This window comes from Amia ocellicauda, chromosome 13 (assembly GCF_036373705.1).
Source record: "Amia ocellicauda isolate fAmiCal2 chromosome 13, fAmiCal2.hap1, whole genome shotgun sequence".
Classification (NCBI taxonomy): Eukaryota; Metazoa; Chordata; class Actinopteri; order Amiiformes; family Amiidae; genus Amia; species Amia ocellicauda.
In genome coordinates, this window is record NC_089862.1 from 32,631,122 (window position 1) to 32,696,647 (window position 65,526).

A 65,526-nucleotide genomic window follows, 5' to 3' on the forward strand; every position below is an offset into this window, starting at 1 on the left:
ATCATTATTATCTGGCAGCAAAAAGGGATTCATACAAAGTTGAAGGACATATATTATCTGTACAAAATTACTGTGCACATTCTATATCACCCAAACGACATATAGCCCGAATAATTGATTAATTGTATTTACTTAAAATGCTATTTCATAGGTTTATTTTTGTGCATTTAGGCACAGTGTGCGCTTTCTAATGCAAGCACTACATCCCAGCTCAGTGGAGCCAGCCCCACGCATACCGTCTGCAGCGATTCAACTGCACTGCACACATCTAAAAATATCAGGGGGAAGAAACAACAACCCATGCATGCAATCACACACACACACACACACGATGACGTCACCGCGGCCGGGATATGCTACCTGTGCGAATAGCGCCACAACACACAGCACAACTGCGAGCAAACAGACAGTGTGTGCGGACTGCAGTAAATACTGCAGTGCAGCGGCGGCACTGCAGTAAATACTGCACTCGGGGGGCGGGGCCGGACGCGTCACGGCGCCGGGGTTTCAGGTGCCCGGAGCGGCGGAGTCTGCCCCAGCACACCGACACTCGCAGCCACAGAGCCGGGCAGTGCGAGCGAGAGAGACCGAAGCGGCCGGGAATACATAACACAGCGACCGCCGTCAGACCCCCGGGTCCGGTTACAGCCAGCGGATCTGTGCTCGGCGAGTCCGGCTGGAGCCACAACAAGTCGTTCGCGTCGGACGGGGGTTAAACGCGGCACCGGCAGAGGACCCCCTGACGGAGAGGGGCTGCAGTCCGGCGGGGAAGCTCGCTGCGCCGCTCCCCGGCCCAGGTGAGTCCGCCCGGTTCCCCGTGGAAGTTTCACCGCAAAACTTTTCCTCGCCATGTTGTCGTCGTGACGGAAGTGTTTTACCTGAGCGCAGGTGAGGGAGACGGGCACAGCAGCCACCCCCACAGAGCAGCGCCGATCTGTTCACAGGCATGGCCCCGTGAAGCGTCTCGTCGCACATTTCATCTGTTGTAAACAAACACAGCTACGCATCGGCCAGGACATGTGAACTGCTATCAATGTGAGACCCCGTAGCTGCTGGGAAACATGGGGACATGCTGCTCTGGGGATGATATGTACACATACACACACACGCGGGTTGTTCCTGGATTTGCACCACTTTTATTTGGATTATTTGACGGTAACTCCATTGACCGACCACTCTCCTGCTCCTGGGCTCTTTAGCTGATTTGCATCGGTGTCGTATTTGCACTGACTGTGTGTTGACTGCAGTTTGAAAGTGTTTCTTGTCGTCCGAGGTTAGGCTGTCTTACTGAGTAATCACCATAATTATTATAATAACTTGTGGCTGCTTTTTTTTTAATGAACCTGGCACTGGAGAGATGACAGTGTTTCTCCATACAGTGGGCACAGCGGGCATCGGAGAGGCGTTTATTGCGGATCAATGGTCGAGACCTAGAACTCACTGACACCTAGAACCCGGGTTCTAGATACTGGGAAAGGCCCGCATGACCTTAACCTTAAGCGTGTGATCTTTTAAATCGCTTATCTGTGTGCCGGTGTTAGTTTGACAACAACAACAATAATAAGCAGATAGTCTGTGTTGTAAGAGTCCCTGTTGCAATTCTTGAAAGTGAGAAACAAAGGAAGAGTTTAACCTAAATGATATATGCCATGTCGGTAGATCTGTTTCTATGCATTTACAAAATAATGCATGTTTTAATGATCTGTCTGAAAAGGGGACACATCACGAAGTTGCATGCACCAGCCTGCCTGCGCACAAACACAGCCGGCACTGCGATCCAGTCCGTTTGCATTTTATTTTAAGCAACCGTGCTGCTTTATGCAATGTCATCCAGAGCGCAAAACACATATACACACACACATATATACATACACACACACCAGGTGAAAAAGGACAGTGGTGCTGCTGGCATGCAGTCAGGTTTCAGCTGAAACAATGGCAGTGGCACCGGTGAGAAATGGGCCAGTATCGCCTGGCCGGTCTGTCGGGAGAGACACTTTTGTAAAGCGCAGGTTTCGGTGCTGTTGTGTAATGCACAGTATCTGCACTGTCTCCTTCCCACAGAGCTGGAAGGGAAGAAAGCAATATATCAGGAAAGGTACATTGAAACCCAGCTAAAACATAGTGATTATAATAATAATATACCAATGCATATGGTTATTTTCCCCAGCATTCAAAGAGAGAAGGCTGTCATTACCATAAAGAATGCATAGTATAATTTTTAACCGCATATTTGCCTTTAAAATGGGGCAAAATGAGGTAGGACAAAGGTATCTGTGTTTACTTCCTTATAAGTGCCAGTGAAATATTTCCTGCATTGCGGTGGTGTTTGGTGCAGGCAGGGTGTGCGAGGCTTCATTTTGACAATGGTTGTGTATTTTGGCTGTGCTGGTGTCTGAACTTTACTTTGGACCGGCTGTGGAAAAGTTCAGCAGCAAGCTTACTGCCTCAAGTGCAACCTCTCATATCAACAGGGCTGTACCGTGCCCGGGAAAGGAGTTCAAGCAGGCACACTGTTCTCAAGGACGAAGGTGTTTGTATCGAGATGACAATTATTTAAGGGTGATGTAATATTAGAGCCATGTAGATTTCGTGGGACAGAGGAATGTGTCCCTGTGAGAGGAGACGCATGGGCCCCGACCTGTTCATCGTAACCAAATCATCCCAGAGACACCTCCAGACTAGTTTTTGGAATGACTATGACTAAATCCATAGTGTGACTTGGCACTTTGTGTAGCGCTGTGTGACATAACTCCTGTCTGGACTCATACATCACCCCATCTCTCTCGCTCTTCCTTATTGCTTTTTGTTGATCTTCAAGGTGCACAGATTTCTCGAGAGCAACTTAGTGTTTCCCATAAACTGGTGGAAGTAAATTATTGACCGGTTGAGATTTAATTAATCCGGTATCAGTGTACAGTCTGGAGCTTTTTGTGAGATACACGAGATATAAAACTATAAATAGGCGTCAATTCATCCTTGTGGGCAGTTGTTTTCCATGAATCCGTCTCCTTTTCCAACGTTGGTAAAAGATTGACTAATTAGTGAGTCAGGCAGCGTACATGCGTTTATTAGCATCGCAGTAACGTACCATAACATTGCGGCTTATCTACTCACACCACGGTGCCAGAAAGCCTCCCTAAATTGCATCAATTTGAAAATGTTGTAAAACGAGTTTAAACTGCTGTTGTTGCTCATCAGTATATAAGGCTCTGCTTAACCTTGGCACATGTTGATAACCTTCCACCTCCTAATTAAAAAGCTGATTAAGAGCAGGGCAGGTCCTTGGGTTTCTTAAGTATCAAGGTGCTAAGCCACGTAGGGAAAAATAACTGCTCCAGTCGGCACAGAGAGGGCTGCCAGAATAAAATGCCAAGAAAGATTATTACTTTTCATAAGATCTTTAGTGGCAACATTTAGAACAGGCTGTTCCGTCGAGATGAAACATTAATACCCCGGAAAATGTTCTACAAATGTATCCTTTGTGAATCAAAGCTTGTTTTCGGTCTCTTGGAACCAAATCCAGAGATAAATGGTAAACTTTATTATTATTTTTTAATTATTCTTGTTTTAAAGACCATGTTTATAGGCAAACTGAATTCTGCTACTTCAGTTTGAATGTATTCACGTGGCATGCATACTTATTTTATTCAGTGTATTGTCCAAATGAAAGTAGACTGCTTTATTTATTTATCATCCCGTTGATCCCAACCGTTTGAATGAGGGGAAAAAATAAAGGTGTTGGCAGCTCAGCATTGAATTCAGCGCCAGTTGACAGATTTCTGGGAAGCATTAAAGCCTTTGGGAGGCCATCTAAGAAAGCGGACGAAAAAAGGGATGTTTTATTGCACGGCAGCCCTCGGATTTGTGTTCCTGGAAGTGTTGTGTGGAACACCCCGAGACAATGCCGGCCGTGGGTGTCATTGTTGGGCGGCGTGTGACTCGGGGGTCCGCGGCCGCCTGCCCGTTCTGTCCTTTGCGTTCATGGCAGGACCTGTGGTCTCTCTGGAGCGGCGGCCCGGCCTCGCAGCTAAACAGGAAACTCTGACTTCATTGTTTTTGGAAAGGTCTGGTTTGGTCTGGTGGGAAAACTGTTTTTTTCATGTTTGAGATACGATGCCAGCAACGCTAGTCTCTCCCAAACAGAGTACACCTTATTTACTTTTGAATGAAACCTGGCGTTACTTCCTGTTTGCTTTCACAAAAAGTTGCACGACTTGCAGGTTTTGAGTTGAAAAGCTTTCATCGGTGTGTATTAAATAACTTTTTCTTCCGCTGCAACAAAATCTGCTCATTTTGTTTGCTTCTCTACTTTGTATGTTCAAGTTGGCCTGAAGGTGCGTTTCCTGCTTTGCTTTTCTTTTCGTTTTGTCTTTGGGTTTCTGGATCTCAGAAACATAAGTCCCCCCCCAGGCCTTGTTCTCATTGACATTTCTCCATGTGGCGTTTTAAATTTGTCCTGCAGTGTGTTTGGCCTGAGTAATCCTTTTTCCACAAGTAATGTTTGTTTAAATAAAACAACCTGCAGTTTCAGAGAGGGAACAGCAACTAAAATCTATTACACAAGCTTGAGGCGGTTTGGTTTGGTTTGGTTTTCTGCTCCTGGAAGCCCAGTGCCGGATCTCTGCAGAGACGGCGAGCCTGTGTGTGCGTTTTATAAGCGTAGCCCATGAGCTGCCGAGGCATAAAGCAGACAGTTTAAGATCTGGGCATGTTTGTTTTTCCCCCTCTTCTAAGAACCTTGTAGAAGTTGTAAATTAAACAGTGCAGCTTGTTCCCGGCTAAGCCGAAGGCGGACGATCCCGGCACAGTTAGGGAATAAGAACACGGCTTGTGTTTATTCTTGACTTTGTATGCATTAAAGCCGGGGATCTGAATTCTCTCCCTCCCTTGCGAACTGGAGACAGAATTAATATAGATCGACATCCGTCTGGAAGGCTGTTGAACGTTGTATTACAAATTACATTCTTTTTGTTGAACGTCGACCTCTTGACCTTGACTGACGGAGACGGAGGAAGCGCTCTTGTGTGATTTTGTGTTTTATTGTGAGAGAGGGTGGAGATCCACATTGTCACTTCAGGGTTAGACCCATAAAGAAGCAACCTTTGCCTCGTGTCATCCTCCTATTGAGCTGCGAATATGAACCTTTTTGTGTCTTTTTCTTTGGAGGGGAAATCTGTCTTCCGCTGCTTCTCCGTCCCTTTTCTTCATATTATGAATCAGCTTTTTCTGCCCCATGTTTAATTTGGTATAGTGCCCTTCACAATGAGAACACAGCGCTGTTGCAGACTGGAGACAGATCGGGACAGTTTATAATACAGTCCCTGTAAAAGTCAAAGTATAAACATCGTGGAACGGAGAGGGAAAAAATAAGGGGTTGCGTCCCATCACACTCCTCCAGTCGCACTTTAGTTATGGAGTCCTGCATCAGATCTGCTGACGTAAATAAAATGTAAAAAGTAATTCTCCCATATTAGCTTTTATTCTCCAGGCATTTCAAGGGGGTGGCTCAGTGCGGCATTCGGTGCAGGGACTTCAGAGACCTGAGGCATTCAGTTCATGTTTGTTACAATAAATAACTTGTGAATATATTGTCATAGGCATCCAGATTTGTTGTTAACGTGCCTGGCTCTTTCACTGCACACAGGAGAATATGCACAGTCAGGATGAGAGAGAGAGAGAGAGAGAGAGAGAGAGAGAGAGAGAGAGAGAGAGAGAGAGAGAGAGAACACAAGAACAAGTTGTCCCCCGGGGCAGAGTGTGCTTCCCAACTGAATCCCCTGGGGGCCCCGAACAGAAGGGGCGAGGAGCCGACGCATTGTTTGCTTTGGCATGCCGGCGTTCGGGCCGTTGTGCGATACACCCGCGCAAACGTGTCTTGCAGCTTTTCCTTTGTGGAGGTGAATTGTGAGCATCTGAGCTGCCCCTGCCTGGAGGTGTTTTCTGCAGTCTGGCACTTTTAGGTGCTTCCTTGTGTTCGTGCTGTCGTTAGGTCGAGGTGTTGGCTTGTCAGCAGGTCTGTGTGTTGTTAACAAGGTTTCAGAGCATGCAAATACTGCGTTTCTTGCGATTGTCTGCACTGGTCACCTGTGAAATTGAGTCACACTTTTTTTTTTTTTTAATAATGTGACTGGATGCAGCGTCCTGGTGAATGGGCTGATTGTGAAAAACAAGAAACCCATTTAATAGTCAGGATGTGTTTTATTCATTTATGTATCAGAAAATAACTTTTAAAAGGGATTGTTTTTTATAATCGTTGGAGTTTGTGGTGAATGTATTGCTTTTTTTCTGAAACCAAATGTCCAAGATTTTGTGTTTACTAAATAACTGTTTATAATGCAGACTGCACATAACCAGCATTAGGACCCAACTGCGAACCACGTCTATATCGGCAGTCAAGAGCAGTGTGTTGGACTTGTTGTCTATTATTATTTCTCTCTTCCCCTGGGGAGGGAATCTCAGAGCACCAGGTGTGAAGTGTGGTGGAGAGACGCACAAAGGCTTCCGCAGAAGAATGCATTCCCGGCCAAATAAAAGAAGCGAAGACTCCCCTTTAAAAGTGCCCTTTCAGTGGGTCGATCAGGGCTGCGGTGACAATCGGATGTGGGAGTTGCGTGGCAGTCTATTTTGAGCACTTGTGTTGTTGTTGTTTTCCCGTTTACTGGGCACAAAGTTCAGTTTTAAAGACCAGCGCTTGATTGCGGCTCGGCGAAAGGCATCTGCCAGGCAATTGAGAGCTTTTGGTTTCTTCTGTAATGAACCCGTTTCGCTCTTTCGTGTTCGTTTGTGCGTCTCTATTTCATTTCCCTCTCTGATGTGTTATTACATCCTGCGAGCGATTCATCTCCACAATCATGTCATAGTGCACAGGAGGCCCAGGCAATAGCAGCGCTGGTTTCCTATCTGATAGAGGAAGGGTGGCTTGTTTATGAATGAGAGGTGAAAGCGAGTGGAACACCTGACAGCTCTTAGACCTGTGATGAATGGGATCTGTACGGCCTAAACTCGGGCTATTTTTATCCAGGTCGCGTCCTGGTCCCTGTGGAAGAGAGAACTCGTAGTAAAAGATCACGTTCCCTCTGTGCTTGAATGTTTCACATGAAAAGTGAGGACGTGGTTTTGGGCGTCCTGACAGCATTACACATTGTGTTTTACTGTTAGGGATTTATTTTCAGAGAGTTTATAGGAAATGCTGCACAGAGGCCAGAGTTTAACAACATCTAAAAAGGAAAAAGCAAGGAAGAGTAAAGTAAATTAGAGTGATGGTGTGTAAGCTCTCACTGCGGCCGCTCTGTGGCCAGACCGGCTCTGGTTGTGCGGAGATGAGAGGGAGGCTGTGGAGGAAGGGTGGGCCTCCACTGAGGTCATCTGAGGACGGGGCAGCGCAGCCCCAGACGCACACACCACACCACACCATAACACAACACATACACTATACAGCACACACGACACAATATCATATAATACACACAGACAAGCACACGCCACACTATACAATACAATACACACAACACAGTATACAGTACAATAAACACACACCCTATACACGCACACTTCACACTACACAGTACAATACACGCACTCCCCACAGTATACTATACGATACATGCACACAAGTCACAATATACAATACACGTACACACTACACACTGTACAGTACACCCTGCACACACACACGCACTTATTTATTTATTAGACTGGATGGTTAGTTAGTTGGCAAGTTGTTTTCTTTAACGAGAAACAAATGTTTATAAACTTCCAATAGGGATCGACCTGTCTAATTTTTTTTTTTTTTTTTTTTTTTTTTTTTTTTTTTTTAATTGCCACAATACTCTGCACAGATTTCCATATGAAATCTCGAGGTCTGGGTTTTGAAGTTAATACGGCTGGTGGGAGAATCCAGGCCCCGGTCTTTCGAAGGGGGGGGCGGCTTACCGAAGGGGTCGGGTTCATTTCTCGGTCATCCGAACAGAGCCATGGCAACTGGCCTTTTCTTTTTGTCACTTTGTATTAAGTTTGCTGGTAACGAACACGGCTTATGTTTTTTTTCATGTTGTTTTAGCAGTACTTGTAAGGGAGAATGTTTTATTTAATGCGTTGCTTCACATCAAAGAGAAATGTGGTCTCTGGAAAATGTGTGCATCTCCTAGCCTACTCTTACATGTAATTCCTCAGTCAGTCTGTCATAGATACACACCTGCGTTCACACAATTCTCTGCTTTTAGTTCCTCCCACGCCCACCCAGACCGACAGTATCGAAAGCAAAATAAATTAAGTGTCTCTGAAGTGTCTGTAATTAGGTTTGTTCATTTTTTAAGTGGAAAAAAAGCCCTGACCTACACAAACGTCCCCAGTTGGCGGGCGGAGGTTGTTCGGCCGGTCTCTTGGGATGTATTGTTGGAATCTGTGGCTCGTCCTCGAACCAGACAGACCGGCCCTGAGGAATGCGTACATCTCTGACAACACAAGGCGGATACCGAGCTCTCTCTCTGACCTCCGCCGTTGTCGGAGACGTACGCATTCCTCAGGGTTGCTAATTCCGTTTCGGGGCCCACTCAGAGTCCAAAACTACCACTGGGGCAGACGTGGGACAGGGGGTACTGTGAGTAATAATTATTTTTCCGACCGCAGGCTGCAGCCCGTGGGCGTTCAGCTGCTGCTTCCACATGCGGTTCCAACACCCTTCAGGTGGGGTGGCCGGAAATGTAGTTTCCCGAGGGTCCGGGTTTTAGGTGTGGGTATCTGTTGGTACGGCAGCATCTCGGTGTGCGTTGGCCAAACTCGGCGCTGTGGTGAAGCATGTGCCGCCCAGCGAGGGACCGTGTAGCTGTGCTGCGCAGCGGGACCTGGGTCCCGATTGCACGTACCGCACGGTCGCCACAACAAGGGGCTTAGAGCGATTGCTTAGGAATGCTGTTGCTAAGGAGAGCTGTGGCACCGGTACAGAGTTTTTTTTTTTGGCTGTTTCTTTTGTCAAGGGCTGCCGAGGGATCTCGAGGAGAACGCTGCCAGCTTGATTGAAGATTGTTAGTGGTCTGTGTTTGTTTTGTTTGCTTGGAAAACAAATAAACAACAATAATGACAAAGGGATCTGCAAAGCTGGCTCTTTTATAACCACGTGGCGATTTTCCCAGCATTCTTTGTAAAGTGTTTAGAGTGGCAAGTGACGTATCCGTGTCACTCTCTTGCCAGAGGAAGATGCCTAGCGGAAAGAGCCCTGAGTGGCACATTGTACAGGATGCAGCTGAAGGTTTTGGAAATACTGCATGTACACTACTTGTAAGGGAAAGTTTCAAAACTTTGTTACCACCTGTTGTGGTGCACCGGTGGTCCTCGGAGACGGTCTGGGGTGTGTGCCTGCTAATAAATCAAAATATACACAGGGTAATGTGCCCTGGCTTCGCTATCTGACAGGAATCACTAAGTCCTGCATAATTTGAAGAATCGCTACCCCAACGCAGCTGTAAATTGTGTAGTGGCCCATATTTCCACTCGGGCTGTCCTCAGTGACAAGATGTAGCGCATTATTAACATTATCATGCAGGATATGCCCCACAGCACTTGTTGTTGTGTTTTTGGTTCTGGGTCAGCTTGTTCATGTAAATATTCCAGATGTGAGATTGTGGAGAGAGCATAAATAAAAGGAAAACCTTCAAATCTGCACAAAAGTAAGATTTGCAATTGCAGAGGCAGAAGCACTTGTCCTTGGAGGCTGTGAAACAGGACATAAACAACCACAGGAGCTCGATATCACAAGGAATGCGATGTACGATATAGGCGGCGTGCAGTGTCACTTGTGCATGATTTATTTTGATTTCCTTGGTGCTTTAAAGCATTGCAGTAAGCGGGTGATTCAGAAGTTAGGTTCTCCTATAACGATTCTCCACCTTCTGTGGGCTTGGATCCGTCCTTTCTAGACATTTTTTTGGAAGCACAGAAAACCTCAACCTCTCCGTCTTTTTGGAGGCAACGCTGTGTTTTACTTGCTCATCGACACATCCATTCGTAAGGTCTAATTTAATCTGAGAGTTCGGGCCTGCCCCAGTCTAAACCCTGGATGTTTGTTAAAGGCTTTTGGCTTTTAGCCAACCAGTCGAAACCTGCCATTGACCCACCTGTCGTCCAATACTGGGCCAGGAGTTTCCAGTGGTGCTTGAAGGAAGGGGGACTGCCACAGTTAAAAAAGCACTGTGGGAAAAAAACATCTTCGTTAGCGTCATTAAAGTCGACTGATCCCCTGCTAAGGATGTGCTTTAGGCCTACTTTATTAGACCTGTTTACTCCCTGTTCATGTATTTATTTTAGGCTGTTACACTTGTTCACTTTGGCAATGTAAAGTGCTTTCAGTATGCAACCACACAATGTTTACATTTTAAAAGTGTATTCCCAGATAAAAAACATTCACCCATCAATGTTTCAATATTGTGAACAATGTAGAAACCTCTGCTCTGTCCTGAAGTTGTCTTTTCCTCATCAAGCGCCTCTGGTTAGGTTTATATGCAAGACCTCACTGGCTCAGATTCAGTGATTAATTTCCCCTCTGCGCGGGGGACTTCGCTCTGGGACCTTGTGTTCTTGTTGTGACTTTGTCTTTGGCAGCCTCTGTTTTCCCCGACACCGTCGCGATCGGATCCATGAGTCATTCATTAGATTGGGTTGTGGTTGTTGCTGCTGCTGTCGTTAGCTTTCATTCAGCCTGTAGAGATGGAGGCCTTGAAAGATTAGCAGATTAACCCGGTTACTTGCTGTATTTATTTATTTACCTTAAGATGATAATGAATTTTGTCTGACTCTGTAGGAGAGCTAAAACTTGGTGCCTCGTCGAGAGGAGAGATGGAGATGCACATCTGATAGGGATTGATGTTCGTCCACGGGTGGAAAAATAATCTATTGGGTGAGAGTGAAAGAGTGCGTGATTTGAAATGGAAATAAACAGTCATTAGGTGATTTATAGCTATGATTGAAAGTTAAATAACTCATTGTACTTCTTGTTTTTTATGATAAACTCTTATATGAGGAACTGGAGTTTACATGAAGGAAAATATATCTATCTATCTATAGTCAGTTCTTGTAAATACTACTGAACTTGCACAGTTTGGGACCGAGTTCGAAGCCTTTTTGAATAATTTTTAGTGAAATCCGAAGGGGAAAAATGTATCAATCCTTGCATGAATCACTAAACAACTTCAGTAAAATGAAGGCTTGAAACATGTCCATTACAGGATCATGACTAATGTGCCTAATTCCATATTTGGAGAAACTTTCAAGAGGGAGGGTTGAACTTGCAATTTTCTGTGAACGGACGTGATTTGCCAGCATGTGTGTCCCTGTCCAGACAGCTTCTTGTGCTGTGAGAGTAATTAATGAAGTACAAACTGGGATTATCTCCTGTCCTGTAAGCCACTTACTTTAACGGATTTAACGCGGTCTCATAGAAACCTCGAATTAACTCTCTTCTCGACTGGGATCGTTCTAATGAGGTATGTTCTCCAGTCCCCTTCCTGTAGTACCTCAGACCCAGACCATGGCAGACTGTACCTATATATATGTATTTAAATCTCGGCTCCACTGTGGCCAGACAGACACTGGAAACCACAAGGATGACGAATGAAATGTGCATCCTGAAATTCCCCTCGCTTTAGCACATTAGAAACATAACCACAGTGCAGCTGACAGTCAATATAATCCTCCAAGAAAGGCTCGAATCAATATTGTCTAGCTAACCACTAGTATGATAACCACAATTACATCCAAACCAAAATAGACAAATGGTTACACAGTTTTACTGGAAGCAATGACACAAAAACGGGGGCTGCAGCTAAAGTGATTGTCACTGTATCAAGCTCATACACTGTTATAAGGGTACAGTATATTCATTGATTAAAAAACTGAGTGTTTGTGAATCTGCAAAGAATTACATCAAGTAGAGAGACAAGTGGAAGTTCTGGTTGTGAGCTGGTGGGGACAGTGGGGATGGTGGGGACGGACAGTCGGGTGTTGACTCTTCACCCGTGCTAGGGAGTGAATTAAGTAAAGCCGGATGTGCTCAGCCAGTGTCTGGAGGAGGCTGCTAAGCGCTGACGGTAAACTGGTTAGCAAATTAACTTGATGCCAAGAGCTGGACATGGAAGCCTGATCCCCAGGACTGTAATTGGACACGCAGGCTGCGCTTGGGAATGTAAAGTGCATAGAACGCACGTTCCTCTGTGTTTTGTCCTCCCGACAGGCAAACGTACACATTGACACAGTGCACTGGCCAATCAGGCTGCCTCATTTGGGGATGTACAAATCTGATTTATTGCGTCCCACACAGAAACATGTCCAAATAGTAGGGCAGCCGTTTCTCATGCTTGTTTAGGCCAGACACTTCATATTTGAAATGACTGGACGTCTACATACATCGCATGGCCTAAACTCGGGCATTCTTGTGTGTGTTTTTTTTTATGACTTTCTCTCAACTTTTTAAAATACAAATAATCTGGAGGACTGTATGTATTTAGAGAGCGTGGGAGTTTGTGAAGTTTAGACCGTGGTACAACGAGCGCATTCCAGTTATTGCGCACACGCACACACGCACGCAGTTGCTGCAGTGGTCGGTCTTTGTCAAACTGGTGTCCGAGTGCGTTGGTGACTTGCGAAGGCAGTGGCGTACTAGTCTGGCCTGGTGCGACGTTTGTGTTATGGTTTTCTGGATTCTGTATCTGAGCAACGGCTGCCTTGTTTCAATGCTGATCGAAATGCAATCTAACCAGACGAAGCCGGTCGGGTGTTTGGCAGCCTGAGACCGGCCTGCCTACGTTTTAAATAAACATTTGCAGTTCAGTTTTTTTTCTCTCTCTCTCTAATTACATAAGCTCAGTTTGCACACGATGCGTGATTCGGCTAAATGCTCAAAATATTCCTCATCTTTGCTGAGAAGGTACAGGTGTCATTCCAGCCAAACTCGGGCAAATACCACCCTGGCCAAATTCCCTGACTCATTCAGCTTGTTTTCTGGTTTATTTTTACTTTGTGGCTATAATCATGACACATAATCTAAGCATGATGACTGAAGAGGATCATGTCAAATCTATATATATTTTTAAAGAGAATGAACAAAAATAACGGTTGGTTAAATGACGTGAATATCCGGGTACAAGACCGCTTTTCCACTGGGGATTGGGGAGAGTATAGTTTCCTGTCTGTGATGTGAGTGGGGCACGGGCCCGGGTGAGGTAGTGAAGTGTTTGTGTCTGCTCTGTGTTGTGCTTGGTGTTGTGCTCTCAAAGCGTTTGAATGCTGCTTTTGAGAGGGCAAAGAGTAATTTCTTCCTCCTTGTTCTTTGACTTGTGGGCCTGTTTATTCCGGTCTCTAGTCTCGTCTGTCCCTGTGCTTTGCTGTGTACCGACTCTGTCCTCTTGTCTCCTTCTCCCTCAGATCCAGCGTAGTCACATCCGATGTTCGCAGCTGCTGGGCTGGAGCTCCCCTACGGGTGACCCCCGGGACTCGCTCCCACCGATGACCAGCAACGGCCGCGATGCCGGTCAGCCACTCGCCGCACATCCCGGGCGTCTCCTGCCGTTTCTCGCCGAAGGCCGGGCCGTCGCTCGGGGCCTCTCCCTGTGTTGCTTGAAGGAGAATGATCATCGCCGAGCTGCGCACCACGGAAATACCACGGTGGCAGCGTAGTGCCCTCGGATCACCGCGGCTCCCCTCTCGGAGGTTTTGGTTTTGGTTTTGGCGTGGAGGCCGTCTCGCCGGGGATTCTTTCAGTCTTGTGGCGTCTCGGCCGGGCCACTCCCTCAGCGGGGGTGTAGCCGGCGCTTGGCCAGGATCGGACTCGGATGTTCAGGGCAGCTCAGGCGAGGAGACTGACCTCTACCAGAGAAATACAGTAAAAAAACTGACGACGTAAACCAAAAAAGGAAATAAAAACTACATCCTAACCCCGTGTGTTGGGGACAAACTTTGCTTCACACACTCTTTACCGACGGACTCTTCTCACAAAGGGTAACTTGAATCCAATGGCATGGGTCAAGTTCTTCAGGAAGCCGGGGGGCAATCTTGGGAAATCCTACCAGCCGGGGAGCATGCTGTCTCTTGCCCCCACCAAGGGCCTGCTGAATGAACCCGGGCAGAACAGCTGCTTCCTCAACAGTGCTGTGCAGGTGAGTCTCGCAGCCGGTCTGGGGCCAATATTCACCGGCAAATCCCCTCCGTCCCTCTCGGCCAATCAGTGGGGGCTGCTTAATCCGTCCCAGATGTCTGTGACGACCACAGGCTGTGATCTGAGGGCAGTTCATTAAAATCTGAGTTATAAATGCACTGTAGAAGAGAGAGAGAGAGAGGAGCAAGCGAGTGGAGGGCTATTCCTGCACTTAAAATGCACCTCTAGTATTAATTAGTCTTCTACACTAATTAGACCTACATTCCAGAACAGCGGACAAGCTGGTGCTGGGCTGAGACGTGTCGGTTAACAAGCATATTGTGTGGCTGCCTCGTGGGGGGGTGATGTTCTGGGATTTCATCCACGCTTCTCCTGTGGGGGGGGTCCCCCGCATGCGGTCTGTTCGGCGGATGTAATCGTGTCGAACAACATCCGTATTTCTTGGCTAATACCATCTAAGGATGGGTCGGTAATCTGCTTGTAATCTGCCGGAGAAGCGGGCGGCGTGGCCAAACGCAGATGAGCACGATCTTGGTTCATAACCTGGGGAGCGATACTGAGGGTGTCTCGAATGCCGGGGGTTGATTGTGCTCGCTGTCCTGTGTGAGGGCTTCGGCTACAAGTTATGTTTTTTCTTTGGTCTTACAAAATGTATGGGAAAGGAGTTTGGCTGTCTTTGAGTCTGGCCATCTTCATCAAGAACAGTGCATTGTGGGAACTCCCAGACACAACTGACTATAATATACAGCTGCCCGGATTAAAAACCGTCAATGAGAGGACTGTTGACCTCGCCCTGCTGACTGAGGGGAGGCTGATTTTGTGTAACGTTGTTCCCACCATCCTCAAACACCATGTCTAGATCCCAGAGACAGATAGGCTGTGGTGCTAGGGGCACAATAAGCCACTTTGATTGTGGTTAGATATAAATGTATAGTTTGCACGCATTATATCATCTAGTGAGCTCTGAGTCCAATATTGTGACAAAGGAAAGTTTGTGTGTGTTCGCATGACACCCTGGTTGTCAAAACAGCCCGTTTGTGTTTGCCCGCCGTGTGCCAAGTCATCAGATGCTCTCTACAGTGTTTCTCATAATGCAAATATGTATCATTAATTTTGCGCACAGTGTTTTCATTGTTATTGTCCAATCTGCCAAATCTGTAGGTCATGGATAGTTACAGTGAGTCTGTTTCGGCTCGGCACAGGACGTCCCTGCATTTTCATCCCTCGTTTTTCAGCAGGACGGTGTGTGTTTTTGCCTCTGCTCGCAGGGTTCACTGATTTAGGTGGAAAGGCCTGTGCTCAGGGCCAACGACTTCCCCCAACAAGTCAAGTCCTCTGTGTTGTGTGCCGAGAGCTCGGGGCCGTGATCGTTATCTGTGTATAAACCAGCTCTGTCAGACGCCACAGGAGTTTCGGCTCAATGGCCATCTTTTAAGAAGGAAAAACAAGTTGGTCCGAGCTTTTCAAAAGTGTTCCAGCCTCCGCTCACAAGAATGCTGGCAGCAGAACAATGCGCTCCTATAAAACCTGGCTGCTGTGAACAATAAATCCCGTTGTTGATAGAAGGGGGGTGCACGTGTTTGTTTGCATGTTTGAAAGATAATTTGTTGTTACATAGTCTAACGTGCAAACACACAGAGAGGCGTCACAATTTGAACAAACTCCCCAGCGATGTGGCTGAAGAGACAATTTGGGAACATTTAAAAATAGACTGGATAAGAAATTTTCATTTGTTTCCAAGCTATTGTGATGTTAAATGGATACATTAAAATATTTCATCATTCAATCATGAATGATGAAACCCAAACATTGCATAATTTGTATACAAAACAAAAGGAAAATGTTGCCTCAGAAATCAGCATAGCTCGGACGACCATTAAGCCGTGTGTGACATGTCCACTTTGCCCTCAGGTCCTCTGGCAGCTGGACATCTTCCGACGCAGCTTGAGACAGCTTCCTGGACACGTGTGTCTTGGGGATGCCTGCATATTCTGTGCTTTAAAGGTAATTTGTTTCCCCCGGGAGTTGTCTTGTGGTTTGTTTTCTTGTGGTGAAACGTTGTGTGCTTCAGCCCCCCGTGTCCCCCTGTCCTCCGTCCCCAGAGTATCTTCACCCAGTTCCAGCACAGCCGCGAGCGAGCGCTGCCCTCGGACAACCTGCGCCATGCCCTGGCCGAGACATTCAAGGACGAGCAGCGGTTCCAGTTGGGCTTCATGGACGATGCGGCCGAGTGCTTCGTAAGTGCCCCCCGGTCACAGGCAGGCACGCTTATAACGTGTTCAGGACAGCGAAGTCGATCTAGGTGATGTGACGTCCCCAGGAGTGATAGATTCTGTATCCCCCGGTGAAATCGGAACTGCTCGGCCCGTCCAGCGGTGCGCTCTTATTCAGCGCCCCTAGACTCGGACTCCTGCCAAACTAAATCAGCGGTCATTTCTGATGAATGCATACTTGTTATATTTTGCTGCAGTCTGTAAACTTGATAGTATCGAAGTCGTGGGGTGATCAGAAATGTTAGTCAATTCTGAAAACATAAAATGGGGGGCTTTGAAGACAATTAATGAGGCCCACTTCTTTCAGTGCACTTTGTACATTGTGTGTTTTGGGAGACTGTGGTTCCAGATGGTGCGTCCCTGAAATTTGGACAACTGCGCAGCTTAATCAATTCCTGGAAAAACCGTCCTGCCTGTTGAAAACAAAGATGCCCTTCTACCTAAAGTATTGCGCTTCCATATGGATGCCTGGAAGCTCTGAAAAATTGTAGACCACATTTTATTTTTATTCTGTTGCAGCCTGAGGGGTAAAAATATTATAAATATGCCGTGCACTTTTGAGGAGCATCTTGAGTTTGCATGCTTAACTTTACAGCATTGACCCCCTCCCAAGCATGATCACTGCGGGAGGCAAACACGGAAACAAACACAGATTGGCAGGAGGGAGGTTTAAATAAACTAATTACAAATAAAAATGTATTCAGGATGTATATTGTGTAGGTTGGGTTTCTCTATTTAAAAAGTTTTTTTTCCTTGTGTTTTTGTGTTTTCTCACTAGCTGTTCTATTCTAATAGTTTCTTCTAATTCACAAACGCCAGGAAATGTACAAAGGAAGTTTATTCTTCCTGCTCCGTGTTCAGATAGTCCTTTGAAGACGTATTGTGTGTGGCGCTGATACACGTCCCCCCCCCTCACACACACTTCCTGCCATTGAGCGTTGAGGGTCCTTTTTAACAATCGGAGCAGAAATCATAATAAAGATTCTCATTACGGGCTCTGTGTGTAGTTAGACTAACTAGGGTTTGGAAAGACGTGTTTGACGTTGGACATCGGTGTCTTGATGCATCTGCTCCACGCTTCACTCCGGGAGCCGTAGTGATCGATCGCAAAAGAGCCAGGGGACAGGCAGAGGTGATGGACAGGAGTCTCTCTTTGTGTCTCTGCAGGAAAACATTCTCGAAAGGATCCATTTGCACATCGTGCCTGATATCGAGACGGACGGCTGCACCTCCAAGTCTTGCATAACCCACCAGAAGTTCGCAATGACTCTCTACGAGCAGGTAACTGTTGCCTTCCTTTTTTTCCACCCCCGATCCCTTTGAGAGAGGCTGCTCTCATTTTTAAACCATGAAAGCAAGCTGCAAATCCTATAAAATACCTTAATTCGCCTTTAAGGATGAAGACGCTTCTTCATTTATCTTAATTTAGTCAGAAGTGTGTAGGATTGTTAGGCGAAACTGTCGGACAGAATGAGAGCAGGATCTGGAGGAGGAGCTGCGCCGGCACCAGGAATGCCGATACTCCGGTTCGTGAGCAATGCGATCTTTTGTTTAGTTTTACATGGTCCACGCTCTCGCCCGGGCCTCGTTGTGGATTGAGGGTGCGTTTGTATGAGGCTGTGGAAACGATCCATACGAAGTCTCTTAAAGTGTGTCCGGGCCAACGGAAATGCATTACTTAGTTAAAATCCCAGTTCCAGTTAGGTAGTCCCTAGGCAAAGACACCCAAAGTCAATAATAACCAAAAATAACCAATAATAAGTCCTATTTTCCCGTTTTCCCCCCAGTGTGTGTGTCGCAGCTGCGGTGCCTCCTCCGACCCCCTGCCTTTCACAGAGCTGGTGCACTATGTCTCCACCACCGCCCTCTGGTAGGTCCCGCGCTCCGGAGGATCTCACGGGTTAGGGGTCGGTATATCGGATACCCTAAAGCTGTCCTTTAAAAAAACCTAAATGAAAACTGTGTCCTCTGCCTCCCAGCCAGCAGGTGGAGCGCACCCTGGAGAAGAATGAGCGGCTGCGCTCGGACATGTTCGGCGAGCTGCTGCAGGCGGCCAGCACGGTCGGGGACCTGAGGAACTGCCCGGTGAGTGGGCCGTCGGCCGGTCATGTCTTCTGATGTGAAGTAGCTCTGCCAGGCGAGATCTGTGCTGCAGAAAAGGGATTTGTTTAGGGGGGCACTGGACTGTAACTGGTCAGGATTTCAGGTTGGGTGATCAAAGGTACCTGAGATGTATCTAATTATCACGGTTGACCGAATGGCTGGAGGGGGGCTGTAGATTAACATTTTGTAAATTGAGTTCCTGCTGAGTTTAAGTGTTGCTTGTAGGAGTAATATTTTATTTATCCAGGAAGTCAGTGGAGAACTAATGAAGTCATCAGGCAATTTCTGGACCTGAAATGCATCTGCAGAAGATGCGTATAAATGTTCTAGGTCATGAGGCAGAGCAGTGATGCTGCACAGGGGCCTGAGAGGCTGTGAGGTCATGTCAGCTGAGTGGTAAAGTGTAGTAAATGCCACTGCATTTACTGCACAACACGTTGCATCCACTTTCCTGCGCAAAGACGGGCCGATTATTAGTTTGTCTTGTTCTGATTCAGTTCACACGGTCATCACAAGAGAGTGAACGGAAACTGTATAGATTCTATAGAAATGCACAAAATAACATGGACACGGGAGCAAAGGGGTAAAGAACCATTATATGTTGTTTTTATTATAGTAAATCTTCTTGTTTAGTGCATCCCAAAGCTCTTAACATACAGAATAAAAATAAGGGTTTACAACAACAACAAAAAATAACCTAGAAGAGACAATAATTGGTAAATAATAAAGACCAGACTGGAGGTTTGCTGAGGATCGACTTTGGAATAGACTGTCACTCAGCTCTCAGAGTGACAGGACAGTTAGGGATTCCCCCCCCCCAATAAAACTCCCAGCAGCTTATTTTTCCCCCCAGCAAAGTCATTCGGTCGGATCAGTGCAAACGGAGTTAGTTTGGCTGTTGGGAGAGAATGATCTTGGGGACAGAGCCATAGAGCCATCAGTAGAAAGTGGACTGTACCACTCTGAGCGGGGACCGTACCACTCGGAAAGGGATGCAGGAGGTAGAATAAAGGTTGCACACGTGACAGACTGGCCCACAGGTTTGGTCTTGAGTTAGTCTGCCTTGCGAGGGAGTGTGGAAGGGTCCAAAGGAGGTGAAGGAGCTCAGCACAGCTCTGTACCAGGTGTCTGAAGGAGTCGGTATGCAGAACAACAAAACCATTACAGGCCTCGAGGACATCGAAGGGTTTCCGGTCAACGTGGATGCGTGGATCGGATTGGAGGCCATTCTCGCTCGCTGTCTGGATTTAATTGCTCGAGCATCTGGCATAAAATGTTAACAAACGGGGCTTTACTGGAGAAAACACTTGACTGCACTCATTTTAAATTGCAAATCCATATCTTTTGTCTCTTCAATATACAAATTAAAACATTTGTAGAGTTTTTTTAAAGGCAGTATTTAAATATAAAGGTCAGCATGTAGAACGGTATGGGGTTATTCCAGTTTGTTTGTATTTTTCTGTGGCAGACGTGTTTATAACAGATCTAAACTGTGGAAGAGCTTTTTAGACTGGAAAATCACGCTTTCATACACACGCACACAGACAGGGAAAAGGTGAATCATTAATAGTGCAGCGCTGGAGAATCAAGGTTTCTCTCGCTCTGCTCTCCTCTGACACGTCTGTGCAGCAAGCAGGGAAAGGGTGTTATTCTGTGGATATAAATAGCACACGAGACGGATCCACAATCACCCTGTCATTGCCATTGGCAACTGTGGCATGCAACTCCATTAAACCGCCGCCTTACGGAAACGTTGTCCTCCGCCAGAGAGGGGTTTGCAAAGTCACCAGTTCCAGTGTGGTTCCTGATTTATACCCAAACAGATGGGAATGCAGTGTTTTTTTAACAATATTATAAAGAAGCCGCAAGCTGTGGAGATGCTTTTTTCTTTTTCTTTTTTAATTTATTTTCCAGAAATAATCTACATTAGTACAGTCTCCCAGAGTCATCAGTCTCTGTGCGTCTCTGTGCGTCTCTGTGCGTCTCTGTGCATCTTCTGTGCGTCTCTCTCTCCGTCTCTCATAGCTAAAGGGTAAAGGCCCCTGTGCCATCATGGGTGGGAGCACAGAGCCCCTCTCTCATTCGACTGACGCCACTCAGATGGTGGCCCCCGAGAGCAGGGCCCCCACACGCACACTGACAGGCATTGAGAAAGTGTTCGGGCATTTTCAAAAGTTTAAATGATGACCAGGATGTTAAAATATCACAAGAGAACAAGGCGTGCTTGTTTTCTCTTTCGGCCCACAAAAAATAAACCCCCTCAGTCCTTCACTGTCCTTCACTGAGAGAGAGAAACATTCGTGCATTCCTGGTCTGAGTTCACCCTGAGTGGAGGGAACAAAATAAATTAAACATGGTCTTCATATATTGTTTTTTCGTTCCAATTTATCAACATCCTGCCTGGTTTGCAGAGCAACTGTGGCCAGAGGCTGAAGATCCGGCGCGTGCTCATGAACTGCCCCGAGATCGTCACCATCGGATTCGTCTGGGATGCTGAGCAGTCTGACCTGACCGAGGACGTGATCCGCTCGCTGGGGCCGCACCTCAACCTGTCCGGGGTAAGAGGGGCCTGAGCCGAGCTGGCTGGGGGGGCATTAACGCAAGCTTTCCAAGGTCGAGAATTGAATGTGCTTAAGGAATCCGTCTTTGATATGTACTTAAAGAATCTGTACTTGACTATTTGTTTGGCACCAAGACATTTAACATGTTTGTGAGAAGCTGACAGTTTAAGATTATGGTTAAGATTGTTAGAACATAACAGTGTCCAATCGAGAGGAGGTCATTTGCCCCATCGTGCTCGTTTGGTGTCCATTAATAACTAAGTGATCCAAGGATCCTATCCAGTCTGTTTTTCCGCTCAGTCTCTCAGTAGGATATTCCCTTCAGACCTGGAATAAGTCTGGTTGCTCTCCTCTGATATCTTTCTTGAAGTGTGGAGCCCAGAACTGTCCACAGTATCCAGATGAGCTCTAACTAGTGCATTGTACAGTCTGAACATCACTGCCCTTGTAATAATGTCTTACCCAAGGTGACTCACGTGGTTAAATTAAACACTTGTGATCTACTTGTACAAGGTTAAACACACAGTAATACGATCTGGAGTATGGTGGTCAAAACCTGGCCTTTTCTGTTTCTGTTTGATTGTTTTCAATGCCAAGTCCGGTGGGCCAGAGGTACCATATCGAAGTCTCCGGCCCTGAGATCCTGTTGCAGTTTCTCCGGCCGGCCAGGGAACTCAGTCCAAACTCCAGCGAGAAACGAAAACAGACTTATTTCAAAGCCAGGAATAATCTCTGGTTGCCAGGCGGAGCTGGCAGATTAGTCAACTAGTCCGATTAAAGTTGCAAAGGCACTGATTGCAGAGAGCCGCGGTTTTGGCATTGCGAGCGTGGGAGCTGTGGCCGTGAGAAGCCTTGTGCGATTGTTTTTGTGTGTTTGCTTTGCTAACGATGCACACTGATTTATGAAAAAGAGACGCTTTTTATTCTCCTGTTGCGGGGCATTTGTTTAGTTTTTGTTCTCTTCGCAGTTCTCTCAAACACACACAAACCTGAACGCCTGGCACGTCCCCTTTAAGTCTGGCCTTACATAATCGCCTCGGATGTGCAGAGCGCTCAACCTTGAGTGAAGCCTCTGTGGGTTGATTTAATTCTGCCATGGGCGCTTGGTGTGATCTCCGATGGGAAAGGTCAGCGGCTTGCCCTAGGTGGCCCGAGGGGAAGGGCGATGCGTGAGGGAAGCCAGGCTGATATCTAGGTGTTGTTTCCTTTCACTTCAGACCCTGTGTGTTGCTCGTTCCAGTCTTTATTTCCCGCTGACAAATAAAATCAAAACATCGTTCAGCTCCTTCAGCACTGAGTGAATGAATAGATGTTGTGTGAGATATAAGAACATAAGAAAGTGTCCAATCGAGAGGAGGCCATTCGCCCCATTGTGCTCGTTTGGTGTCCATTAATAACTAAGTGATCAAGGATCCTATCCAGTCTGTTTTTGAATGTTCCCAAATTGTCTCTTCAGCCACATCGCTGGGGAGTTTGTTCAGATTGTGACGCCTCTCTGTGTGAAGAAGTGTCTCCTGTTTTCTGTCTTGAATGCCTTGAAGCCCAATTTCCATTTGTGTCCCAGGTGCGTGTGTCCCTGCAGAACAAAGCTCCTCTGGTTTGATGTGGTCGATTCCTTTCATAATTTTGAAGACTTGAATCAAGTCCCCATGTAGTCTCCTCTGTTCACATATGTGTAGAGGCACCCTCTCGTTCGGCCATGGCTGTCCGATGTCGGTTTGTTTAACCGTGCCATCTCTCCCCAGCTCTTCTACCGGGTGACCGACGAGAACGCCAAGAAGAGCGACCTCATCCTGGTGGGGATGATCTGCTACACCAGCCGCCACTACTGTGCCTTCGCCTACCACACCAAATCCTCCAAATGGGTCTTCTTCGACGACGCCAACGTGAAAGAAGTACGTGCCCAAGCGCTGGGACTGATGTGTGTGTGCGATGGGTGTATACTTGCGTGTGATTGTGTGTGTGTGTATTTAAAAATGTCTCTTAGTTTTCATATCGTACCCTAGTAGTACGTTATTCCTTATCAGAGGCCTTTAAAGCATATCAAACGAATCATTATCTTCTTCAGAACCAAGAATTCCAGAGCTCTAATTGTGTTTGAAGTGGCCAGTAAAATCCTGGAGATGCTGTGAAGAAAAGGCAGAGTTCTGTGCCAGTCCAGTGCGTTATCTCTAATGCCCCTGTCCTCAACGCCGCCCCTGGACCCGCACTGCCGGTGTTCAGTTTGTGTGCGAGAGGCTCAATGGGATGGCCATCTTTTCATCTCGCAAATTAAGACAGTGCCAACATCTGTCCGCCTTGCGTCACCCTCTGTGGGATTTCACCGCACGCATGCCCGGCCGCTGGAGCTAAATATGCCCGGATTTATAGACAGATAGTTTTTATAATTAAAAATTCAGGGAGGAAGTTTTATAACGCTCTGATGTGACCTGATTTGGGATTCATAGGACTGCTATGGTCTGTGTGTTCAGGAAGGGGGAAAGTCTGCTTAAGTGTGAGATTGTGCCGACTGCTGTCCAGTGGCTCTTGGGTCGGATGTGACCGTCTCCCCCTGTTGTTGGTCTCCTCTGACGGCAGATCGGGTCCAAATGGAAAGACGTGGTCTCCAAGTGCATTCGAGGCCACTTCCAGCCGCTCCTGCTCTTCTACGCGAACCCCGATGGGACGGCGGTCTCCAGCGAGGACTCGCCACGGCAGACCATCCCCTGTGCCCATTACAAGCCCCCGGTCAACGGAGAAGGCCCAGGTGAGAGACCGATCTGCTTCCGCTCAAGTCATGTCCTCTAGGCCGCTTTTGTCCTCGTAGATTTTGCCAAACTGACCTCTTCTGTAATCGTTGGCGGTGGTGCGGGTTCCCTTTCTTAATTTTTATTCAATGGAATTAACCTTTTTGGTGTTGGTGAGGCAGAATAACTCAACAGATCTGTTTCACTTCCTTGCTTCACCGGCGAGAGCAGGGGGTGAAACCCTCCTTGCACATGAATTTCCATCAAGGCCGGTTTATGATTCATAGTTTCTGTCCCAAGCTGAAGATCTCTTATATAAGATCCTGTCACACTTGCTTAACAGAACTTTTCAGAGCCCTCTGGCTGCTAAAGAACAGTACCAACCATTTGGAAGTGATGTCGGTTTTATGTGCCAACATTTCATTCAAGTTTAGAGTTGCTCGCTGTCCTCAGATGGCCCCCCGGGGAAGAATCCCGCCGCAGATTGCTGTGGTTGACTGTGAAGTCTGGCTTTCCTGGGGATTATTTTGTTTTCTTCCTCAGTAAACAGGCTTAGGAAAATGGAAAACAAATGTTACTGTTTGAGTTTCGGTGGCAAAGGTTTGTTTGTGCGATGTAAGTTGTTAGGGTCGATCTGCTTGAAAATCGTATTGTTGTTCCATTCAATTTTAATATGATTATTTGGTCTGTATTGCAACAAATCTATATGATTAGTTTTTTCCAATGCAATGTGAATCGAGGGCTTCGACGATGATTTGTGTTGAGGTGTACGCCAGCAGCAGTGTGGGACGGGTTCGAACCCCCGACAGACCCCAGAATTTGCCCCCCCAATGTGCAAACCAAGGAGACGTCGATGGCGACAGATAAACGGGTCTGTCTCGGATTAAAGTGCTGGATTTGTTTGCTGGATTTATTTTCGCTTTTATCTCGGGATGATCTTCCCTAAACTCGGCTCACTGGCGACTTTCCAGTTCACCACAGCAAGGCTGGTGCTGTTTGTTCATCAGTCAGAACTTTAAGGTTAATTAATTCATACACATTTAAGCAGCAATCGATACGGGGCATTGGCTACACATGGCACTTGGCACTATTTATAATCCTTTAACTCGTCCCTTTGATTTTAAATTAAGTTAGTGTTTCTTCTCCAGGAAAATAAATCGGAACAGATCTCACACTGTTTTACTTAAAGGTAGGGTGTGCAATCTTTTCCAGAAACATGTTTTGTTATACTGTTTGAAAGTCTCTTCACATCCTGATGGCAATCAATACTTCAAGTGGTCTAAATGTAAAAAAAAAAAAATATATATATATATATATATATATATATATATATATATATATATATATATATACATATATATCTTCTGTGGAAGGGACAGGACTAAAAAAGGATCGACCAATCATTACATAATGATAGGATGTCCTTCCTGTCTGTCAATCTATATTTGCATACCGCTGCGCAACTTGTTTGCGCAGACAATCACGTCATTAGCGCGGGAACCTTGACGCTGTGCAGAGCGAGCGTGAGAATGGAAGGTGAGCCGCAGCTACCTTATGCTCCTTCTTCATTCATTTTTTTAAAGCATAATATTCGTAAATAAGTTGTTTAACCTATGAATAAGACATGCAGTAATCTGAAACCGTTGCGATCAATTCCACCAACACGCCTCTCCTGGCGCCGAGACTCTGCTCTGTGTGTGTGCGTGCATGTGTGTGAGAGGGGGTGTAGCTTTGTAGACGCCTCTGAAGCGAGGGCGGGCTCTATGCTTTCAAAACAAACTTGCAAATGGCTGGCCTCTCAGGATTGCATACCCTAGCTTTAATTTAAAAAGAAAAACATGAATTACATTTCTTCACTGATGAATTTTTATGCTGGATTTGTTGTCCCTGCAGCAAGACAAATTAAAGCTTCCAGAGCTGATAAGTTGTTAGTTTTATTGATGTGTTTGTTGTTAATTGATGTGTTTGTCTTCTGATTCCAGTGCATGACATCCCAGTGCCCGGGACGAAGAAGCTGGAACTGACTAAAGAGAACGTCAACACGCTCCTGTCCAATCAGGGCAGCTTCAAGCAGAAACTGCAGCCAGCGCCCAGCTCGGCGTTCAGCCGAGGCAGCGCTCAGAGCAGCGCCGGCAGGGGGCCAGGTGAGAGCGAGAGCAAGAGTGTAAGAGTGAGGGAGTGATTTACAGAGACCGTGAGAGAGAGAGAGACCAGGAGAGTGAGGGAGGGAGAGACCGGGAGGGAGGGAGAGACGGAGAGAGTTTGTTGAATCCCTGTTGCCTGTGCGGAGGCTCTGGGGGGGGGTGCTGGGCCTCGGGACACAGGAAGTGACTCTCTCTCCGTCTCTGCCTCGGCTCTGCAGTGAAGGTGCCGGTCCAGGGCGACCCCAAGAGCCGCTTCAGAGAGATCTCGCGCGAGTGCGCCCAGAGGGCCGGGGACGTGCGCTCACACCTGCACAAGAAGGAGCCGGACCGAGGGCCCAGACGGCCCGACCCTGGGGGGGCACACAGAGGTACTGGACCTTCACCTGATCAGAATTGGCCCGGAAATCATCATAATAATATCATTATTAACAAAACCACTGTCTCAGTTGTCATACGTATCACCCTTATTATTGTGTGTATGTATTTGTTTGTGTGTGTACTGTGTGCAAGTTTATATATTATGTGTGTTATATTTATGATTATATATGTATTGTCTCTGTCTCTGTCAAGCCTCACGCTTCCTCTTTTCATTTCATACGCACTGTGACGCCAAAACAAAGCACAGCAATCCAGTAAGTCCTTAATTAACCCATAATTTGGAGCAATAGGATTATGGTTGACATCTGTAAATACAGCTGTCTTCTGTGTGTGCAGCTTTTTTGGTTTGTTTTTTGGTAAAGCTCTACACAATGACCCCCTTACACACACACACGCACATGCACACACACCCTAAATGGCAGCATCTGGCTCTGAGAGTCACATGTCGGGGCGCGTCGAGGCACGAATGCAATGCAGTCAGACAGGATCCCTTTCTTCACCTGATCTTTAAAAACGGGACAGGTGTGCTGAGTGCAGTGCAGGTAGTGTTTAATGTTGACTTGCGATACAGATTTCCTGGTGGGCCATGCGGTAAAAGCCACACCTTCCTGTAATCGCGAGAAAACAGTCTGTACCCAAAGCCACAGCTCACCTCGCTGCCTTCTCCCCGCAGATCTCTTCCCGGACAAGACGTCCTCGCGCTCGGCGTCCCCCCCGGCGGAGAACGGGTTTCGGCAGCACCTGGAGCAGCGTCTGTACAGCAGCCAGGGCAAAGGGCCCTCCCGGACGACAGAGAGGGTCGCCAACCTGAGCCGCTCCGCCTCCCACGAGCCGCGGCCGCCGCCGAGCCGGGTGCAGGTTCTGCCAGGACTACCCAGTGGGCGCGGCCGGCCCCGGCACGAGCTCGCCAACGGCTACGACACGGACAGCAGCCAGGAGTCGCGGGAGAAGGGCGGCCGCAGCCGGAGCCGCCCCTGGAGGCCCATGCGGGAGACGCTGAACGTGGACAGCGTGTTCAGCGGCCCCGAGAAGCGCCCCCCCAGCCCCCGGCGGCGGCCCCCCGGCCAGGTGGAGCGGACCCTCTACGGGGGCGGCGAGCGGGAGCGCATGCCCTCCTGGCCGAAGGAGGAGCGCAAGCAGAAGAGCCTGATGACCATCTACGAGGACGAGCAGAAGGTGGACACGGGCAGCCGCAGCTCGCTGGAGTCCGAGGGCCGTGGGGACAAGGACAAGGACAGGACCAAGGTGGGGGGCAACCTGAAGGTGCGCAATGACAACTGGAAGATGCAGCGGACGGAGTCGGGCTATGAGAGCAGCGACCGGCTGAGCAACGGCTCCGCCAACCTGGACTCGCCCGGGGTGGAGTCCCTCGCAGCGAAGGATCTGAGGCCCATCCCGGAAGTGCAGCCGTCCAGGTGAGCAGTTGCTGTTGTTGTTTCGGTGGGGACTGAAATAATGGCAGGCTCTCTGTCTGCCGCGGCTGGGGGTCTCCCGTGTCCTTACGCACCGATCGTACTTTAGCTGCACGACCCCCGTGGTGTCGTAGATTCGTGCAGTGCATCTCTAAAACCAGAGTCTGTGGTCCCTAAAATCATTCCGACATCATTGGAGGGTTCCAGGAGGCGAACAGACGAACATATAAATGATTGAAAGGCAGCAGGTTGGTTGACAGCGGGGTGTGGGAGTGGAAAGGTTGTCTGTGCGATGGACAATTTAGATATTTACGATGTTTTAATTTTCATTAATTTTCTTCTCAAACCTGATTGACCTCGCCTGCGGGAGGGGATATCACGGAGATAATTGCATTTAAATTCAATACTGTGTTTTATGTGATCGTTTCTGGACCTGAGAAAGCCGTGTTGTTGATAATTAAGAGTGACCTGGAATCGGGGGCAAACAGTCCCGTTTTAAAGTGCTGGACAATGACTGCACTGTAACTCCCCACCTGAGAGAATCGTGTCCCCTTAACCTTTATTTATATATATATATATATATATATATATATATATGTATATATATATATATATATATATATATATATATATATATGTATATTAATCGTTTTTTTATTAACCGGGCATTTTGATATATTGATGTATTTGAATTGTCTCGTTATGGATAATTGTGGCCCACTCAATTCTGCATATTGTCTCGGGTAAACAATAACAAAAGGTCCTTGTTGGTGGTTGTCATTTGTGTTCTGAGTTTTTGATTTAATTTTGACCTGATCTGTTCTCGATTGTGATGTATTGGCTGGCTATTGAGTTGATTTACTCTTGGGCCTCTTACCGGAGGAATGAAGGACGCATTATTGAAGTGAATGATTTACACATGGCATGTGACATTTGTGTTACTTATTTTTAGATTTGATATGTCAGTTTTGATCGAGAGACTGAGATTCCCGAGGCCCTGGGCATTTATACGAGGCACCAGACATTCGTGTAGGGCTGTCCGGACACGGACAAAAAAACAACCACCACAACAAAGGAAGCATTTTGAATTGTGCGGATTGGCGCACAGCTGGGGTTATGACCTCTGCGGGATTTCGTGGGCCGGCAGGACTCTGGCCATATGGAGAGCGGAGGGGACAAGCGGGCCGTTAGTTAAATTAAGCGCAGCTCTCTGCAGAGGTACGCATCCACTCCGAATTCATTACCAAACGAATGAATCGTAAAGGTTGAGAGATTCGTCCTTTCCTCCGCTGCCATGCGGCTGCCTGTAATTTGGGGTCAGAAAATAATAACATATGGTAATCTATAAACACTTCCTCTCTGCCAGGTGGGACCCGTAATTATACACCTCTTCGCCAGGGGATTGTTTTCCTATTTGCTCTGCCACCACGGAGTTTCTAAAGTGGTCACGAACGTCTAATTTCTGCCTTAGTGTCGGATGGCACTTCCTGGAATGCCGGTGTGATTTAGTAACCATTTATTTACGTGCTAATTGCAGGTCTGAGCTTCAGAATTTATTGTTTAAACCAGGTGCGAATGAAAGAAAGTACTAACGTAACAAATGACCATTTTCTGTCATTTCACCCCAGTAAACTGAACCATATTTATTTTAGAGAGCCGCTCCCTCACAGCAGGTGTGATGAATCGAAGGCCGACAGCGCGCAGCCCACGTTCTCCTATGGTAAGCGATTGGGGATCGTTTTTGTGTACTTCCTGAGGAAAAGGTCCAGTTGCCCTCGCTCCCTGCTCCTGCACGCCCCCCCCCCGGCACTAGCTGTAAAAACAACGCTAGTCACGTGCTCAAGGAAATGCTGTGTTTGCAGTGTGTGCTTTCGCTGTTTCACTCACGCCTGCTCCAGTCTCTGTGTTTCACTCCCTCCTCGTACTTGTTTTGTGCATGTTGGTCCTGTGGCATGTGGTTTGGCCCCCTAACCTACCCCCACACCAAAGCATACGCATGCTCACACGGCCAGGAAAACGACTGCAAGTTGATATGTTGGCCGCCATTTCTGCAGCATGCCCCGTAGCAGCTGTTCTGGTATCGACCTGACAGTAAATATTCTGGATCTTCTGTTTGCTTTTGAAATGTATATTTTTCAGTTGAGATGTAGTTCAGTGCTTTGTGTTCAGTGCAACACACTCCAGAAAAGAGGGAGTGCCACAGTTTCCATTGATAAAGCTTGAGATGTCGACATACCAATTAGCTGTTTGTGTTTTTGTTGGCATTGTTTTCCTGGTGTCTCACTACACTGTCCTTCGTGACTTCCTGCTCATATTGCAAAGTTTGCCACGGAAATTGAATTGTGTGTCCGAAACCGCTTGTGATGATCGGTGGGAAGGGTTCAGGGGGGAAGCTAATTAGTGTCGCACACTGCTCTGAACCTGAGGTGAAGCATTGTTCAGTCACCCTTGTGCAACCTGGTCAGCTCCTTGTGTTTATCCTGCTGGGAGCTGTTCCGTCTCTGGAACAGGTAGGTAGCTGGGATGTCTAATAGTGTGTGCCGATGTTGTTCTTTGCTAGTGAGAGCATGTGGATAATGTATTTGAAGTGCAGTTCTGTGGGAACGTGTCTGTCTGTCCGAATGCTCCGCTGTACGGCACCCAGACTCCAGTTGTTTGTTCTTCTGGTCCACTGGAGCGACCCGTCCCGCTCCTGTAAGCCCGGAGGCCGCAGTTGGTTCCGGTTGCTCGGATTCTGTTCCATCCCATGACGTGCAATGCCATTGTTTAAAAATGCAATCTGTAGGTTGAAGCATGGGAATAACTAAGTGTGGTGACTGTAAGCTTTTCAAAGGGATCCCAGTCTGCTGTCCTAGGCGGCAGTGCGTGTGCTGATTTACTGCTGTGTTTGTCTGGTCCGGAGGCGGTTCTGCGACCCTGGGGACTCGCTGCAACGGGAAGGATTTGATCATTGCTAGTTCAATTTACAAGTCCTCGCATATTGAAATCAATCCCACGAATCAAATCAGATACGGTGCAATCGGCTCCAGTTCCTGCTAATTCAATATCGGGGGAATCAAAGCCGGTTTTGAGTCGATGTGATCGAGTCTCTTCTCTGCGGGCCACACAGATGCTGGTTCCCCGCAAGAGCGGTGGTCAGGACGGATGTGCGTTCCCTGACGCATCCGGTTAACATGGATCTTCACAGAGGTGCTCGCTCGGCACAAGTCGGTGGGTTTTGTGATTTGCAGGGTTTCAGACATTTGGGAAACTGTCAGGAACGGAGAGAGCTCTGCCTGTGAGAGCAAGCATGCGAGATCTGTGATGCTCACAAACATGCACTGGCCTTTACTGACCACGGCAGTGAAGTCTGTTCATTTGCAGAACATCATGCTTACACTGAACTGCAATATGAGTGCGTGCATCAGGATGGATCTGGACCCGTGTCCACTGCGTGTAGAGAGAGGCATGTGGGTCGGACAGTGTGAAGAGAGGAGATCTCTCCGTAAAAGTCACATGAAAATACAGCCTCCCACTGGACTGTAACGAAACCAGTCTTGTGTGCGATGTGTGTATATTTTGTCGAGGTGAAGGTAGGCTGGGGTGAGGTGGAGATTTGGGGGGCTGTTGGAGGTGTATTCGGCCCAACCCGGACCCCCGCTCGTGACAGGGAAGTGAAGTGGAAACTCTCGATTCATAAAAACGTCAGATTAAAATCCCACCTCGCGTAATAGGCTGGTGCTCTATTTTTAGCCCCAGTCTGGATAAAGAGAGAGATTACATGAAGTGAATCGGATGCAAGCACGCGGGGGGGATCATGGTGCATCCTTCTCGTGCTCAGTCTGCTGTGTCACATGAGCGGCCTGTCTGGTCGGTCCGTCTTTACGGGGTTGTGGGGGGTTGGTGGGGGAGAAAAGCAGCGCACAGCCCCTGCGGTCTAATCTGCATTTACTATTTAAAAACCATCGCAAATTCCCAGAAACCAAATCCGTGTAATGTGTTCTTACAAAAAGGGACAACATGGCCGAGACACCCAGCTGTGCCCGCTGAGCCGGAAAAATGAGAGGAAGGTGGCATTTAGAGACCAGAGACCAGATCGAGAGGCGTTAAGTGCTGAGCAATCTGTCCCGGCTGTTGGGGCTGTGGAGTCTGTTTAAACTGGCCTAATTGAAGGTGATTTATGTGAGTCTCATGGGCCGATGTAGTGAACCAGAAAGAGTTTGTGTGTTTTGTGGGGAGCTGTTGTGTAGCGCAGGGAAAGTGGTGTGCGATTGCCATCTGGAGGTTTGTCGCCCTGTAGCCGTTTTATTCTTCCCGAGATGCATTAGAGACGAAGTCCACTTATGTAATAATGTTATATGGAATATAATTCCTTCATAGAGGTTGTACGTGTTTGGCTGGGTTCGAGTCGTCCCACTTTAAAGTATCATTCTGGCATGAATTGATCTCGGGGGTTCCATGGATTGTTTTAACCTCCATTTGCAGGCTGTATTGACGAGCTGTCGCGAATGTGTTTTAAGTCAATTCGTCGGGGGTTCACTTCGGGTTCTCTGGCCCTGTCTTTCCCGTTGGAGACCTGGGCCGAATCCAGCATCCTTTAAAGAGCTCGAATCCCTTTTAAAAGCATTGGGCCCAGGCAGGCATGTGTTCATTTTGTTCCCTGACTGGTTTGAGAACGATTTTGACTCGACTCTCACAGAAAGACAACCTTTTCCTTGTTCCTCGTTCCTCAACCTGCCTGCGATCTCTGGGCCCTGAGATTGATACATGCGAGGCAGTGTTTAAATCCACATGTCAGTTTTAAGTCTGTCGAGCAGAGAGCCACGGCGATCGTCCCTCCTCAGAACATCAATCCTGTTCTCTCCATTTGCTCGGATCCGGGCCCGAGCTCCTCCGGCACCCGTGTGAGATTGGACCCGGGCCCGAGCAGGCTCTTTGTTTTATTGGCACCCTCTTCCCAGCGCCACACTATGCACAGGAGTCTTCGAGTGTCTACCGAGGAGGAATGCCAGCCTTGACCATATTTAAGTTCCTGTGCATCTGCAGCCAAAATTCCCCAATCGTCTCTCCGGGGTTTTAGCCATGCATGGATCTCTGGGTCGGCAGGGAAGAGAAAATAACGCGTCTATTTATAACGCGCTGGAATCCAGTGTGTGCCGACCTCCCGGAGCTGCGCTGAGTTGAGCGTGCCACAGCCCCCCACGGCCGGCCCCGTGTCTGTGTGCGCGAGTCTCTGCTGCCTCCGCATGTCTGGACCGAGGAACGACCGGCAGGGAGCTCAGAGCACTCTGTGTTTTCTGTCCCTCCCTCCTTCCCTCCTTCCCTCCTCTGAGCTCATTTATGAAATCCAGACTCTTTCCTCTCCTCCTACTTCACCCCCTGCAAGGCTTTTTCCATCCTGTTTGCTCCAGGTCATTTCCTGAAACACATTTTTTTGGGTTTTTTGTTAAAGTGGGTATAAAATAAATATGCATGTACGTTGTTTCCTGGAACAGTCTTCCACAGTTCTCTTTTTGATCTGCTGAGTAAATAAATATGGCGTTAATGTCACATGTCACCGGCTGAATAAGATATTAGTGCGAAATACGTTTTGGGGGGCTCTCGCATGCTGTCTGGTGGTGTAGATAGATCGTACCGGTGACGGGTCCCCACTTTTTGTGTAAGCTCATATAATATAAAATCCTTTTTAAATCCTCACCCCTGGAGATGCAGGAGCAGCTCTGATGGGGACTCGCGCTCTACAGACGCTCGCTGTGTTTGAGCTCTGCCAACACAAAGCATCTTGAAAACCTGGCTCTTGTTTTCGTTTAAAGAAGCCGAGAGAGGGGAGAGAGTGAGCCGGGGTTCATTTCTTAAACCCTCCACTCGCAGATTCCCCGTCTGTATTTAGGGAAAGGAACTGTCCTATAAACCGGTGTCTCTGGGTTGGCGGTTCACAAAGGTGTGATCTCAGCCCCACGGCCTTCTGGGATCATGTCAGTGTCACTGCTGGCACATTTTCACACCAGGGAACTGACCTTGTACCCGAGCGTCACTAAACCAAGGATTTCTCCACAGTCTCTTGTCACATGGAGGCTAATTTCGGAGAGACGGTTTAGCGTTTCGAGCAGATTCAAATTTTATTTTAATTGGTTTTATTTTATTCAATGAGTCATACATAATTAGTCTGAGTAAAACTACCTGGTAATTTGTCTGTTCCCCTGTTGTGTGGGTGTAGTATAGGTTGACTTTGCTATGCCAAGCTCTTCTGTGGTTTGTGTCATACTTCCCTGCCTTATAATTCTGTGTCCTTCCATGACATCACATCCTGTCCTGCACGTTTCTGTGGCTGGACCAGTCAACTGTAGATGTGTAGACAAACGCAGAATCGGGACAGAAAGGTGTCTGTCCCCTAGAAGGCATTGGTAAACAAACCCCAAACCATGAGACAGAAATGAATAAAACGCCGTAAAAATGTGTAATCGTGTGACATCATGGGTGTTTGTTGCTTAATTAAAGAGCTGCAAGCCACTGCCTGTCCCACTGCCCAGTAAGGGGATCTGGCAGCAAATCCCCCACAGGACGGCGAAAAGCGTGACAGCGCTGCTTTTATTTGTTTATATCTGCTGCTGGACTGTAGAGACAGGCTTTGAGTATGAAGGAAAATCCACAGACTTAACTAACAGCTTAAACTGAAAGGGCTTATAAGTGCAATAAGGCTGAAAAACAAGGCCGCGGCTGAGATTCTCCTAATCGTTGTTTAGTGGCACAAGGGATTTGGTTGTTTATGCTCCTGCAGAGGCTTAGCGCTGCCAGGCCTGAGCGTATGTCTTCAGCGACCGTGTCTCCGTGTTCGGTGCCCATCTCCGCCCGTGCTGTGACGGTAAGATGCTGGAAATCTTACCACACTGGGGAACCAGTACTTAAGACCCGTTTCCGACTGGCACTGGATCACTTCCTTTCTCTCACTGATCATTCTCCTTCAGGAAGGCACGTCTATACCTCGTCCTCGGCTTCAGGGACGATCGGTGTGACGGCGTGGGGGAAGGAGACGCACACTGTAGCACAGAGCTGCCCTTTTACGACCTTTGTGGTGCCTTTGTCAGAGAAAGCGGTGCCAAGCATATAGGACGTGAAAAACTGACTTTCCTCGACTTCTGTTGCTCCCCCAAACCATTCTGCATTCCCATCAGGACTTCTCCTGTGGGCGGGTTTCTGTTGTTGTCGTTGATGTTTTCTTATTTTGCTTCCCTAGAGTTTCCTGTCATCTTACTGCGTGGAGGATGAAATGCCTTTAATGTTTTTAATAGTTACAAGACGAATCTGCGTTTCTGCTTGCAGCGAAAATGGGGCAGATGCGATGCGTAAACCTGCCCGTTCTGGTTTACATCTGGGTCTCGGAGTGACACGCACACGCTAAGCAAACTGCATTCCCAAAATCTGGACACAGGCGCTCGTGCTTCCGTGAATTGAACAATACAAACAACTACAGCAAACAAACAGAAGCTGAAACTGTTTTATTAGCAATAAACTTGGTGACGGTGCGGACATATCGATTGGCTGCCTGCTTGGCTGAGGGTCGGGGGAAGCGCTTGCCTCGCCGGTCAGTTGAAGTAACGGGACCTCATGACCGTCGGTCCCTATACTCCGCTGTGCGACACGCCGAGGATCGCTTGTGTTCCTGCTGCCGTGCGCCATTCTTTCCGGTGGGATTACAGCAGCGCGTTGTCCTCGTCTCTGTGGCTGTGCGCGCTTATTCTGAGGGGATGTGCGGGGCGGCAGGCCGGCCCGGACCCCCGCAGCAGGGGGACAATCTGTGCAGCTTGGTGGGACGTTCCAGGGATCGGTGGGGCTCAGCTGTGCCCTGTGCCAGTTATCAGATTAATAACTGATTGCATAATGGGGATTATAAAATGCTACTGCTGCCTGTATCCGTTTTGTTTTGTTTTCTTGTATTCATTCAAGAAAGATTGCAAACAGTGCATTGCATCCGATAAAAACTGTGTGTGTGTTTGTTTATTTATGTCCCTGATCCTTTTAAACACATTCCAACAATTACATTTTTAAGGAGTTAAGTGTTTGGCTTGCGTATATCTGCACACACACAAACACAGACATTTTGGCTGTATAATAAATTTAACCTGCTGACGTGGATTGTCCTCTATTTTCCTGCTTCTGGAGATCATGTGAACTGTTGTGTGTTTAATGTACTTACAATGCTTATTATAATAAGTGTGTGTGTGTGTATATATAACGCATCTATTTGCTCTGCAGGAGACCAGCGGCCCAGGAGAGCTCCAGAAACCGAACTCCTCCCTCACGATGGCAGCCTTCTAAAATCTAGTCCAAGTTTACAAAGGTAATAAAATAAAAACCTCGTACTTCATTTTCAAGATATAGATGATTTAGCTTTGCCTCTTTTCTGCATTTTAAAATGCAATTGAAAAATCTCTCCACGGAAGTAGTTTTCCAGGCAAGCCAGCATGACAAACTACTATTCTTTATTTTTGAAATACTGATCTGACGATATTTGTCCTTTCTGTTCAGACTGAATGTCTTGGTAGTCTGGTTGAGCTCTGATTTAAAGCCCAGTTGGGGGTATTTGGTGATCGAAGGTGAAACTGTGTAGTGTCGTGATCAGTCCTTTGTCAATAGTCTGTGACCAAGAGGCCATGTTTCCAGGTCTCGGGGCCACAGTCTCCTTCCTGTCTCTGCTCCGTTCATGAATCTCTCCGTGTTACAGGAGGCCCCGAGTGGGAGCTGGAAAGGTGCTCATAAGATAAGCCAGGAGACCCACACGGCCCCAAAAAACAAGGATTGTGATTTTGTCAGCTGTAATTGATTCATTGAAAAGATTAAAAACCACAGATTGGTCACCGTGCCGAGCTCTCGGGTGCATCTGTAAAGGACAGGGTTTCTTGCCGCATGTGTAACTGTGTGTGTCGTTGCAGGAGAAAGGCGTTCCGGTACAATCCTGGGAATTCGGAGCACAGCGTCTGGCTGGACGGAGACCCCGTGTTCCTGGAGGGGCAGCCAGAGGGGACCGGGGGCGTCTTCAGGGACGGGAGTCCGGCCCGGCAGTACCTGGAGAAGACCAGCAGCTCAGAGTGGAACAGCTCTGACGACCTGACCGGGCCGCTGTCGGAGCAGGAGGACTGCGCCTCCCGGTCCAGCAACAGCGACTCCGGGCCGGCCAAACCCGGGATCCCTGTCCCGGCGGTCTCCAGGTACCCCCCTGGCGAGAGCTACGCCGCCGCCGCCACTCAGCCCATCTACCAAAACCTGGTGCCGCCGCTGCCTCCCAAGAAATACACACAGAGACAGAGCGCCATCCCCCGAGCGCACCCGGACCCCCCACGCACTCCCGCATACCCCCCGGCCAAAGCGCCCACCCCACCGCCACAGCCCGGCGGCCCGCACCACCCCCGCAAATGGGCCGAGGGCCTGACGGACCGCCGACGCTGCTCGGACGCCAGCTCCAAGTCCAGCTCCCCCGACCAGGAGAGGGCGACTCTTCCTCCCGATGACTTCGGCCGCCAGAGACCGGGCCCCGACCCCGGCGACGGCGTCCTGCTCACCACCTACTTCTCGGTGGACAGCTGCATGACCGACACCTACCGGCTGAAGTACCACCACCGGCTCCCGCTGTACTTCGCTGAGCCCCGGGGGGGAGAGCAGACCTCTTCTGGGGAGAGCGAGCTGGGAGACACCAACCACCCGCCCACCACCGACCCCTACGGCTCATCGGACGGCTCCAGGACGAGGCCGGAAACGGGTAAGGGGGTGCCCGGGGTTTCTTTCCTCCTCTTGGTGTGTGCGGTGACCGACCACGTGCCGATCGTAGCGTGTCGCAGGTAGTGCCGGCGTACTCACGTCCTTCTGCGCCGTTGCGTGTTTTTCAGGCTGTTCAACGGCTAAACCCACCGCGAAATGGAACCCGGTGACGCCCCGGGGGCTGGATGAGCACGGATACCTGTGAGGGAGGGGTCCCGGCGAACGTACCGGTGAGAGACGCCTTTCCGTACCGTCAGCTGACGTCTGTGCTCGTCTGCGGAGGTGACGTCTGCTCGTGTGTAGGTCCTGAATCGCAAGATTGATTTTCTCCCTCTTTTCCATTAGATGACAAGAAAAACTGAAGGCGGAAGAGTCTGAAAACAGAGCCGACCCCCCGAAGAGGATGATTTAAAACTCGTGGATCAGATCGCCCGCCTCCGAATTCGGATAGAAAAGCCAGTGAACGACAATCTTGCTACACAATCTTGACCAGACTGTTACTCCTGATGGGACCTCCAGGCTCATTATTTGAAGACTCCCCTGTAGAGGGCAGTCTAGACCTAAATGAACACGGCCTGCTTCCCAGCGAGTCGGAGGGAGGGAGGGAGTGCGTGTGTGGATATGAGAGCAGCTAGGACCAAAAGACAGCAGTATACACCGAACAAGAATCTTACATTTGTACAAAACTGAGATGCGTTGTCATGTTTTCAGCCTGTGGGAAGCAGGATTTTCCATTCTTGAAACGAGGTGGAAATAGAAATCTATAGAGAGAGAGAGAGACGATCTGAAGCTCAGAGAATCACGGCTCCGCACAATCGAATGGCAGTATCCCCCCAGGGCGTTGAGTTCAGTAGCTCTGAGGGGCAAAGCTTTAATCTCCGGTTTGACTCTTGCCCGGGTCGGTACAGTTCACTGCTCCCGTTCCGTTTGGGAGTTTATGCAAGAGGTACTGGAGTCCCCGCGGCGCCGGACCGAGAACACAAAGGCCGGTCGTGTTACTGTCGACCGAGTCTGGCTCGTTAACCTTAGTTTCACTGTTCCATTCCCTCGTGTTCCTCTGCCTTAAACCCCTCTCCTGGAGTCCGGTCCAGGAGGAAGCCGCTGTGATGCCGACCCGCCCGGACTGCGCACGTCCTGTGTTTGTAAACGCGTCGGTCTGGTGATCACAGTGTTCTGGACGCGGTTGTCCGGCGGGGGGTCTCACACGCCGATTATGAACGGCCTCTCCGGACCCACGCAGGGTTTATAATTGCCACTTTGATACCGCGTGTCCCACGCATGATGCACTTTTCCGACATGCTTTAGGGTCCGAGACGGTCGGAATCCCGGTTGTGTCCCGATGCTCGGCGCTGACCTCGTAATACGCATCTAGTACTTTTTCACTAGTGGTATTTTTGCTGCAGATTCCTTTTTTTGTTGTTTTTGGATCGGAAAGATTTAATTTTCTACGCTGCCCACCAGCATTTCTTGCTGCCCCAGTGCCTTTCTATTTTTCTATGTAATAAGACTAAGATATGTGAATTGTATAATGTGTAAGTTTTCAGAGATGTTTTATATACATAACATATATATATAACATTTAACTGCATTTTTTATGACTTACAATTGTTTAATAAACTTGTCATTATTTTGATTTGTGGTTTTGTATCTTTATTTTAAGCACAACACAGAGCTCTTGACAAAAGGGGACAGACTGGCCGCTCGGGTGCCTGTATACAGTCTCGTCCCTCTTCCTGAATGAGTCTTAAACGCTCCGGGTTGTTGCCTGCTGTTGATTTAATACATGTACTGGTTCCAAAACCGGGAGAGAGTTCCAGGCCCGGGTTTTTGGAGATTAAAATTAATGAAGCAAATTATTTCATAGGCATATACATGGAAAAAATTATAATTATGGAAACAAAATTAAATAAAAAAACACTAAGCTTACTCAAACTTTTCCGATGGCGCTCTCTTTCTCTCTCTCTCTCAAATGCGATTACGTAACGCTTTCAGCCACGCCCGTCACACCTAAAATGTGCGTCTGAACTTTTCAAATCTTAGTTTTTTCCCCTTATTTTATTCATTAAACCAGAACACCTGGCCATATCAACAAGGTAGTAATACGTAAAATCACCTTTTTTGAGTCTGTACTTTATGTGGAGCTGAAATTAAACAAACTCAGTTATACTGCATTATTATTATTCATTAATTCACAGTTATTATGTCTAGAGTCCCCAGCTGTTTGCATACATTTTGCATTTGGCTGATTGGCTGAGTACTTCTTATAGGAAGTAGAACCAAACCCAGCTTGGATCGGAACATTGTTCTTGAACTCGTATTTTGTTACAGTGCTTAATTATATTGCAGGTTTTGCTGACAGGTTGTTGAATGAATATCAATCTTCTGACCGAATGACATATACACAGAAGTACACGAGTCGCTGTTGCGCTTTGCAACCCCGGTTTTATACCCATGCCAAACCCGGGTTGGCGGGCTTGAGAAATCATCTGGGTTGCCCGGGTTTCCGGTGCCCCGGGTCCCCAGGCTGGAAACACTGAATACACGTTTAGATCTCCCCTCCAGGAGTAAACTGACCACAGCGGTCATTAGTGATGTCACTCAAACAAGCCAACAGTGACCCACAGGGCCCCTCCAATGAAAAGCCCAGTTCGATTTCCCAGTCGCTCGACCTAAACACAACCAGATAGAAAATGCCCCAGGGTGTGTAACATATGAAGGTGTGTGTGAGGTCTTCAATCACATTAAAAAAAAAAACACACTTCACTTATAGTAAATATTTAATAGACAAGCAGCACGGAAGAGAAGAGGGTTACATCCATCAGTGGCCAGCATGGGCCAGGAGACGGGGCTTCATGGAGTGGAGGGCAAACAACACTGTAAACCGATTCCCCATAAACTGCGACGAAGGTAAGGGCCGGTCAGCGAGTCCGGACATAAACCGAGCATTTTAAGAACATGTACTATGGGATGAATGCACTTCTTCCACTGTGGAGTCTTCTCACTCCACACCCACACGTTAAATCACTTAAAAACTCGCTGCACACTGCGCTTCAACCATAAACCCTCTCATCAGCTCGGTCCTCAATGCCACAGGCACTGGATCACACGTCTCTCAGGGAAGTCTAACTGAACTGTTAGCAATCATGAGGAAGGTGGCTTGGCGTTTCTCCAGTCCCCTGGGGCTCCTCCGGCTGTGATCATCAGAGAAGGCGAGGCTGTAGTGGGGAGTCCAGACCTGTGGAGCAGAAACCATGCGTTTAGCCAGGCGGGGCCGAGTCACTCACATTTCAACTGCCAACGATCCCCCCTCTCTAAACTGCCCCAGTCTCCAAACGCTGTGCTCTTCCCAGATCCCAGACTCGTCCCCTGCAGGGGCCACACTGAGAGGAGATCTGAGAGAGATGGACTCCTGCTCTACTGAACTGTGTTCAGTGCACAATTAGACAGTTCTTCATGTGACATTTATCTGGCCATGCTTGTATTTTATCCTATTTTAATCCCCGTCAGTGGCAGGGGGTGGCACTGAACAGTCTGTATCACAGCACAGACTTCTACTGATCATCTTGGATAACTAACTGGCAGCACTTGAGGGATTACTCAATGACTTTAATACTGGAATAAACAAATCATTTAAGAGCTGAACACCGTTTAGATTAACCTGCGTAGTGCAACTTCAGCCACACCAAAAACTGGAAAAACAGGCTGGGCGACATCCCAGACATTAGTTTGCAGTGTGAGACCCCTGCTCTAGAACATGAGGCGCTGATCTAGAACAGGAGCACAGCACTCTGGGTAGATCAGCGCCAGTCATGGGGGTCAGACAGCAGATCAGACGCGACAGGAACAGGTTGTCCTCACCTGGCGCGTCCAGGGGCTCAGCTCAGGGTCGGGCTTTGGTTTGGTCGGGAATCTGCTTGTCTAAAAGAAAAGATCCGATCACGACATCTTGTTCAAACGCACAGAAGCACAAGCGAATGAAAGCTGCGTCACTTTAAAAACTCACTTGGGTCTCGGAGAAGCCATGAGGAGCGCAGGAGGCGCCGGGGCAGCGTGTCGGCTCCTTACGGGACTAACAAATACACCACCAGGAAAAGCACGATGTCGAACAGGATGAAGAGCCAGAAATCGTACCAGTACGAGTGTTTCGGCAGCGACTGCAGCGCTCCTCTCGGCGGCTCCTTCTCAGACGCCATTGCTGAGCCCAGGGTGCCGACTTCCGGGTTTCTGGGAAGTGTCGGTTGGGAGGAGAACCAATGACGTGTCGCGCAATAGGACGGTCCCGCCCTCTTTCGTGCTTTCTCGTCGGGGATTGGGTGTCGCCAAGGGAGACCGTGTGAGGTCGTTTCCTATTGGTGAGATAGCGCACAATCATTGCGCTGAAAATCGATGACGGACGCAGAGTCTTGGGAAGTGTAGTCCGGTGGGGAGTTGCGTGCGTGCGGTGTCTCACGTATCACACGGGGTTGTTCAGGTGTGAGAAACAGATGCGTTAACTCTGTGCGGGGAAGAAACATCACAACATCAGACAGTGTCCAATCGAGAGGAGGCCATTCGCCCCATCGTGCTCGTTTGGTGTCCATTAATAACTAAGTGATCAAGGATCCTATCCAGTCTGTTTGTGAATGTTCCCAAATTGTCTCTTCAGCCACATCGCTGGGGAGTTTGTTCAGATTGTGACGCCTCTCTGTGTGAAGAAGTGTCTCCTGTTTTCTGTCTCGAATGCCTTGAAGCCCAATTTCCATTTGTGTCCCCGGGTGCGTGTGTCCCTGCTGATCTGGAAAAGCTCCTCTGGTTTGATGTGGTCGATGCCTTTCATGATTTTGAAGACTTGGATCAAGTCCCCACGTAGTCTCCTCTGTTCCAGGGTGAAAAGGTTCAGGTCCTCAGTCTCTCAGTAGGACATTCCCTTCAGACCTGGAATAAGTCTGGTTGCTCTCCTCTGAACTGCCTCTAGAGCAGCGATGTCTTTCTTGAAGTGTGGAGCCCAGAACTGTCCACAGTATCCAGATGAGCTCTAACTAGTGCATTGTACAGTCTGAACATCACTGCCCTTGTTCCCAATTCTACACTTTTGACAATATACCCCAGCATTGTGTTTGCCTTTTTTATTGCTTCCCCACATTGTTTGGATGGAGAAAGTGAGGAGTCCACATAGACTCCTAGGTCTTTCTCATGCATTACTTAATCTAGATCTGTTCCTCCCATAGTGTAATTATAGTGGACATTTTTGTGACCTGCATGTAATACCTTGCACTTGTCCACATTGAATTTCATCTGCCAGGAAGCTGTGATTCCTGTGTGTGAGGACCTCCTCTCAGATCCCAGTGATGCTTCCCAGTACAGTCTTCTCTTCATCTTTATTCTTTGGCATCAATTCCATAAATCTAATTGGAAAATTACTGATCTCTAGCACTCCATTTTTGTGAATTATTGGTCCCAACGAAGTGCATATTTGGAGTCCTTTTTGTACTGAATTTGTGTTGAGTTTGAGAAGTTCGGTGACATCATTAACTTTTCTGAAACTCTCATCTCAGTTAAATCCAAACTTTATGCTTTTGTTGGGTTAAGATTGCTGTGTGAAGCTGACATGGCCCAGTAGGACGTATATACATTTCAAAAGGTGAGTCCCTGTGTGATTTAATTCACATATTGCAGGGCATATCAATAAACATGCACTTGCCATCCATCAGTAAAGTCGAGTTAAGAATAGTTTGTTTGTTTCCAATTGAGGTTTCAAATCTATAATTAAGAGCTCGGCTAATACGTCAATGAAGAGACCAAAGTTGAATCTGTCTCTCTTTCCTCCGTGATGATGCCACACAGATTAGCACCAGTCTATGTTATTGTATGTCAGGTAATTCAAGACTCCTGCTAATCTAAATTTGACTGCCATTTTGCTATCTTTATGATCGTAGTTTCTGAAAAAATAAATACTGTTAACTTTACTCTATACTTTAGACTCTTAAGTAATCAGTGGTTGTCGTAATCGCTTGCTAGTAGGAGATGTTTAACAGCGTTTACTTGTGTAACCATTTTAATATTCTTAAATTCGCCCTTTTCCCAATCTCTCCCTGTGTAGTTTAATGATGTCACCCTTTCCCTGTATTTTAATGTATTATTATTCTTTAATGGAGCTAACTACTTTTAAATATGTATTTCCAGCTGTGTGGAGGAGGTCAGGGCTCTGGCTCTGGAGGGTCGTGGGTTCAGTCCAGGTGGGGGGACACTGCTGTTCAACCCTTGAGACAGCTGCTGTACCCAGAATGCACCAGTTAAAACACAGCTGTATCAATAGAATAATCAATACTCATAATAGGTTCTGTGAATATGGTAGATGCACAACTATCCTTAAAGGACAGAGCTGAAGGAAAACAGGCGAACCCATAAAGAGACATTACTGTAGCATCTTTATTTGATGACAGAGGATGTAGTGCAACAGGGAACTCAGTGTCTTCACACACAATAGTAAACAGTCAATTATAGTACAAAATTCTCTCTTTCTATTTATATATAAAAACAGTTAATTGATATTGGAATATGTCAAGGAATGTCCAGTGTTTCAGTGCTGTGTGTTCTGTGCTTCTTGTGACGATTTCTGCAGAAGGAAACCTCTTATGCCTTCTTGAAGGTTCTCTTGGAATCGACTCCTTCGTAGTGGTAGCTCTGTGGAAGGAAAGAGATGGACAGTTATTGAACCATTAAAGCCCCTGTCTTGGCTGTCCTTTGCCACCTTCCCTGACATGGGGAAAGCAGTGAACTTGTATAGAAAGGTGTAGATGTGTCTTCAAATCAGTCCTCTGTTTTTATCATCCTCTGTCTTCAAAAGTACTTGTGTATGGGGCAGTAAGATCCACAGGGACAAAATTGAGGATGTCCCTCTGTTTCATTTTAATGTGGAGTTTCAGAGCATGGGCTCTTCCACAACCATGTGACAGTGGGCATTGATTGGACCACATTTGTGAGTTTGAGCAGTTTTGGGAAGTCCTTGCTCCCTCCCACCTAAACCTGCAGTCTTATATGGTCTGTTATGTCAGCATTATGTCCCATTTCAATGGAAAGGTTTAATATCTGACACTCTGCTAGGACATTTGTCTGCGTTTTGGGTCAATGAAATGCCTACCTGGACGAGCTCCCCCCCAACAATCTCCCTGGTCGTGAGCAGCTCTTTTCCGTTGTCCTTTCTGTTGAATTTTCCACACAGTTTATCTCCATCCATAGTCCATGTGCCCTGCAGGTCAGAAACCAAAAGTGTTTATCTTTATTTGTGTGTGCGTTTCATGGATAATGTAGTCATTATAACAGCAAATCTCAAGAGGGTCTATGCAACAGCTGTAGGAGATCATTGAAATAATGTGTGAGTGTGTGTGGTTTGTTTTGTTTAAGATAATGCTCGGGTTCAAATTATACTGTCTCAACTCAATGGATAACTCTAGTGTATAGTTCCAATACAGTCAACTACATCTATATAGACCCCAGAAGTTTCTTTCTAGTACTAATATCAAAATAACATAAAAGGTCTGATTTAAATGTGTTGAATATTTGCAGCTGTACTCTTTGCTCAGATCTACATACAGGTAAATGAAAATGGTAGCAATCAAAAACATTTAGAGTTTGACAGTGATTTCCCAATTAAAACAACACACAGAAGAACCACGGCTGAACATCTCATAGACTGCTTTTGAGTGAGGCTGGGGTTGAGACCTTCATTGTAAGGGTCTGAGTTGAGGATTGGGGCTCTGGGCTCACACATCAGGTGGTCCTCAAAGTATAGGACTCAACATGACTCTGCGGGGGTTGTCGTGAAGCGTTTCGGTGTCCTTACAATGAGCTCGGTCCCGTCAGCCATGTTGTACTCGAAGGTGACTCCCAGCGTGAAATTGATTTCCACAGAGCGGAAGGCGCTCGACTCCTTGACCAGGAACTTGTCTCCGTTCTGCTCGATGGTGACCTGCAGGTTGTCGTGGGCGCCCAGCTTCCTCTTCACGAGGTTGATGCCTGTGGATGAGATGCGCAGGGGCTCGGTTGTGTTGGCATTGTGAGATATGGTGGGCTGCAGCATAGGGTCTCTACCACCTCTTGACAGCCTGCCGTTTAACCATTTCACACCCACCCATGTTCTGAACCACACTGGCGAGTCTCGTGTTAATGTCACCACCATTGGAGCAGAGAGAATAAGTTATCTATTCATTTTCTGTAACTCAAATTTAAATAAGTTTTACATTAAATCTTTCCCAAATAAATGATAATGGCACCCTTGTGACCGATGTGTTTCCCCCCAGAGAAGACTCCTCTAGAGATGAGTCTGAGTTTCAGTTAAACTGGAGATCGGCTGAGAAATTCACCTGCAAAAAATCCTCATGCAGCAGATTAGCCAGCATTGGATCAGCAACATTACTATCTACCTGGATCGATCGATCAATCAATCAATCAATCTGGATTTTGAAGTCTGCCTTCAGTTATTACCGGTGAAAATTATCACACCAATACCAGTTCATTACTGAGTCTTAAGTCATAGTTTCTGATACAAATCGTTATTTTGCTCTTTGTTTACTTGTCCGTGTCTGCAGCCACTTCATCATATTTCACTAAAGACCCCCATTGATGAGAAGAGTCACTTACCCAACTTCTCCATGAATTTCTCATAGTTGTCATTTCTGTCAACTTTCCAGGTGCCGTTGAATGTCATGGTGGCGTTCGGGTCGAGTGTCTGCCAGGAGTGCTCCGTGTGGGACCAAGCCCTGCCTTTTAAACCCTGCCTGTCGACAGAGCGCCCCGCGTTATCTCGCTGATAATCTGAATTGTGATGTGGCTGTATAAAGCTCAAGTGAAATAAAATCTATAGTCGAAGAAGATATTCAAGGCCACGGAGTTACAGCAGAGGGTAAAACCCACTGTGTTATTGCTGGAGGTGCTTTTTATGGATCAGTACCAGCGAATGTGGAAAGGGCTGCTGACCACCCACTCCCCAGTTTGCACTTTTTCCTCAGTCTAGTTTGACTTTCCAAATACCTTATCAGAGGTTTCCAAGGTTGCTATCTGTTAACATAAAGCTGGGCTGAAAGCGCTGTGGACAGTGGGAGGCAGAAACAGAAATCATGTTTGATAAAGTGGAGTAAAGCAAACAGAAGTTAAGCTATTGTTTGCAATTCCCAAAGTGCAGATTTGGTCCTGAGGGTTTGAACGTTGAGATCCTTTATGAAGAAGCCTTTATGTGTGTGTAACGTGTTTGTATGTAGATAAGTGTAGGATCCTCAACCTGGTCTATCCCCCTCAGAGACGTTTACGATCTTACCTTTCTCTTTTTCTGTTGTGTCCAGGTGTGGCGCAAATAGAAGATATCAGTAGTCATTGTTGCACTTCAGTGATACAAGACGCAGAGTAACGGTGAGTTCACAGAGTAAACCCCAAGAGGCAGTTCGTTTATCACCGGTTTGCAGAGCTATGATGTCTTGCACTTCCACAGAGCAGAACCCTGCCTTATTAAACCGAACCGTCTGAGTGTGGAGAGAGCATTGGGCCAACAGCCCGTGCAGAACCATCACAATGAGCCGTCTGGTCAAATATGAAGCCAGGCTTGAGTGTCAATGTATGCTAATGCTCTAAAAGTACTTATAGATAGTATTCACCCTCTAATCACAAAGGCAAGAGCTTCTGATCACAGCCGTGCCAGTTCTCCACTGTGCCACTCGCTCACACTCACCAGCTCACCGTTGTACCTTTTCAATCCACTTCAATCCGTCACCTCGGCAGGGCTGTGGCGGATCTGGATTGAGTTCGATTGAATGGGCTAAGGTGTGGAGGATGATGTTGGATGGAGAGGGCTGGTTGACACCGGAAATGTCTGAATAAACACTGAAATCCCGAGGGATGGAAACCATAGGGGCAGGTCTGCAGGTCATCAAGTCAACAGCACGAAGCACAGTGTGATCGCTGCTGTGAGGAGTGACACACGGCGCTGCTGTTATAACCCCGGACAGACAGTAGGAATTTCACTGTCGTTCACTAGCCACAGCTCTTTAAATGCATTGAATCTGCTTTCTGTCATCCGTTTCCATGTGTAATCAACCTTCATTGTTCAATATTCATTTCATAGATTCATTTGTTGGGGACTGTGAGAATATTGGACTAAAACAGTTCAGTGAGTGACTCTCAGGCTTTCTGATGCGGCTCCAGTATCTGTTAACCTGACACACGTGTGCAGCGCTGGCAGGGCGTGTGTTCAGAAAGGGAAACTGGGTGTGAGAGAGTGAGAGCTGGACAAGAAAGTCTGCGTCAAACAGTGCTGGCCAGAGGGGCTTCTGCCAAGATGAGCATGATGGGGACGGATGCATGCTGGGAGTGGCTGCTCAGATAGTGTCATAAGAACATAAGAACATAAGAAAGTGTCCAATCGAGAGGAGCTCATTCGCCCCATCGTGTTCGTTTGGTGTCCATAAATAACTAAGTGATCCAAGGATCCTATCCAGTCTGTTTTTGAATGTTCCCAAATTGTCTCTTCAGCCACATCGCTGGGGAGTTTGTTCAGATTGTGACGCCTCTCTGTGTGAAGACGTCATGGACTTGGTGGACAATATGGGGGGAGTGACTAATCATGTGAATACCTGTAGTGTGGTTGTAATCCTTGTGATTGTTGTCCTCTGTGTTGACCCCACACAGCCTCCATTCCCTGTCCCCCATCCCAGTGTCCAGCCTCTGCTCTTATAAGGGCAGTCAATGAATGAAAATAAGTGCAATTCATGTTTAAAAAGCAAGAGTTGTTTTCAACTGCAAGAACCCATACAGTTTAAAACTTACAAATGTATATACAGACGGGTGACAAATTAAAGGAAAAAGCAACATGCAGTGTCTCAGTAAGGTGCTGGGCACCACAGGTCCCAGAACAGCTTCAATGCTCTTGGCACAGATTCTCCGAGTCTCTGGACTCTACTGGAGGGATGAACACCATTTTTCCAAAAGATATTCCCTCATTTGGGGTTTTGATGATGGTGGTGGAGAGCGCTGTCTAACATGTTGGTCCAGAATCTCCCATAGGTGTCCAATTGGGTTGAGATCTGGGCCTGCTCAGCATTTGTATACATGCCACAGAGCATGTGAGGATGTTAATTGCTTAATTGTATCATGCAGTACACCAGTTTGGAGGCATCTGCATTCGTTATGTTCCTCTACTCATTTATTCAGTTTTTCCTTTAATTTGTCACCCCTCCATATGTATTGTTTTATTAGAAATTAAAGTTACGTAATCCATTATGTAACTTTTATCAGTCTTACATTAAATATTTTACAAAATCTCTAATTGTAAAGTGTGTTTTCAGTGCTGTTATTGTAAAACAACACATAAGTGTTTGTGGTGCGCATTTCTGCAATATTAATCTGACCGTACATCTTTTTGATGTTTGAATGTGTTTTGTTGTTACACTTGGTACGGTACGAACTCTTTTAGTCTAGAAAGAGTTGGACTTTCGGTTTGTTGCAGTTGAGAGCATCTTCAGTACGGTGCCGGGGACTCATTTCAGCGATTAGTTCATTGCAGTTGGTGTTTTGCGCAGTATTGATTTAACCGTGGGACCATCCCCTGTTCGTACACTGCTTTGAGTTCATTGCTCTTGACCCTGCATATGCTCTTTTTCCACGGCTTGTCTGTGTGAATATTAAAAGGTAATTTTGCAATCAGCTGTGTTGATTAGGAAACAGCCCATCTATCAGTAGTAGATTACAGGATTAAAGGCATTGCAATCGTGAGTGAAGTCGCCTATAGCAGTGACGCCAGGAATACGCTAAGCAGGGGCTCGCTGTGCCTCATTTGGGTTACCTTTGACTTTGTTTTTATTGACCCTGGCAAAAGTATCTGTAGAGCTGATAATGTGTATTGCCGTGGGGGGGATATATAATATGTCAAGATGGTAAAACTTTAATCTTCCCCACTGGCACATGAACCGAGACCTTTGGACCTGGTAAGGCCACACAGGACCTTCTGCAGGCTGGTACGGGTCCCATAATGAGTTAATGTGTAAGTTTATTTGCAGAATTAATGCTGATTAAGGAAAGCCTGTTGTAGTGCAGTGAGAGAGGAGCTTATGTCATTTTTCTAAAGGGGGATATGCCTTAAACGCCAGAAACGCCCTCTGAGACCTGAGGGTCAATCACCGCTCGGGCTGCGATTGTGATCTTTGTACAGTTGTGCACTTCGCGCCTGTTCGAAAGCCAAGTGACCTTCTAATAGGAGGAGATTTCTTTAAAAGAAAGCTCCTGTTGTTGTGTATCCATGAAGTTATCCCTAAAAAATGACCACATATGATTCTAAAAACACAATTCTCATATCCAAAAAAGCTTGGGCTTCTTGGCAGAGAACCGGGTTCATAAATATCCTGTCGTACTTTGGGAATCAACCTTTTAATCACGCTTTGTATTTTATACAAAGGCAGGTGGTGGCCAACGCTAATCTTTGCTGGTTCTTTGATAAAAAGTTTATCATGAGCAATAAAACCATGCTGTACTTTGGTAGTGAAGAATATATTTTTTAATCTCTGAAGATTGTATTTATTTTCACTAAGTTGCTGTGTTGTATTTTTATTTTGTATGGAACATGTATACATAAGCACCGAAGGTCTAATGTTTACAAGCAAACTATTCAGAGGTGCTCAACACACCGGTGGGGAGGAGGATTGGTTCAATGTTCTTGTCTTTGCCTCCTGGATGAAACATGTGAGTCCAAACACACAATGAGGCTTTTAGTAGGAGAGATGGCCAACACCTTCAAATATATGCCGATCAGCCATAACATTATGACCACCTGCTTAATATTGTGTAGGTCCCCCTTTTGCTGTCAAAACAGCCCTGACCCGTCGAGGCATGGACTCCACTTGACCTCTGAAGGTGTGCTGTGGTATCTGGCACCAAGACGTTAGCAGCAGATCCTTTAAGTCCTGTAAGTTGCGAGGTGGGGCCTCTATGGATCGGACTTGTTTGTCCAGCACATCCCACAGATGCTCGATTGGATTGAGATCTGGGGAATTTGGAGGCCAAGTCAACACCTTGAACTCGTGATTCATCAGACCAGGCCACCTTCTTCCATTGCTCCGTGGTCCAGTTCTGATGCTCACGTGCCCATTGTAGGCGCTTTCGGCAGTGGACAGTGGACAGGCAATGCCCTAACACATCAACTTTGAGGACAAAATGTTCACTTGCTGCCTAATATATCCCATCCAGGTGCCATGATAATGAGATTATCAGTGTTATTGATATTAGGCAGGTGGTTAGGATGTTATGGCTGATCGGTGTATACCATCACCATCAGCCCCTATCGATCCCCAGCTGGATGAGGCTCCCCAAGATGTCTCCTCTGGCTTGGATCTACAGCATCTCCTTCCCACGTCACTCCTGCAGAGTGTGTGATTTCATCTTCCCAACTTCTCTGTGTTCCTCTTCCAGGTCTGTCTTCCACGATGCTAACAGTTAAACTGTTTTAAAACCCGTTGGTCAGATGTAAACATGAAAGTCCTCTCCATACAAACAACACGGTTATTAAACATTGACTAGATCGTTTAAACCCATTAATTAACCTTGACAAGACGGCATATAGTGCCTTCTGTGCATCACTTGAAAACTGATTCATCTTCTGGCCAGAACAACAGAACATCACAGGGTATAAAAGCAGGAACCGCTGTGTTGTGAATCTGTGGTGTTATTTACATCATTTGAAAACATCATGGAGGGGAGTTTTAACTAACAGGAAAGGTTCAAATGGAGCTACAAAGGTAAAGTAATCAATAGACAGTGGTAGTGTATTGGGGTAGAGGTGTGATATGAATGATTATTGTTATGAATGAAAGGTGGGTAGGGTTTGTGCAATGTGTCACGCTTTATTTTCTCTCTACAGTCCCTTTTTCATACTGAAACAACTGATCATCATTGATCTGATGTTGGTATTGATTTCCAAAACGTTACTAACATCATCATTGAACTGTATCAGATAAGCAAGCTTAAATAGGAGTTGCAAGTAAAGACCACTAGAGGGCAGAAGTACACTGAGCATGTCACAGATCAACTGATCCTCCAGCAGGCTGGGGTTTGGGGTTTTGGGTTTTGCTCTCCGGTGACACACAGGGTGGGGTGTCAATGGAGAGGAAGACACAGAAACGCTAGCAATTGATCATGTGTGTCATTCTGCCTAGGATGAGAGAACCAACATGCAATCTATATAACAACATGTGCAAATGTGGTGTATGTGTATGTGTATCTCCTTCTCTCTCAATGTAGTGAAGTTCAATGGAAATACAGTTAAATATAACAGAACTATATGAAATGTTTCCTGGTTTTCTTGTCATCAGCTGCAGCTCCTAGAAGAGCAAAACATTTCAATTACAGCAGCAGCTCAACAGAAAGGACAATCTCTTTACAGGATCTTTACACTTGTTATCATAAGGCCTTTATTGCTGGACGTAGACTATGCTCTTTGAATCGGGCAGCAGAGCGTTAAACTCGGTTATTTGGCGTTGAATCACACCCTTCAGACCGAGAGCTGCAGGGTGAAATATAGAGAATGTGTTATTGTGTGTTGTATTATTTATTTACTCTTTGAAGTATTGTAATCATGGCACTGAGCACAGAAAGCATTGCTACTACAGTCGATCGTATATTCATACTTACTGCATACAAGTGCTTTACAATTTGATTTTCTATTCAGATATTTGGAGCAATCTCTACAAACTATAATATCATCAGCCTGCTTGTATTCAACAGTTTTTGTAACAACAATACAACACAACACTTAAATCATGTTAATATATTCGACTGGAAACTGTTTCCACTCTTGCCAAACAACCTGTTGCAGAACCCCCCCCCCCCTCAGCCTGATGATCCGGCCCCAGAGCCTCTGACAGCTGGAGGACCGGGGGCCACAAGGGTGCAATTTGGTGCCTGGGCTTGTCTCATCGCATTGCTCTGGTGTAGTGAAGAGAAAAAGGCGCACAAGAGCTTCGTGTCAGGGCTTGCAATTAGTGTGCCTGTTTCTAGGGGGGGTACAAGTCTAATTATATTTAATTTATCCCACTGAACAGTGGGCCGTGCCCTTCACATCCGTACCAATGCACAATGCCTGTAGTGCCAAGCTGCCTCCGCCAGCATTTGTAAAACATTGTTATTAGACCTGAGCACTTCCCTGTTTCTCTGGCGCTGCCGAGCCGGACAGTGCGGTCGTGGGGCTGTTCGTGTCGGGAACCTGGATCCCTGCGCCCGTCCCGCGGAGGAAACGTGACAAAAACAGGGGTGGATTGTTTCACTGTCAGAGGCCACTTTCCACCAAAGACAGATAAATACAAGTACAGGGGTAAAGGAGTGGGATGAGAGTAGGTCAAATCTTGGCCGATGCTCTTAGCCATACACAGTTCAATGTGAGCATTGTACAGCTGGAGGATTGGTCTGTCTGAACACACAGTATAGATTCACTGAAGAGGACAGTATAGGTCTATATGAGAACACGTGTGGGAGCAACACCAGGGCAGTGCATTTGCACCTCTGCTACAACTCCACGCATGTGGCTCTTTGTAACCGCCACCCCTTTTTACAGTATCAATGAGAAAAATTGGGGACAGCAGCCCTTCCTGATGATGTGCCCTGACACACATTAGAGAGTCATTATAGGAGTCATTTTTTCCATCAGGTTAACTCCAACCTGTGTGCCTCAGACTTGGGGGGGTAATTTGTGAACCCTGACGTGAATAATGATTCTGACGGCCCATCTATGTATGTCTTCACAGTGCGGGGACGTCTCTGGGGACACGGGGCTCTGTAGACACATTAGAGCACATTAATCAGCACACAATAATTGCCTGTTGTTGCCGAAGCGCGTGTTGTGTGCTGTGCGTTGTAGAGATGTGTACGAAAGGCCCCGGGGAGCCCGACTCTCCCGCTCCGCCCGTCAGCTGTCCCCCTCTCTGTCCGACAGACAGGTGTGCGCTGACGGAATTGGGATAATTAACACCCTGGGTCTCATCGTTAATTGCAAGCTGTTGGCAACTGTTTTCAATGTGACACCTTGTTGTTGCCTTTCCTTTCTTTGCTCTGTTGTTCTTTCTCTCTTTTCCAGGAAGGTAATTGGCACTGTTTTTCTCTGGGTGTAAGAGATGTAGTTGGAAAGTACGAGCTCTAGAGTGCCACAGTTATCACACCCACTCGGGGGAGAAGAGAAAATAAATCAATTAAATAATTAAAGAGTACAGAGCAGTCCTGAACACAAATAACTGTCACGCCTGTCTGACGCTGTCTGTGGGCTACATACACACCAGGGCACAAAAACACAGCACACGTTACTCTGTACATAGTCTAGCAAGTCTAGGAGAAAAACCAGCAGTGCCTCCTGTTACACAACAGGGATACTCTCTGTATTGTGATTATTACAATAACAAAGACTGACACCCACAGTGTTTTCTCAGCGTTGTGATCCAAACGTCACAAAACATCTGGATTTCACTGAAATATAGTGCTGGTTTTAACTGAATATCCAGAAAATTACATTAGCTATAATGCGCATGACCCTGGAGACAAACTGTAATTCAGAACAATGGAATCTCTCACTTTTTCAGTCGTTGTGGTTAGAGTTAGAACAAGTCTACACAGCCTTTGTGCGTCTTAAGTCCACGTCTTGGTAGAGAAAAGCTCTGGCCTAGAGAGGGAAATTCAAGCGTAATGAAATATTGGCTTAAACCAACATTAGGACAGTTTCTGTCTGAAAGGAAGGATGCCACCTACAGGACAATGCACTGCAATACAGGACAGGCTGATTGGCAGTAGTGTTGTTTTTGGTGTCGGAGATGAGTTGGAAAGTATAACGGAAAATAAATGCAAATTAAGAGCGCAAAAAAGTGCACAAAACGAATACGTTACAATGTAGACTGGCCACAATTGCATCAGAAACTACTCTAATCCAGGAGTTTATGTGCCTTTATTGTTTTCCATGTCAGTTTCACGACCGTAATCTGTAATCTCGTCCACATGAGATTCGCCTTATTCCTCCGCTGAGTGTGACATGTAAACAGGCCCGTAGGAGGGACGGAGACGGAGGCATCTTGGGAAATGTCACCCGAGTGAGTGCCGACACAGACCTCTTTACTGAAGGGCGGTTCGTCTCCGGTTGAGCGTCGGTTGTGTGACTCAGCTGGGCCCAGTGTTTGTGTGACGGTGTAGGGTGTCTGCAGGTAAACAACAGTGTGAGCTACATGTTATAGTCTCCCAACACCGAGCGCACAAACACTGGCGCTTTTGTTCCACGCCGACCATGTAATATGAAAATAAATAGCTCGTGCAGCTCGGCACACAACGCTCGACAAACCCGTGAAAGGAGTTTATTTGTAACGGGCCGTCAGAGAGAAGTGGGCCGCGGCGCTCCGGGTCGTCCTGCCGCATAAGTTAAAGTCAATATTGTTGTAAGTCTGCAGCGAAGCGATATTTAAATTTAAAATGAGCCTCTGATACCATTAGATTTTAAAGGTGTGCATTCAGCGCCGCAGACTGAGAGAACCCGAACCCCGCGAGTGACAGCCGCTGACAGATAGATGTAATCCCGTCCTGAATGTGCAACAGTGTTGTGCCGAGAGGAAACGGGGTAATTGATAAAAATTAGGAAAAAGTGACGTTGAGAAACGGGACCGAAGTGGCATAATGTGACTCCTGTTGAGGTTGTAACTCATTACCGCTGCTGACATAGTTCATACCTGAGCTAACGGGCTGGACTGCATCTCTGTGGCGCGGAGAACAATGTGCCGTTGGGGCTCGAAGGAACCCATTAAAAACACATCGACGCGCGGAGTGACAGCAGGCTCCCCCCCAGCCAGCCCAAACACTCCCCCCGGTGATGGATTGATTGTGAGATTCGTTTGCTTGTGTTTCAGGAATAAAACGTTTCATTCAGTCGTGAAACAAAAGCCAAAGACCAAAATTACTGGGTGTCACAAGAAGCAGGAACTGAGAACGTCCCTATTTCCAACAGCCACAGTTTCTTTTGCATGATTGCATCACGACATACATGTAATTCAAGCCGTTTACACAAACTCACAGTGCCCTGTTCCCTGCTCAACCTATGGATTTGTGATTAAGTGTGTTTTAGTCATGGTTACACTCTCCCGTGTTTCTTTTTTTGATCACCCATGTGATTGGCTGATTATTTTGCAGACCTAGGTGGCAGTGGGCGCTGCCTGTTTTTGGTCGGCGACTATTGACTACAGCTGCACAGTGGTCACCTGACACCCATCTATTAAACGCATGGAGTGCAGAGAAGGGTGCCGGTGGCCTGAGACGACTCCTCTGCTACGTGTGCCGATTAAAAAATAAACACAACATTTTTTAACACCTACATAACGTGTCTGAGCGCTGTAAGCTGTATAATGTTACTTTTGGCTTCGCTCGGGCCTTCTCTGGAAACGGCGCAGTCTGTCTTACTGAGGTTTCAACACCAGCGAGAAATAAATGAAGTCGAAACATAAGTAAAGACATAAATCTTGGGAAGCATAATTATACAACGTAATTATTTAGTTGGTGGCTGCTATGGCACATGATAAATAAACTGTACGTACTGTAAAGGTTGTAAAACATGGACATACAGGAGTAAAAACAAACGTAGAAAAGAGAAAATGTTCACTTTGTCACCCAACGTCTGGCTGTGCCTCGGACACATTACACCTTATAATATCAATCAATTTTTATTTGTATAGCGCCCTTCGCAGGGTAGCCACAGAGCGCTTTACAGACTGGTAAACATACAATAAACGTACAGCAACATAAAATACATAAATACAATAAAATAAAATATAGACCTGTAAACATTTTACATGATCTAGAATAAAGTGAGTGAACATTTAAGTAAATAAACCATTTAGGCACGGAGGAGAGAAAAACAAGAAAACTCCTAAGGATGGCAAGTAGGAGAAAATGAATCTCTAGGGGTCCATGGCTTAGGGCCCAGACCTAATGGTTGCCTCCCCTCCAGGCAGTATAGTTATTACAGCAGCAAGGAATATGGTGGTGGTGTTTTCCTCTTCCTCTCCACTAATCACTGTACCACGTCGATAAACTGGATTCAAAGTCGAAATGAGCCTTGTGCAAGAGAAACAGTGAGAGTTTAACTAAATGTGACGCTAAAGTGCGTTTGGCGGATTGCTGTGCGTGTTAGCGTTGTTCGACTGAGACCAGGAGAAAAGAAACAAAGGGTGCAGGACTGGAAGAAACTATTTCAAACTGAAACTGAACGTAATAATGTGTGTGTATGGGGGGGAGTTAACCATAAACCGGTCTCTTGCCAAAAGTCAACTCAAGCACTTAATGCTGTGAAAAGCGAGGGATGGCCTTTTGCTAATGGCCATGGGGGGCCTATCCGTCTCCCATCTCTACCACTGTACCCTTCAATATTTATTTTCGCATGCAATTGGTGCGTTAACCTACTGAGAAGGATTACACGCTTTGCTTGTCTGACATCCTTCATAGGCACGGCTGCTGGGCCCGCCACACACACACACACACACACACACACAGCCATGGGGTACCAGCATAGCCCCCGTGAGGAGGAGCAGTGAACCGGCTCTAGGCGCCATGCGGCTCATCCCTGCGGAGGATCTGGACGGATCACGTCTCTGCTCCCCGCCTGAGAGCTGTGTTAAGCAATGAGGATCGTTTAACCGTTGCATTGTGAAGCCGCAGGCGAAGTCAAGAAGGAGGCAGCCAGACGAGGAGTTGCTAATGTAGGACTGCGACAGGAAGGCCAAGCGCAACGTCCACAGACACTAGTCACAACCCGTCTGATTGTGCCTAGGCTCCATTCTTCAATTTCAGTCGGCACACAAGAATATAAGAATGGCCCCAAACAGGAAGATGTTGGATCACTTAATGGACACCAAACGAGCACGATGGGGTGAATTGGACACTCTCTCGATTGGACACTCTCTTTTGTTCTGCTCATCTTGCTGGTTAGGCGGGTGGCAGCTTTGTGAGAATCCTATCTGGACATATCTTGAAGGACCCAAGGTGCCATTTTGTATCACTAAAGTGGCTGAGAAGTTCATTCCAGACCCAGTGGCTCACTGTGAAGAAGTGATTTGGCTTTTACATCGTGAGGCTTGTGAACAATAAACTGCACAACTCCTTCACTCATGGGAGATAAACAACATACGAAAATTACACACTGGTGAAGAATACTCTTTTCTTTCGCTGGAGGGAATCTGATCTGCCAGGCCGGTGTTCAGTTCCGTATCGGCCGGTCCGCCCCCCCGGGCAGCGAGACAATGGCAGCAGTGTTGGGTCAGAGCTGCACGTGTGCTCAGAGGGGCACGTCACACACTTAGACACACAGTAACAAAAACTAAAATAAATACCTCTGACTGTAAGTTACACAAGTTCAGTTTCGTCCCTAAATTTATACTTTTAAATAACTGTATACACTGACTGTTTACTCTGGTGGGTAAATGCCTTTGGACAATATTCTCATCCACTCCTTCGGAAAGAGGTTTTATATATACAGTGTATATTAGGAATAGAAACATTCAAATTGGTTTCTTATTTTAGCCGTCTTGTTGCGCAGAAACTTGACGTTTATGTCTTCTGACACTGATGGTTATGCTTGAAACAGAAACGGGACACGCGTGACAAGGCCGAAGTGTTCCATCAGCACACAACACAGGCAGCTCTTTGAATGACCTGAAAACAAGCAAATGTACGTCTTTACATTTCGAATGCTATGAGAGAACCTACATAGACCATTTCTGTTTATTTATCAAATGTGTGTTTTGCTCGTTAGCCCCCGTAATGGAATAAAAGGTTGGCAATGCTGGCAGCTTGTGAATTAACATGTAGACACAAACTGAAATCCTCACTCCTGTTTTTGTTTCTGACAGGAAAATTATTCCAAGACTAATATGTGTGTATATGACGTCTGTAAGTACCTGCACTTGTAGAATATGTACAGTACAGAGGCTACTGTGTGAAGACATTGAATCTGTACTTATCCAGCCCTTATAATGTATATTTAAGGAGGGCTGGCAGCGAGCGCAAACCACAACGAGGAACACTAAACAAATTGTCAACTTAGCTCTTGAGTTGTATGGGTTTCTTCTGGCTGATGGAAAGAGAAATCCGCCCGGGTGCTCGTGGACCCATGTCTAACATTGTCTCGGCTCGCTTTTGATTTTGAAACAGTCATTGAAGCCAAGGGCAGTGATAAAAAAGCCCAGAGGTGTGTTACAGATGTTGCCAAACGTTTCCCTGTGCTGTGGCAATGAAATACATCCCACTCCCTCCGTCTTTATTAGTAGTACAGTAGTAGTACAGTAGTCTGTAGTTAATTGCGGCCTCACTCAGCTCCAGTTAATGAAGCTCCTTGCTGTTTAGGACGGCTCGGTGTATTCACAGGCGACTCCTCTCTCCCGAGTCCACCTTCGAGACGTCTCCTGTGAAAGGTCATGGCAGCACCGCGGTAAAAGCACAGTTGAGTGGAGTCGCGTTAAAGCAGCAGGAAACCAAACCCTGTGCAGAAATATTTGTTAGAAATATTTTAAGACTATTTCTCTAGAAAGCAGGTAACTGGGTTTACTCTCCTTAGGCTGCAGCAAACAGATGCTGCCAATAAATAACTATTTCAGCTTCAGCCTGTCGATTTATTCACATATGACCTGGAAAATAATGACTGGTTTGGCAGAGAAAAATGAATGGGAATAACACTTGATCCCCACCCTGCTTTTAAACACCACCATGGGACCTCGCAACCCAACATGCTCCCTTACCCCATGTTACATTCAACAACATCTCCTACTGGGGTCCGTACAAGTGGCAGGGAGAAGAACACTTATTAGATGCAATGTTTTATGGGTTCTTTTAGGGGTAAAAAACAGCCATTCGATCAGTCGGTTGTGTTCTGGTCTTGGTGAAGTGCATTCTGGGAATATATGTCAGTTCCACCTTTAGCAGTGAAATGTGTGTTTGCAAGGATACCATGAAATACATGTAAACATTTTCTGACGCGTTTGGCCCTGACGTATGACATATATTTCCAGATACCTGAATTCAGATGCCAGGGCTGAACAGGATGTCTGCACTCACACCACTTATTTCCCACTAATGGCAATAAAAACAATGTCTTGAGAAGGAAATCCAAACTCCAGAGCTGCTGTCCGTCCCTGCACAGGATTCAATCCCCGACTGAGACTTTCTTGCCATGAAGAAAAAATGTTATTTAAACGGTCTGCTGTGCTTCAAAGTGTCTGTGGACATCGACACGATACAGTAACGAACAGTAAACACAGCACACTGTTGGCAATGCTGGTGCGATGACACTGTGGACGGAGGCCTCTATGCCAGACGGCGCGCTTTGGATCAAATTACTTTTCCGCGAACACATACGGCACTCTGTGGGTATAAACAGCAGGCAGTGTTTATGAGGAAAGGGCTAGCAGAATGAGTAAGTGTGTGTCCCTCACCTCTCTCAAATTGATACACTAACTGCTGGCTGCTGCCGGGCCATTTTCTGAACACACATCATTTGGTAATGGGCATTACATAATTTCCTGGCCAATTACAGACCAGCCTTCTCACTGCAGTTACACTCATTTTAAAGAAAGCCTCTCTGGTGTAAATTGATCATGTTAGGCTTTGAAAGGTTTATTTTCGAAAACCCTATCATCCCCTGCTTTCTTTCAAAACAGTCAAAGCATGCCTGTTTTTGAATAAACACGGGAGAAGTAGAATGTCGTTTTTTTGTTATTAATCTGTGCCTAAACAAGTATTCACACCCTTCCTTGGAGAGAAACAGTGTTTTCCACTGATTCGTTGCATTTGATAATAATAAAAAAGTCCATTAAACTATCACTTGACTTATCAATTGCATCTTTTCTTTGTGAAGCACTGATTCTGGGGAATGCAATCAAGGCTCTGGTTCAGTAAACTGGGTGTGTAAACGTATGCTGGCCAGCCAATAGAAACCATGCATTTCAGTGCAGGTAGTAGCAATCGCTGGTTTTCTTTATAATGTGTATATATTGCGGGCAATATAAATAACAGGTTTTCACAGGGACCACACAAAAGCCTCCTCTGCCATCGCTTTCAAATTACAGCCCTGGATATCTGATCCTCTAAGGTTAACAGGAGCCTCTGGTAGCTAATTGCTTTTTTATGTCTCTGCAATTAATGAAGAGTTGCCTAATTATGATGTGAACATGGACAGTACAGGCCCCCAGGTCTTGGGAAGTTAATTGGCGTTAATTACCACTAATTACCTGGGTCTTTGAATAAATGTTCACAAGAATGCTCCCCAGGGGCGACCGCTTTGCTTCCTGTAAATAATATTCACAGTGACAAGTTTGAGCCTCTTCATGGCCGATGCTTTAAAGGGAAATGCTTCCCCTCGCGCCGGCGCAGGGGCCGGGCCTGAGCCGCTAATTGCACGCTTCGTACGCTTGTATTTCACGTCCAGGAGCTCATTGTTTCTCTGGACACCGACACACAAAGGCGGTGTTTCTCAGCGGCTTCGTTTACAGGTGCTGTGAGCGCCGCGCTGGGCTCAGTCGACGTTTCTCATGACCTCAGAGCGATCCAATTAGCTCAGCGGCCTTCACAAACACAAAGGGCACGCTAAAGCAGGCAGCGGGGGAGAAGGGAACGTGTAATAGGCAGGGGTGGATAAAACAAACATGTCCTGTTAGGGCTGCGTGTGATTTAATGACTTAATTTACCAATACTACTCGGTGCAATAGTAGTAGTAGACTTTCTAAGGGACTTTCTAAGGACACAAGTCATGCTCCCAGATGCACATTGTAATTCCTAAACTATTTTCTTTTCTCAATCAGATCTGAGTCTTGTCATTTCTCCTGATTTATGGGGGTGCACTGTGATTTAATGTTGTTTGTTCAATCCGTTATATTTTTTTCTGACAGTACAGGTTTCAACAATGTCAGAAGTATTTTGGCTAGTAGAAGTTACAAATGTGACATCCAGGGGGAAAGTACAAGATGTGTGCTTTTTATGTTTTGCACTAGTAAACTGGACTTCAAAGTATTAAGCTTAAACTACAAAGTTATTGAAAGTTATTTACCAGACCATTAGTTAGCTTCCTCAGTGTTTCCTTAATGTCTTCATGTGTAGACGCTGGCGCTAACATGTGTGTACCTGTCTAAAATACGAGGGATATTTGGAAGTTTTTCATTTAGGTTTGAGCCACTATTCCAGATATCTGACTTTGTACACAAAGGTAAACACAGGCAGATTACTGTGTTCTCAAGCCTGGCATTCATGGGGCGGTCTTGTCACTCATTGTATTCGACACTGCTGCTGTGTTAGAACGGTTCCAAGAGGGCAACGCACGGTGCGAGACAAACCCCCGCTCTGTCAGGTCTCAGCAGACATTTCCCTGCTGCAGGTGGACTATAGTGTATTTGCAACAGGTGTGATAGGACACGCAGCCCGAAAGTGCCCTAATAGACACGCCTGTCAGATCTGAAGGTGTCATCTGATACTAAACCCACTGGCTTCTCGCTGGGCTCAGCTGGGATTTGTTAGCTTTCACCTCAGCAGGCTCTTTGTGTCGGACGGCCTTGTTTACTCCTGTGCGCTTCCTTATAAGAAAAAGAAAAATAAGGCATCCAGCGGATGGTACAGTCTCTCCCTTCGCAAACAAGCGGCTTTTCTCAAATGCTCTGGCAGGGGAGACGGTCACAGCCTCACGTACCGAGCTAAGCCGATTCCTCCTCTACATCAGAAATGTCCTCAGTCCCGGTGCTTAGGGCCAAAATACACAGTGACAAAGAGAGCTCACAGCTGATACTTTCCATGTGTTTGCTCAAGGAAACACAACAGTGTTCAAGACAACACAAAAACATTGTCTTTTTCCTCCACCTGCTAATGTACAGTAAAGTTAAAGTTTTCAGTTCCAGACATTTCTGAAAGAATCCTTGGACACAGTGGCAACTCTCTGAGTAGTTCTGTGTGTCCTATTTGTCATAGAGGAAGAACCTTTTATATTTTTTACTCCATTCGGTCATGAGATTAGTATTACCTCCTGTTTCATCTTATTAAGAAACATAAGAACATAAGAGAGTGTCCAGTCGAGAGGAGGCCATTCGCCCCATCGTGCTCGTTTGGTGTCCATTAATAACTAAGTGATCAAGGATCCTATCCAGTCTGTTTTTGAATGTTCCCAAATTGTCTCTTCAGCCACATCGCTGGGGAGTTTGTTCAGATTGTGACGCCTCTCTGTGTGAAGAAGTGTCTCCTGTTTTCTGTCTTGAATGCCTTGAAGCCCAATTTCCATTTGTGTCCCCGGGTGCGAGTGTCCCTGCTGATCTGGAAAAGCTCCTCTGGTTTGATGTGGTCGATACCTTTCATGATTTTTAAGACTTTAAGTCCCCACATCGTCTCCTCTGTTCCAGGGTGAGAAGGTTATTCTGTCAATGAGGAATGTCCTGTGAAGACTCAACACAAAGCACGGTGTCCGGCGACTTCAGATTCACTGGCCAGGTGTGTTGGACTCTGAACTACCAGACTAATCAGTTAAGCCAAATATTGCTTTGAAACTGAAGGATCTGCAACAGTTAATTGTTACTTACTTTGTCTTCTATTCCAGCCCCGTTAATTTTCTTAATTGGTTGCCCTCGTTTCCCCTGCGTTTGATGTTTAATTCATGACTCACTAAGCAGCAGCAAAAGGAGTTTTTTTTGTGTTTACAAATAATATCTCCAAGACAGAGTAATGATACTTGTCCATGTAATGCAGTACACTTTTTTTGTACAGATTTTACAAATGTCAGCATATCTTTAATGACTTTTTACTTTTTTTTACATAGATACCAGAGATTAGCTCTCTATAGCGTCATGTATATGTGTGACCTTTGATTTGTTGTAGCTTTAATTCCAAAGTGTGATCAATTAGTACACTGTGCCAAAAAAAAAACACACCACAGTTATTGTAAATTATTTACACACTAAATTCATTGTAAGGTAAATGAAGTGATGACTATAATTTACTCTTTGTTACTAGAGTGCAAAGTACGCAAACCGAATAATTCCTACACCAGGTATGGTTATTTCTGTTATTAATTTTATCTTTTTCCAGATAATACCGGTATTCTGGACTCATAGAAGGTGTCTAGTGATTTTGGCAGCAACAACGCTGTGTCTGCGCGTCACTCAGCTTGTCTTCGACGCTTTGACACAGTCGTAATGCTGAAAGTCACCCCAGCTTGCAGTTTCATTATCTACCAAGTCACAGTATTTTATTGATGCCCAGACGAACGCTTTCACTCCATAAATCCTCACTGTGCTCTACTCTCCGGGCCAGAGGTGTCAGACTCATTCCTGGCAGCCGGGCCGGGCCGTCCAGTCTGTGATCCAGCCCCAGCTCTCAGCCAAGGTCTGATCTATTGATCTACCAACAACACGGAGTGGGTGAATCTAACACCTCGCTCTAGGCACCCAAATGAGCGATGGGGTTGTGTATTTTGAGTGGAAAGTGTCTTTTAAGCTACCAGCTGTAAAAATAAAATATACACATTTTTAAAAAGCCTTTAAGAAAACATTAAATAAGACTTACGGTGAAAATAATTACAGTAATTTAGTAACAGAGTATTCCAGTTGGAACAAAATCCAGAAGAAAATGTGGTCCTCCAGGAACTGAGATTATTCTCCTGCTGTAGACCTGTGTGTGAAACAGCGGGAGACACTTTTCCAGGTCCTTAATCTGATTGAGTTTAAGGACCCTAATCCAGGGTTTTGACCAATCGCTGTTCAGATTGTAAATGCCAATCGATGATATTGAAGGCCAATCAGCAGACCCCAGCCGTGTCAAAGGCAAATTACTTTTATCACCGTTTGTTTACTTTTTCACTTTCGTTCCCAACATTGTTTTCTTTCTAACAATGTCTCTCTCCTTTCTTTTCTCACGTATAAACACTCTGGAAAAATAAAAGTCTCAAGTGTGTTACAACTATTTCCTCATTCTGTTGCTTGTGAGAATCCGGTTAGTAAGTCAGAGATAATAATATTGTTACTCTAAAGAAGTCGTAAATATAAAACTGGGTGATTAGATTGGATCTGAATTGCTCGGTGGTGTGTACCGTACAGAACTATGCATGTGGTGAGGAACAGATTGTGTTGGAGATCGGATGAACATTGTGAAAACTTGTTTTATCACTGATGACTTGAAACCTACAGACAAAAAAGAGATGAGGCGATTAAAAGGATGGGTTTGGCACATACAAAGCGTTATCTGCCAGTGCTTTGGGGAAAAAGTAAACACGCACATACACTCTCAGACACACACAGACCCACGCACCACACACACTCACACACATACTCACCACACACACACACACACCACTACACGCATATACACTCACATACACTACACACACGCACTACACATGAACCACACGTAACAGACAAATATACAGCACACACACACACGCGCTGCAGTCCGTTTTTTCCAGTTATCTTAGTATTCTTCATACTACTTCATATTTACATTCCACTGTTTGTATTATTTCCAATATCACATCTTTCAATTAATGCTAAAATGTATCAATTGCCACGTTTGTGTCACAATAATGACACACGACTGACAGAGGGCGCCAGAGAGGAGCCGTCCACACTGCCCAACGTCACCACAATCATTCAGCCCAAAGACCGGACTAGGGGATGAAACTGGAGGCATGGAGTGAAGATTCAGTTCATATAAAATCTGCTTCCTTTATTCATAGTTAGGTATAGGTTGCATTAGGTTGTGATAAACATACATACACACATATACCTAGTTACATGTGTGTTTGAATTTAGTTTTGCATTATGCCTTCACTTCTTTCACGTGAGAACAAAAAATGATCTGAATGTTCCCAACCTCTCTCCTTTAATGTCACTGGCAGATTATTTCAAATCCTCGTCGCATTATCCTGCCAGGGTCAATCGCAGGTTATACAGTTAAAGAGTTTAAACCTTCCTCTCAAGGACAAAAGCAGAATAATTTGGTGACTGTCTTTTGTTCTCCTAGTCCTATAATACAAGCCTGACACTGACGGCTCTGCATTCACCCA

General features: G+C 46.5%; 2 protein-coding genes and 1 long non-coding RNA gene across 3 annotated transcripts; 1 reads left to right on the forward strand and 2 right to left on the reverse strand.

Moving 5' to 3' along the window:
* Positions 1-387: 387 nt before the first annotated feature.
* usp53a (ubiquitin specific peptidase 53a) lies at positions 388-39,108 on the forward strand. The gene is made up of 18 exons (XM_066720644.1): positions 388-797; positions 13,417-14,147; positions 16,058-16,150; positions 16,249-16,383; positions 17,587-17,700; positions 18,207-18,289; positions 18,399-18,504; positions 20,934-21,080; positions 22,829-22,978; positions 23,661-23,829; positions 25,792-25,953; positions 26,172-26,321; positions 27,005-27,746; positions 29,396-29,463; positions 35,976-36,060; positions 36,653-37,476; positions 37,604-37,705; positions 37,821-39,108. The coding sequence occupies exons 2-17, from the start codon at positions 14,004-14,006 to the stop codon at positions 37,678-37,680; spliced, it is 3,249 nt and encodes a 1,082-aa protein (XP_066576741.1). The 5' UTR covers positions 388-797; positions 13,417-14,003; the 3' UTR covers positions 37,681-37,705; positions 37,821-39,108.
* A 1,131-nt stretch (positions 39,109-40,239) lies between these two features.
* On the reverse strand, positions 40,240-41,696 carry LOC136766822 (uncharacterized). The gene is made up of 3 exons (XR_010821776.1): positions 41,479-41,696; positions 41,334-41,393; positions 40,240-40,710 (listed from the first exon to the last, which is right to left on the reverse strand). It is a non-coding gene; the product is annotated as an uncharacterized LOC136766822 (long non-coding RNA).
* Positions 41,697-43,865: 2,169 nt separating this feature from the next.
* On the reverse strand, positions 43,866-46,210 carry fabp2 (fatty acid binding protein 2, intestinal). The gene is made up of 4 exons (XM_066720645.1): positions 46,095-46,210; positions 45,298-45,470; positions 44,596-44,703; positions 43,866-44,138 (listed from the first exon to the last, which is right to left on the reverse strand). Exons 1-4 carry the CDS (start codon positions 46,159-46,161, stop codon positions 44,088-44,090), a joined length of 399 nt encoding a protein of 132 aa, XP_066576742.1. The 5' UTR covers positions 46,162-46,210; the 3' UTR covers positions 43,866-44,087.
* Positions 46,211-65,526: the final 19,316 nt, after the last annotated feature.

Bases quoted from the DNA above. Each gene is read 5' to 3' on its own strand.
- fabp2 (XM_066720645.1), bottom strand. From the start codon at position 46,161: ATGACATTCAACGGCACCTGGAAAGTTGACAGAAATGACAACTATGAG. The intron at 44,704-45,297 runs GTAAGGACACCG...TCTGACCTGCAG, and splicing joins CTGACGGGACCGAGCTCATT to GGCACATGGACTATGGATGG. The intron at 44,139-44,595 runs GTAGGCATTTCA...TTCCTTCCACAG, and splicing joins TTGGGGGGGAGCTCGTCCAG to AGCTACCACTACGAAGGAGT.
- usp53a (XM_066720644.1), top strand. From the start codon at position 14,004: ATGGCATGGGTCAAGTTCTTCAGGAAGCCGGGGGGCAATCTTGGGAAA. The intron at 18,290-18,398 runs GTAGGTCCCGCG...TCTGCCTCCCAG, and splicing joins GTCTCCACCACCGCCCTCTG to CCAGCAGGTGGAGCGCACCC. The intron at 27,747-29,395 runs GTGAGCAGTTGC...TATTTATTTTAG, and splicing joins CCGGAAGTGCAGCCGTCCAG to AGAGCCGCTCCCTCACAGCA.